This window comes from Sturnira hondurensis, unplaced genomic scaffold (assembly GCF_014824575.4).
Source record: "Sturnira hondurensis isolate 20B ecotype Veracruz unplaced genomic scaffold, ASM1482457v3 Scaffold0000780, whole genome shotgun sequence".
Classification (NCBI taxonomy): Eukaryota; Metazoa; Chordata; class Mammalia; order Chiroptera; family Phyllostomidae; genus Sturnira; species Sturnira hondurensis.
Window position 1 is genome coordinate 18,789,796 of NW_028073411.1, and position 70,442 is coordinate 18,860,237.

Genomic DNA, 70,442 nt, shown 5'->3' on the forward strand with positions numbered 1-70,442 from the left:
CTGAGCCCTGATCAACACCCCCAGAGCAAGGCCTGCTCTCCCGCAAGGAGCCCCTGCACTGAGCCTGGGGGAGCCTCCTTCTACTCTGCAGATGGTAGATGTGTGCTGGATCCACTGCTGTGACTGGGCATCAGGACCTCCAACCCAGGGGGTGGCCGGTGCCCATGGCCTGTGGAGCCCTCCACTGAGCAGACCTATCCTCCCACAGGGCAGGGGCTTCAGGACTGGGCAGGGCCCAGCCAACCTGCTGCGTCCCAGCCCCTCCAGCCCCATCATCCCGCCTCTTCCCCTTGTGGCCACCACCTCCAACTCCCATTGGCTGTTCTCGGCTCCCATGGCCCCAGTCCAGGGCCACTGGGGCCTGCAGGGGTGGGTGCACTGTGGGCACAGCCCAGGAGGCTGGGGGGAGAGCGCCACAGGAGCAGCAGTCACACTTGCAGGAGGACCACTGCTGGGATGGCCATTCCCCAGGTCCAAGCTGGTCAGTAGGACAGGACCTGGCTGGGGGCTTCTACTCCCCACTCTTGCTCACAGCCCCTTTCTTGTGGGGGTGGGGGTTGGGGAGAAACAGAGGCCACAGCAGGTCTCCATGTCCACCTGGTATCCCTAAGATTGCTCAAGGTCACCGGTCAGCAATGAGGTTGCTTTCTTTTGCCCCCGTCCCCTAGGGCGTGGGGCCTCAAGGACCCCAATCCCTGCTTGTCCACTGAGCCCTGAGCCTCCATACCCAGCTAAAGTCCATCCAGCTTCAGAGGGGGAGCTGTCCAGTAGGACCCCCTAGGTGGGAACATTGAATGGGGGTCTGAGCAGTGGCAGGCAGCCCAGGCATTTGTGGGTGGGGTGTCCAGGTGAGTGAAGACAGGTGTGCCAGGAGGGGCCTGGTGCCTCTGGCCTGATCAGCACCAGAAGATATCCAGCCCCTGCAGCCACCCGCTGTCTCTGAAGCTGCCACCCCTAGAGGGGCTGCTGGTAGACATGTGGGAAATGTGGCCAGGTGAGAAGGGCACAGCAAGCTCCCAGTGGGGCCTTGGGGATGGTGGGTGCCAGGCTGAGGCTTGGCCCCACCAAGCGACACATGGGCTCCTGTTCGTGGCCCTAAATCCTAACACCCATCAAGCCCCCACCCTGTGCTAGGCACTGCACCCTCTTGACAAAACCCACAGCTCTGCAAGCACCACTCAGCTCTTGTGTAGACAGGGTGGTGAGAAGCAGGGTCATGGGCATTCGTCCCTGTGCAGCTGCTGAGAGAAAGGTCCCTGGCCTGCAGGACCTCCCAGGGTGATGCTAGCCTCACTCCGGACTCAAGGCGCCCTAGGCCTCCACCTGTCTTGCCAATGTGCCCCCAGCCAGGCAGGCAGCATGGAGTACAGGGGCAGGCCTGGTCGGAGCTGCTGCCTCAGCCAATGCTGGGCAATGACTCAACTGGCCAGGAGCCAGAAAGACCCCAGGACACCCTTCCCCCACCCCAAACTTCGTGCAGGCCCAGGGAGAGCCAGGAACACTGTTGGAAGACACAGGTGAATTCAGGAGGCAGCCGTGCACCCATGAGTGTTCACATGGAGGAGAGGAGAAAGGGAAGGCACCACTCACAACTGAATGCACACGTGTGGCAGAGCTTGGAAAGCCACTGAGGACACAGTTCACCCAAGGAAGGGCACCTCTGTCTGGGATGGCAGGCCCAGCCTTACAAAGACGCCACCTCATCCTGAGCTCATCGAAGTGGCAGCGAAGACTTTCTCTATCACTAGGTAAGTCAACAGGAAGGTTGATGACAAAGAAACATCAAGAAGGACTAAGAAGACTCTGGACTGAAGACCAGCAAGGGAGCCACGGGGCCCGATGTTAGTGTGCATTCTTGGCCACAGCTGGCAGCACTGTGTGGTGCTGGTGTGTGAATGGCCAAGTCTCTGCCACCAGACAGAGAGCAGCAGAGCTAAATACACAAGGAGCCAGCCTCCGGGAAAGGGGACCGACCAGTGGGAGCCAGGGGGGTAGTTACATGTTGTCAGGCTGCACTCTGGTTGCTGGCTGGGGGCCGGGCCAGGGTGGGCAGTGTGGGTTCTTGACTTTGTGCGGGGAAAAACTTCACAGCATGAGTCCGGTGACTGTGGGGGTGTAGTTATGAAAGCTGGGAACAGTGAGACAAGGAAGGGCTCCAGGTAGAAGCAACAAGAGACAGAAAAAAGGGCCTTGGAAACAGGTTTAGGGGGTTAGCCCAGGATGAACTGCTGCTGCCCACTGCTCCCCCTGGCCCCGAGTCTCGTGGGGACCCCTGGAGCTTAGGAGGAACAAAGTGAAGACAACAGGGTGGTGTGGGTATGCTCTAGGGAGAGTGTGCAATGGGCCCTCTGTCTTGAGGCTTTTTATCTTTCTCTGGTCACAGCGGGGACTCTAGGGGAGGTCTCAGGATGGGTCTTCCTTAGCTCTTCAGTTGTGTCCTGATATGCTGACTCACCAGAATGTGCATACAGAGGAGTCAGGGTTATTTTCTGGTCAGTTTTATTTTCAAAGAAGGTCATCAAGAACATCATTAAGGAGGGTACCTGGACTGAGGCCAGTCTGCCCCCCCAAGGCAGTCTGGAATGTGTAAACCATTGGCTCCTGAGTCCTTGGTTAGGGAAGATAAAGCCTTGTGGCTCATCAGCTGGCTGTAAATTGTTCATTGGACCTGGTTTATTACTTTGTCTGTTTCCCTTACTCCACTTGTCAAGGAATTTCTCTTGTTTCTTATTCTTACTATTGCACCCCACTGTCAGATTTTTACCACACAGCACCTGTCTTCAAGCTAGGTTGAGGTCGTGGGGCTGTTTCTGGCCAAGGACAGGAGCAGAATTCATGTTTGTCACCTCCAGAGTGAGGCAGTTAAAAATCAATGTGCTCAAGAACTCTTAGAACTCAACATTAATGCCCTGGCTGGTGTAGTGGATTGAGTGCTGGCCTGAGAACAACAGGGTTGCTGGTTTGAGACCCAGTCAGGGCACGTGCCTGAGTTGCGGTCCAAGTCCCCAGTAAGGGGTGTGCAAAAGGCAACCACACATTGATGTTTCTCTCTTCCTCTCTCCCTTCCCCTCTGTCTTATATAAATGTATTTATATATATATATATAAATATATTTATATATATTTATATATATTAACTATATATAAATATATATACTTAAATATAAATATATAAATATATATAAATAAAATATATTTTAGCCCTGGCTGGTGTAGCTCAGTGGATTGAGCACGGGCCTATGAACCAGAGGATTGCAGTTTCATTCCCAGTCAGGGCACATGCCTGGGTTGCAGGCCAGTTCCCAGCAGGGGACCCACAAGAGGCAACCATACATTGATATTTCTCTCCCTCGCTCCTTTCCTTCCCCTCTAAAGATAAATACATAAATAAAATCTTAAAAACAAAAAACTTTTTAAAAACATTTTTTTAAAAAAAGAACTCAACAATAAGAAGGTAAACAACTGAACTAAAGAATGGGCAGAGGATCCAAACAGACATTTCTCCAAAGAGGACACACGTGGCCAACAGATACGTGAAAAGATGCTCAGCATCACAAGTCCCCAGGGAGGTGCCAGTCAAATTAGCTAGCATGTCACACCCACCAGGAGGCCAGAGTCCAAAACCAGAGAAGGACAGGTGCCGATGAGGGTGTGGGTGGACTGACTTGGCTGCTATGAGCTGTACTGGACAGACTTCAAGATGCTACACACAGCGTTCCCATGCCGCCCAGCCACGCCATGCCTGTGCACATGCCCCAAGCATCTCGAACGTGTGTCCACACAAACACAAGCACACGCAGGTTCACAGCAGAGTCAGGTGCAGTAGCTGAGGGGTCAACCCATGTAACAGAGGACTATTTAGGCACAAAGAGGAGTGAAGTGCCAACGTGTGTATGCACGTGGGCACACCTTGAACACACGACATGAAGCCAGAGAGAGCAGACGCAGGAACCCACATAGGACACGATTCTGCGGTACGCAATATCCCTCTGCCTTCTTCCAGAAAGGGTGCCTCTTCTTTGTCCTCCCTGAGGGCGACCTGGGCACACACAACACCTGGACAACTGGGCACAGGCCGGGCCCACGAAAGGGCCCCACGCCACCCAGAGTGGTGAGCTCTGGGACCTGGGAGGGCCCATCCAGGGGATGCTCTGGGCAGAAAAGGCCTGGCCCCACACTGCAGGCTGAGGGAAGGTCAGCAGGGCAGAGAGCAAGCTCTTAACCCACAGAACATGTTCCAGTCCAGAACGTCCAGTAGGGGAGCAGGGGAAACCTGCTCATCCCAGTTTGAGTTGGTGCTTCCCCTTGCCCTGGGGGGAGCCCCACCATTTATCCACTGGCCACAGCCCACATAGGGTGGGACTGAGGGAGCAGGGGCCTCGGCACAACCAGATGTGGGAAGGTGGGGGCGCCCAGGCAAGGTGCACCCTGAGGGCCTCTGGCAGACCTCACAGGGCTGGGAGGAGGCAGTGCACAGCACTCAAGCACAAGGGGCTTGGCCCTGGGCTCGTGCAGGGGACCAGACCAGGGAGCTGGGCTGGACAGGGACCAGGCTCTAAGCTTGTGGGGAAATCCCCTGCAGGGCTGAGTCAGGGCGTGCTGGAGGGTCTGAACCACCCAGAATATCCCTGCCTATAGACTGTGACTAGTGGGACCCATCAGGGAGCCGGAATGCTTTCAGCCAGTGGTCTGGAGGGGGTGTCTCTCCACCTGGGTCTAGGTGCCCAAGGCCACTTGGCAAGAGCACAGGCTGCGCAGTGAGTGCCCTGGGGCAAGGGCCCTCAGTACAGTTATCACCCCTCCCCCACCCTAGCCTGGTAACATCACACAGAGGAGAGTGTGGCACACCCAGCCTCTGCCAGCTCCCTGCCCTGTCTGCCGGCCCATAGGCCTGCCCTCTGCAGGGGGTCCCAGCAGGGGTGTTGGTGGGAGGAGCATCGTCACCTGGCCTACAGCGATACAGCCTTGACTACCTGCTGGAAAATAAGGGGTAGCCAGAGCCTGGCTGGTGAGTGTGGCCCTGATGGGGAGCAGCTGTCAGCTGCAGCAGCCAGCAGAATCCAGAGTCCCCAGCAGTGAGCTCATGGTGGACACATTCTCGGCAGACTGAGCACGTCATGCGGGTGGACCCCATGGGTTCCCAGAACCCCCTCTTCAGGCCACACACCCTCCCCATGGCAGCCACAGCCCTCATCCTGGGCAGGGTCCCAGCTCCTCACCCAACCTTGCCACTGACGTAGGCCCCAGCCCACTATTGAAGGATCTCCTCGCTCCATCCCTCTAAATGTTATCTTCAGGTCTCAATCAAAACCACCATTTGTCCCAGTTTCTTATCCAGGGGCCTCTCACAGGGTCCAGAGTCCAGTTCCAGACTCCACTCCAGGGCGCCGGATGGTCTGCCCTCAGTGTGAAGGGTGGGTGCACAGGTTGGACTTGCAAACAGGACTACTAAGGGGGTGGTGATCTTTACTCAGAGCTCGCCAGGCACCAGCCGCTGCTGCAGACACCTCTCACGTGCCCACCCGCTGCCCCATATGACAGATGTGGAAACCAAGACACAGGGAGGCTCAGTCAGTGCCAGGGTCAAGCAGCTGACCACTGGCACTGTCAGGATTTGGACAGGTCCCTCCTCCTCTTTCCTTCTACGTGCCAGGCACTGCTCTTCCACAGTAACTTGGGGGTTGCTGTACCCAACTGAAAGTTTGGGGTTCCAACAGAAAGTGCAGGCACCCACAATCCCAGGAGCTGGCAGAGCCTTAAGATGGGCCAGGACTTTCTGTTTGCTTCTTCTCGTGGCCAGTGTGCATCTTTCTTGTCAAAGGCTTTACAGCGTCATTGCTGAGAAGATGGCTGCTTACCATGCTCAGCCCCTTCTGAGACAACAGTGCCTTCCTATGCTGGCAGGGCAGGGCTCTCAGGTAGCGGCTGTGTCCCAGGTAACACTCAGGGGCCGGGCAGCACCTGTGTCCCAAGTAGCTCAGGGTCTGGCCCAGCTGGCTCTGAGGTTGCCCTCACCCCACAGAAATGTCACCGTAAGAGGAGAATGCCAACTTGGGGTGATGACACTTAGATGTCTGTTCGTCAGCAGGCACCGGTGAGAGAATGAGGGGCGGCCAGAGGTAATCTGCATTGCACACTGCCCCGCTGGGACCCCTCCATGGAGCTGATGCCACAGAGACGGCCTGGGGGGGCAGTGGTGCTCCTACCAGGGCGCAGCAGGGGCAGTGTGGCTGTACTCGGACTACCTGGAGGGCACACGGGAACTTCCAAGAGCACGGCCTCCCTGCACATGATCCCAGTGGTGTTGGAACCAAAGTGGACAGGCGGTACAGGGCTCCTGGCACAGCCAGCCCCCTTCCTCCTGGGCCCCACTAGTTGCAGGTCCCCTTCCCAGGCACTCCTGGGCTCCGAGGGGGCAACAGATGCTCTGGGGCTTTGAGACCCCCTCACCTCCTTCTCCACAAGGCCGGGCAGAGGGAGCCCTGAGCCGGAGTCAGGCCGAGGGCTCTACACAGGCCCTTCCATGGCTCCCATGGCCTGACCCTGCGTGTCCACGCCCTCCTGAGGCTTCCTTCCCCCTCTGCAGAGCGTGGGATAGGGCAGGCTCACAGATGGCCCTAACTCTTGGCTCTTCCACCTCCACATGCTTCAGTGGAGATGACCCCTTCCCATGTGACCTGCAGGCAGCCCGGCAGCTCTGTTGGAAGTTCAAGCTCTGAGTCAGACTGGCGGTGCTGGCAGCCTTCCCGGGGCCAGCAGGCCTGACAGTGGCTCCTGGGAGGGGGACCTGAGATTAGGGGTTTATGCTCTAATTCTTATCCTCTCTTCCCGATGGTTTTCTTTCTCTTGCTCCCACACTGCTGTGTTCTGATGAGCACAGGGCAAGAGCTGCATCTCCATAGGAAAAGTGCCCTCCGGGGACGTGTGGCAGCTAGAAGGGCCAGCTCTGGTGAGAGGGAGCAGAGGGGCACACGGAGGAGGGCAGGTTGGGCTCCCAGCCTGGGTCAGGGTGACCCAGCACTGCCCCCACCCTCGTCCCAGCCACCTCCTGGCAGGGCTCTGCTCCCCTGGAACCCAGCAAGGCCAGCACCTCCAGGAAGACCAGGGAAAGGCTTTCTTCCCTGCTCAGGACCCACTTCTGAGCCTGGAAAGTCTGAGTGGATGCTGGCAGCCCCGGAGCCTTGTGGCCGCAGGACCCAGCTCCAAGCCTCGCCATGGCCTACTTTATGCGGGTGCAGTGGAAATGTGGGTCAGCATTAGCTCATCTGGCCCCAGGCCAGAGCCAGGGGTAGGAAGCACGAGGAGCCAGACTGGCTGGGGGGCCCCAGCCCCAGCCATCACTTCCTCACTGTTCAGCTAGAGGGAGGGACCCTGGCACACGAGCCTCTCCAGACCCCCCGGCACCCACCCAGGGCCCCTCATTAACTTTTCCCTGCTGTGACTCCATTGGACACTTGGTCTGGCTGGCTTGTCACCAAAGGCAAGCACCCCACTCTCCCCAGTCCACTTCACCCCCATAAGCCACACCTACCTGGGTGGATCCAAAGGGCCCCTCACCCCAGCACCCAAGCCTAGCACCTTCACTCTGGCCTGCCCAGGCACCCCAATGCTCCTGGGTGCCAGGGGCCCCACTGCTGAAGGGCCGAGCATTTGCACTCCAGGAGGGCACCCTGGAGTTGCACCCGCCACAGCAGGAAGCCACTTGGGGGCATGGAACTGAGACACAGCAGGAGCCAACACTGCCTGGCTGCCCTTTGTGAAGTGCCCACTTCCCTTCCTCCTAGGAATTCCCGAAAGCTGAAGGCTGTCTTAAAGCAAAGGAAGTAGGCCTTGCTCTGAATGATTTAAATCAAGGGTGTCAAACTCATTTTAACCCGGGTCCACATTAGCCTCGAGGTTGCCTTTAAAGGGCTGAAATAATTTTAGGACTGTGAAAATGTAACTACTCCTTAACTGTCAAGGAGTTGGAATTACATTCAGCCCTTTGAAGGCAACCATGAGACCAATGTGGCTCCCAGTGAAAATGAGTTTGACACCCTTGGTTAAAATAAAGGGTCAGCACCCCCCAACCACCTACAAGTGAGAGGGAAGAGTGAGGGAGCTTCCAGCACCATCTCATCTGGCCAGTGAAATGGTGGGGCAGGGCCATGGAGCCCACCTCGGGGTCCTGGGAGCTCGTTTTGGGATGGGGGTTGGGGGGCTGGAGTACAAGGCATCCGCCCTCTGACCAGATGAGCTCGGTGTCCTCTAAGCAGGCATCGCCTGGAGGGGTAGGGGACAGGGCACCTTCAAACAGATCACATATGTCTTGCCCCCACCAAGTCTATTGTCAAGACACACACACAGTTTATGAACTAATTTTATACTTTCAGAAAAGCTGCAAAAACGGTAGCACCCCCTGTACCCTCCATCCAACTTCCTCTAACATTGATACTTTATCCACCACCATCCCTACACAGCCATAAAAACCAGGACGGTAAAGCTGATACCTGTGCTACCAGATGCAGCCCTCCTCCAGCTTTCACTGGCCTTCCTGCTCGTGCCCCTCCACCCCTTCAGGGCCCATGCTGCATCACAACCATGTCTCCCTACACCCACAGTCTTGGGCGGTTTGAGGGGTGCTAGTCAGTGCCTGCATTGGGGCCTGTCTGCCCACCCTCATGCCTGGAGTGAGGCTGGTTTGGTCAGGATTCTCACAGGAGCAAGGGAAGTCCGTCCTCTCAGGGGGCAGGTCAGAGGCCGTGATCCTTGTGCCAGGAGGCACGTGAGTCAATGTGTGAAGACCTGGTGACAAGTCCTCGAGGTCGGCCATGTGGGCCTGGAGCTGGCTGGGCGGATCACTCAGGCCGCCACATAGAAGGAGCACAGCCCGGCTTCCCCAGGGCCCTCACAAGATGGCACTGTCCGGACTCCTTTTTCCTGGCTCTGCCCGACTCTGCAGATCCTGCCATTCCCTGCTTCAGAGGCCCACGGAGGCTGAGGCTTCCCAACCTCCCGCTTACCCGCCATGCTCTGCCCCAACACAACTTCTGCCTTCTCAAGTCCAGACCATGAAGCCTCGTGTAGACAGGAGCCTGGTGCCCAGCAAAGGCTCAGCTGGGGCTGTCTAGAGAAGAAGTAGCCTTCTCCTACTGGGAGTCAGAAAGGCCAGGAGATTCCAGCTAATAACTCACCAGCTGTGTGGCCTTAGTAGGTTACTTGGCTTCTCTGGGCCTCAGCTTTTCCTACTCTGCAGCATGGGTCTGGCAACACGTCTCTAAAGGGCCGTGTGGGCTGTCTCAACTTCTTGTGTCTACTGTTACACCATGAAAGAAGCCACAGGCTGTGTCCCACCACACCAGTGACCTGATGCGCCTGTGAAAGCCCGAGGTGGGCTGCAGGAGGCAAAGCTGAGAGTGCCGGTGGAGGGCTCACCGGTGCTGTAGCCTCCATGTGGGCCTCCACTCTCCCCTCCCCGCCCTTCCCCGCTCTGTGAGCCCTCTGGGTGCACGGGGCAGCCAGGCCAGGGAAAAGCTATGCACTTGCTGACGGAAAGAGTGTGTTACTTCAAGAGAGAAAACATCAATAAGGCCTGGAGTTCTCATCTGAAACCCTGGCCAGAGGACTGTGCAATGCCATCCGTGGGCCAGAGGGGCACTCTGCCCCAGGCAGCCCAGCCCAGCCCAGCCCAGCAGCAGTCACTGGCAGCACAGAGGAATTAGTGCTCACATCCCCCACGTCCCCCAGGCAAGGAGAACACCAGGAAGAGGCCAGCGAGCTGACCACAGCTCAGAGACAGGCTGCAGGACTGACGTCACGGTGAGACTGAGTGCCGAGGAGCATGTGCTATTTCTGTGTGTGAAATAGTTAACGGCTGAGCTGTGGGTCATGAACGTCTGTGTGCCAAACACAGACGCCACACACATAAAGCCAAGGTGAAGGTCAGGCCAGAGCCAACCAGTGCAGACCCAAGGACTCTCCCCAGGTCTCCCCACAGCCAGGCTCCTGGCAACTGAGAAACACAGAAACACAGAGAGACATGGCTGCAGACACTGATCTGCATACTCCTCAGAGGGAAAACGTGGTATTTTCTATTAGGTCACGATGTTACACACTTAATCTTAAAAAGTATATTAATGAAAATGATCTTATTCTAATCCAGTAAAAATTTTAAATAAATAACAAAAAATGTCACACACAAGTCCCCCATATTAACGGTCGGTAACTAAGAGACACATTCCACACTAACCCTTTGATAGGACAGGAAACCGTCTCTGAACATGCGAGCTTTCTGAAAAGCCACAAAAATGTGAACACACCTCAGCTGAGCCGGGGGCTCGATGACACGTTCCCAGAAACTCAGGGAAAGGAGGAGCAGGAAGGGACCATGTGCTCACTGTAGGAAGTCAGAAAGAGGACAATAAAAAAAGTTTTAAAAAGTAGAAAGGGGGAATAATGAAGATAAAACCAGAAATTACGCAAAAACAAGTAACTAAAAGCAGAAATGATAATGTTCTTTCTAAAAGCAAATCAAAGAGACGCCCCTTGCCCTGCTGCGGATGGTTAAGAAATGGCAGAGTCTACTGAGAACTTGCGTGTGTTGGAATTCGGAGACCCACCTGTGATTAGGAATGACAAATGCCCACAGAGAGAAAGGACGGAGAGAATGCTACAGTACCACAGCTTGAAAACCTGGGGCAGCCCTTTGAAAATCAAGGGCAAACAGGTAATTTTATAGTAAGTATAAATTACCAAAATAACAAAACAGGGGAAACAAGAATAGGCAAACATAAGAAACCGGAAAGGTGACTGATGGTGGGCGAATAAAGGAAAGCTCTGGAAGCAGATGTTTACAACGTAAGGTGATGATCTAACCCTAAATTGGAAGAGAAGTTATTCCAGTGTTATTTTAAATTTTCCAAGACAAATGTAAAAAGACAAAATACTTTGTAATTCATCTCAGGAAACCAGTATAATTTAATACAAAAACCTGATGCACTACAAGAAAAACTACAGATAAGTGTGACTTACAAATGAGGACAAGGGAAAATGTGAGGACAAGATGAGCAAAGAGAACCAGGGAGACACCTGCAGGACTGCCTGTCAGGACTCCACAGGTCTGCACAGGTCCAAGGGCGGCGCCGTGACAGACTGCCCTGACTTCAGAAACAGCACAGAAGCTCCGAGAACCAAACCCGTAATGTGACAAAGAAAATGTGACACATTTCTGCTGATTAGAAATGTGACAAGACTCAGCAGCCACAGTCAGTGATACGAACTGAAATGGAGAAAGAAGTGACTCTGCACACAACAGGGGCCAAGGTACTCCTGCAGAAAAACACAAAACTGTTCCAAGGAAATCAAAATAAATGACATAATCATCAAGAATTAATAGATACACTTTCTGTGCTGATGGCATGATTGCAAACCTAGAGACTCCCCTCGACTCTAATTAAGAAAAGTTAAAAACCAATGGGAAGATCTGACACGATGAACATACAAATGTGAGTCACTCCCCACCACTCTGGCAAACTGAAGCAGCAAAGACATGCGTGCACAACAGTGACTGTGCACCGAGGGCAGAGGTGCTGTGACCAGTAGCCCCAACAAGAGGGAGAAGCCAAGGCCAGAGGCATCCCTAGTTCCTGCGCTCAGCAGCCGCTGTGCTCCCACAGCTCAGGTACAGTGCCCTCCACCCGCCTCGCCTCCACCTCCAAGGGTTCAGAAGCACCCCACCCGGCCTGCCAGAGGGTGAAGCGGTGAAGAACGGGAGGGAGTGGCTGCCCCTCCTCCAAGGCCGCATCTTGAAAGTGGCCCACGCCACCCTGGGTGTCTTCTCTCGGGGGAAAAAGCTTCCATACTGGAGAGCTCTGAATTGAGTCTACATGCAGGCAGATGTGCACACGGGGTCTTCCAGGAAATCGCCAGACTGGCCAGAGTGACAACTTCCCAGCAAGGCTTCTTGGAAAGAGTTCCAGCCCAGTTCTGTTCCAGGCAGGGACTGACAGGCTGCTGGTTTTCACCATGAATGTGTGCTGTGGATTTTCAAGGCTTCTGTAGAGCTGGACAGTGGGGATGAGCGTAGGGCAAATTCACACACTTCATAGCTGGGGAGGATGGGGAGAAACTGGACCTCTGTGCACTGTGGGCAGAAATGTGCGGCAGCACAGTCACTGGAAAAGCGCAGGGTCCTCAGAAAACTAGAAGTGTGACTGCTGTATTAGAGAGAAAACACAGTATTCTCACTTCTGGGTACTCACCCAAAGGACAGCAGGCAGGGACTCAAACAGGTATCTGCACAGCCACGCTCGCAGCAGTGCTATTTACAACAGACACAACATGGAATCCACCCAAGTGTCAGTGGGCGAATGAACAGATAAGCAAGGTGTGGTCCATGCATACAATGAGATATTATTCAGCCTCAGAAAGGAAGGAAATTCTGGCACCTGACACTACATGGGTGAACTTTGAAGATATTGCTCTAAGGCTGCCAGTCACAAAGGACAAATACTGCTATGATTCCACTTACGTGAAGTCTGTAGGGCTGCCAATTTCAGAAAGAAAGGAGGATGGTGGGAGCCAGGGGTTGGGGTAGAGGAGAGGGGTGAGTGTTCAGTGGGGACAGTTTCAGCTTCACAAGATAAAGGACGGGAGGACGGGTGGTGGGGACGGCTGCACAACAGCAAGGACACATTGAACACCACCGAGCTGTGCACCTAGAAATGGTTAACTGGGGAAGAAAAACAAACAAACAAACACACCTCATAACTTGCCACTCTGTTCCCAGCAAGATTCAGACAGTTTTATTGGTAAAAACCAAAAATCCTCTCTAAAAATGCAGCAAGCCTTTGGTTAATCGTATAGAGCGGGTCCTGAGTCAAGGTTGGTTGTTCCAGTTGTTTTGTTAGAAGGTGACGACACGCCCGTGAACTCACCCTTGTTTATCATCAATGAACCTGGGGTCCAGCTGATTTCGTCTTTGCTTAACCCTGTAGAGCCTATGGTGACACTGAGGACTCACTGCACTGAGAAAGCTTGTTCTATTTCTGCCTGTTCTCTCTTTGACAAAGGACAGCATTTTCCTGGCTTCTCAACTGGGTGAAGATGCCATGGTGAAGGCGACTAGGCAGAGACAGCTCTGGGTTCCCGGGAGGCCAACCGCTGCGCAGAGGCAGGCGGATCTGCAGTCACAGCCAGAGAGGCAAATGGTCCAGGTCTGCGGCTCCGAAGTTTGGCCCAGCCTCTTTGGAAAAGTGGAGCTGGAGATCAGTGCCATGCTTGGCCAGAGTCCCGGGTCCTCTGACCCCAGCATGGTTGAAAGGGTTATGTTTACAGAGCGACCTTGCACCAAGGCCTCCACTGGGCCTGAACTCTGGAGTGGGTGTGGGGCTTCCCTGTTCAGCATCTTCCTGATCCTGGGCAGTAGAGGTGGCAAAGCTGAGCCCAGGACCCAGGGTTCCCGATGGGTCAGAAGTGCTCAGAGAAACCTGAGTCCAGTGGAGCTGAACTGGGAGCTGGAGGGAGGTTGGCAGGTTCCCAGGCAGCTGGTGGCTTTGGAAGCTCAGCCCGGCCTGTCCAGCCCTCACACTCTGTCAGCCTGCAACTCTGTTAAGTGGCTTACATGTGAGGCAGACACCTCTGCCTACACTAGGAGGGCTCCTGGTGTGACCAGGTGCTCCTCTGGCCAAGGGCCTTGGAGGGCTCCCTGAGACCTGTGAGGGAGAATGCAGTGGAGTCTCTTCTGGGTGAAGAAACCGGGAGTGTCACAGCTCTGCGGGCACAGAAAGAGTAGCTGAGATGGAGGGGTGGCCTAAGGCCAAGGCTGGGAAGCTTAGCCTGTAGGATTGGAGCAGTCCTGGGAAAGCTGTGTGCTGTCTGCGGTGTCTGGAAGAAACAGCCCCGGTAAATGTCTGCTGAGTGTGTGAGTGAGCAGACAAATGGGTGCTTGTGTAGCTGGCAGGTCCCCTTGGGAAGCCAGACACCAGGCCTGAGTCTGTATGCTTGGGAAGAGCCAACCTGTCCCCGTGCCCAAGCCAGGCTCAGGGAGCGGCCTGAAAAGAGCCCTTGTTAGCCAGTCCTAGAAGGCCCTTCTGTCAGAACCCAAATGGAGAGGTAAGTAAGGTTTCCCTGGTCCAGCTGGAAGCTGAGCCCCCTGAGGCATCCTGGGTCCTGGGCTCCATGGCAGGGCCACAACAGGGACAGAGGAAGACGACACAGAACTCACCCAGAGCTCCCTGTATGGCAGGCCCCTTCTCAGCAACTCACAAACTTGGGCTCCTGGATGCCCCACAGCCCTGTGGCCAGTCTGAGCAGCACAGACGCCACTTTCCCCACTGGAAAGGACTTCACAACTGCCCCAAGCCCACCATGGCAGCACCCCTGGGTTAAAGACACCTTTTAAAACTACAAATGTCCCTTGAGGCAGGACCCACAGAGCTCACCCTGTGCTCACACTCATGTGAGCTACAGTAGGCGTCGGGGTCCGGGGAGAAGGGGATGCCTGCTGCAGCTGTTAGAACCATGGGGGAGCGGTGCAGATAGGGAGAGTTGGGGTGAGGAGTCCTGGCCTACGGTCAACCCCTGAGCCTCATTCTCCTAAGGACACCTCGGGGTGACTGACAACAGAGTGACTTACGACAAAGGACCCTGGCATCAGTGTCAACCAGTTCACAATGCACTGAATAACGGAATTCCACTTACAAAACGTGTGCTGTCCACCCACAGCTCCTTTGCCCAGAGCCTTGGGGGACAGGGATTTTATCTATTGAGGTCACTTCTGTGTCAGTGCTGCTCAGCCTAAGATGCTCAACTTAATCCTCAGCAGGAGCAGAATGTAGTGCCCTGGTTTGCAAGGGGAGCCCAAGGGTCAGTGATCTGCAGCAGAGTCAGGAATCACAGAGTGAGCCTACTCCCTACCAGCCGGGTGCCCCATCTGAGGCCTGGCCCAGACCAGAGGGCCACAGGTCATCTGTCCCAGGGTCTTTCTCTGTGCCCCTCTCTGAGCATGGTGAATAATTGGATCCCTTCCCCATCCCACTGTGTCCCAAGATCAAGGCATGACCTTGAGGAGGGGCATTCTACTAGGAAAGGAAGCCCTGGCCACCCCCTGTCCCTTGGTCCTTGGTCCCCCCTGGCAGCACATCCCAGGTGGGGCCCCAGAGCTGCAGAGCCTTGCTATGTGGGTGGGGGGGCTGGCGGAACCACCTCCTGATGATGTTGGGCTACCTTCCTGCTGCCCTGGGCCTCCTGTAAAACCGGGAAAGCCACTGAACTGCTGCTGAGACCTGGATGGAGCCCGAGTGAATGCAGGGAGAGGGAATGAGGTGTGCCCGGCACCCCTGCTTCTGTCCTCAAACCCAGGACCACTGCTTCTCCAAAGAGAACAAGACATAAGAGCTGGAAGGCGCCATTTGCCGGTTGACCGCACTCCTGCCGGTGTGCGGGGTTTCCCGGAGCTGGGGGCGCATCCACATGACCTACTGGGCCACGAGAGCACAGCCCTTCTGAAGTGAGGGCCGCACAGATGGTGACCAGCACGACACACCTGTCTGACAGGCGCCGGGGCAGAAGGGAGAGACGGGCGCGCAGGCAGGGCCAGGCCACTTTTCTCACAAAGGTCTTCTTTTGGAAAAATGTACTTGTTTTTGCAGAACATGCTATTTCTATTCCCATGTGGCAGGCTTGCTTTTGTTCTTTTTAAGCGAGTCGAGTGTTCGGGATGACGCTGCGTAACCCACACAAACATAGGTTATGGGTGTGAGGGGCCCGAGTCCATGCCTAGGAGCCGTGGAGTCAGGCTGTGTTTGCCCGAGGGCCTAGAGCGTCGGCATGCCCCCCGTCATTTCTCTGAGCCTGTGTTGCTGATCTGAGACACAGGTGACAGCACTCACTTTGCTTGTGTTCTATTCTGGTGGATTCTATTTATTTTTTCTCTGGTTTTGAATATACACAACACAAACACGGCTCCAAAAGTCAGAACGCTTCCATTTAATGGCTCCCTGGGGGTTCTGAAGAGCAGGACCATCCTCCTAGTTCCCAGACCTCGTGACTCGGGTTCCAGGAACGTGTTCCTGACAGTGAGCAGTGACAGGCTGCGGGACCTGTCAGTAGTGTCCTGCGTGCCAAGCACTCTTGACACGGTGCGCCTCAGAGGGAAGTGGGTCCAGGACAGTGGCCTCCTGCTCTGAGGGTGCCTGGCAGTCTTTCAGGCGCAAGCTGTGTGGGGGTGGGGCGGCCTTTCTGTGGCTCATCCCTGAGCACTGGACACAGGGTTTGGACCCCCTCAGAGGCTGGCGGCAGCGGCCCTGGCCAGCAGTGTGGCTGGCATGTCTCTGTGCGGCACTGTGCTTTGAAGGAGGCAGCTGTGTTCGAAGCAACCAGAGCCCTGAGGCCCCACTTCCCAGCTGGGCTCCAACACTCACGCTACCGTCAGGCTGCGACTGTGGCTGTAACCCGAGGGCTTTGGCACCACCTCCAGGGAGACACTAGGAAGGCCTGATGGGAAAGCAGAGCAGGAGGGAGAGGAGAGGGAGGCGTGGGCGGGAGGGAGGAAAGACAAAGAAAGGGGTGCGGCGGCTGGCAGACACCCGACCAGGGAGGAGAGTGACCTCAGCGCTGGAGAAGCCTTTGCTCAGCCTCAGACGCAGGGCGGCCGGGCGGGCTCCAGGGCACCAAAGTCCCTCTCTCTCCAACGTCCTGCCGTCTGCTCTCTGCAGGCCACAGTGGAGGACCTGGGGCCTCCTTGACCAGCGGGGTGTCATCCTCAGCATAAACAGGAGCTCTGGGCTCTTGCTGGGACCGTCCCGGGCCACAGCCCAGCCACCTGGTTTCCTGCTGCTACCACTGGGTGAGTACTGTGTGCGCACCTCTGTCCCCAACCCCTGCATCACCTGGGCCTTCTGGCACTTTGCCCCACCAAGAGGCCATGTAGTCCTGGGGCACAGTGAGTCCGTAAGTTTGCCCTCCAGATTCTGGGTTCCCTCGGATGGCAGTGCCAGAATTGTGCTATCCGGGATGCCGTGCCTGGGCGGGCACCAAGGCCCTAAACCTGCTGGGCACCCTGGCATTCTAGAGACATGCCTGCAAGTCTAGCTGTAACCTGACCAGTTCCACTTTCCGGAATGGAGATCAGGCCCAGCCTGAGCCCAGAGGTGGAGCAGGGAAGGGATATTCAGGGGCTGCCCCCTAGGTCCCTGTCCGGCAGGCATACTGTAGGGTGTCTGGGGACCAGTGGTGTCAGCACATGGCCCTCTCCCTCCCCTCCTAGGTGATGGGAACTCAGACCCTGGCCACCACCCAGGGCAAGGCCCTCTGGGCTCTCCTCCTGGCCACACTCAGCTCTGTGGCCGGGCAGCCACTAAGGGGAGACTCCATGTGTACAGCCCGGCCCCTGGCCAAGTACAGCATCACCTTCATGGGCAAATGGAGCCAGACGGCCTTTCCCAAGCAGTACCCACTCTTCCGGCCACCTGCACAGTGGTCTTCCTTGCTGGGTAAGCACAGCCCCTGCCACCTGCTTTTGGCGTTCACCGGGGAGGGCACAGTCACCTGAAAGCTGCACCACACTTCAGTTTGGAGGGCCCCCTTATCCAATTCACTTCAGTGCAAGAAATATTTGCTGGGCACCTACTGCATGCTGGTTAGTGATTACCTGGGTTCTGGGGTGGGGAGGATGCCAGAGTTGTGGGGAGAGCTTCTGAACACTGGTCACATCAGCAAGATGCCTGGGCAGCATGAGACCACAGGACATCCACATGTAATGGGTAGGGAGGAGGGGTGTGTCCACTCAAGATGGCTGCTCACATGACAAGTGGCCCACAGGGGCAGCACACAGCTCCGACTACAGCATGTGGCGGGAGAGCCAGTATGCCAGCAACGGGCTGAGGGACTTCGCAGAGCGGGGCGAGGCCTGGGCCCTGATGAAGGAGATCGAAGCAGCAGGGGAGAAGCTACAGAGTGTGCACGAGGTGTTCTCAGCACCCGCCGTGCCCAGCGGCACAGGACAGACCTCCACGGAGTTTGAGGCCCACGCCAGGCACTCGCTCGTGAGTGGCAGATGGTGGGAGGGTGGGCAGAGGCACGGGCCATGCTGGCCACCTTGCTGAGAGCTTGGCCCCCCAGGTGTCCTTTGTGGTCCGGATCGTGCCCAGCCCTGACTGGTTCGTGGGCGTCGACAGTTTGGACCTGTGCGATGGGAACCACTGGAGGGAGCAGGTCACCATGGACCTTTATCCTCATGACGCCGGGACAGACAGTGGCTTCACATTCTCCTCCCCCAACTTCGCAACCATCCCACAGGACACAGTAACCAAGGTGAGGGGACAATGGAAAGGCCACTCAGGGCAGCTCCCATTGCCCAACTTTGTCCCTTGTTTGGATGGCACCCCTTCCCTAGAGTCCCAGTGAGCAGGGGCGAGGCCCTGCCCAGGAGGGAGCTGGCTGTGATATAGGATGGGGGAGGCCTGGAGAAGGCTGGTCCCTCGCCCAGGCTGTGGGCCGGGCACCCCAATGCATATGGAGGCCCAGGCTGGGATGTCTCCACACTGCCCTGCTGGCCTCCACTAGCTCTTGCCTGGGCCAAGCACACGGCAGGTGCAGGTGGGCTCCTAGGTTCCCAGCCTGAGCTGACATCCCTTCCCCCATGCCCCCACAGATAACATCTTCCTCTCCTAGCCACCCGGCAAACTCCTTCTATTACCCACGGCTGAAGGCCCTGCCCCCCATCGCCAGGGTGACCCTGGTACGGCTCCGGCAGAGCCCCAGAGCCTACGTTCCGCCAGCCATAGACCTGGTAGGCAGGAGCAACGAAATCGTGGACAGCCTCTCTGGTAAGCCCAGGTTCCATCCCCATGCGGCGCTCCCTGCCTTCAACCGTTCTAGGGCTAAGCAGTCAGGCTTGAAGGAGCCACCAAGTCCACCGCTGGTCAGTGTGTGCCAAGGCACGTGCTCAGCCTCCACTACCACGGGCAGCTACCGATCCCCAGCCCCCTGCACCAGGTTCTTACTTCCTACTCCCAGAATAACACTGAAAGGGAGTACCCCAAGAGGGACCATCTGTGAAGTGGCAGTAATGACACCTGACATCCACCAGTCTCCTGGAGGCCAAGCCAGTGGCCCACATGGGGCCCCATAAGGGGCAATGGTCCAGGGACCAGGTCCTGTCACGCAGCCTCACTGTGCTCCCCTGCAGCAGCTCCAACTTGTCACTGAGATGACCCAATTCTAAACCAGGCTCTTCGGTGTGACAAGTCCACTACCAGGCTGCGCCAGGCCACCAGGCACACCAGGGTGTCAGGAAGGGAGTCAAACCAGCAAGAGGCCACTGGTACTCAGACAGCCTGGGGTCACGTGAACCCGTGTCTCTGAGCAACTTCAAACACGGGTTTGGTGCGAGACCTCAGAGATTCTGGGGACTCAAGCTGCACAAGCTGATGGGAGCTCTAGGGGTTCAGAGCGTTCTGCGAGGACGGCTAGAACTCTGGGAGATTTGCCAGTTGGCTGATTCACACTGTGAAGTAAGGATTAAACTCTTGCCCAACACTTGCAAGTGAAAGGTTTTTACACACCTATAGTCCAGAAGTGAGGGGGGAAGGAGGCCCCAGCCTCCCATCAGAAGTGTGCCCACATGGCTTGCATCACAGCTGACAGGAAGGGCTTCAAAAAGTGGATTCCTCTGTGTCCTCCATGGCAAAGGGGGTGGTGGGGGTGTTAGTCGGGGGAACACTGCCCACCAGGGTGGGAATCTGTGTACCAGGTGCTAGGCAAGCACGGGGGCCAAGCTCCTGACACGGTCGGCTCCGAAGCACGTCAGTGACCGGATTTGTAGCAGGAAGGCGAGGCCCTCAGGTTGGGCCTCGCTGCAGCGTGTTTCACAACAGGAGTACTCCCCTCGCTCCTCTGGGTATGTGAACATGGCCTAGAGTCCCCTGGGGCACCCCCACCATGGTGTCAGAGTTGGTCTCCAAAGCCCCAGAGACTTGAGCACAGCATCAGGCTCTTGGCATCAAAACATTAACTCAAATCATTTTAGTGGTTCCTTAGGAGGTGAGTTTGGTGGCATCTTCTTGTAGCCAACTCGGAACCACGCGGAGAAAAGCAAGCGTTTCCTCTCCATTCTGAAGTTTGGAGCGGTTCTCACGGGATGAACACAATCCAGGGGTCCCCTCTGCCACCAGCTCCTCCTCCACGTGTCTCAGGTCTCTCCTGTGCTTGATCCAGTTCCAGAAACGCCACTGGACTGCGAGGTTGCCCTTTGGTCGTCCTGGGGGCTATGCAGAGGTCCATGCGGGAAGCTGGGAGCCAAGACGAGGACGCGCTATGTCCGTGTACAGCCCGCCAACCATGGGGCACCCTGCCCTGAGCTCGAAGAGGAGGTGGAGTGCATTCCTGACAACTGTGTGTGAGCCCAGGCCCCACAGGCCCAGTCGTGGTGTTGGGGCCACACAGTGAGCTGGCCAAGCTGGCAGCTTCATCACCTCTGAGCTCCACTGCTGACCAACCCTGTGCACAGACATGCCCAAGGGCCACAGGGGATGTCATGAACAGGCGCTTCCTTTCTGCAAGTTGTCCCTCGAGGCCCCTCGTCCTAAGGTCCGCCCTTGTGGAGACTCACAAGTCTGCTCTAAGTCAGGTCCAGTGTATTCATCACCGTGTGGGCCACTGTCCTCCATGCAGAGGATGTGAGCACAGAGCCTGGGAAGGTGCCCTACAGGACAGCTATGTACCTCAGGCCCAGGAGCCCCTTGCCCCTTGCACTGGCTGTGAAATACCTCGGTCCTGGTGCCCAAATGGCCACTGGCACAGGAGCCCTGCACCACACCTGCTGCTTGAAGCGAGGCTGCCACCAGACACCCACTGCTCCTGGCATCCAAACCGGTGACACCATGGGAGATAAATAAAGGGGGTAGGCTGGGACACCTCACCTGGCATTGTCACACGACTGATCTGTGCACCTAAATAAAGACTGTTTCCTGATGTCGGTGGCTATTGTCTCGCATTTCTCGAATGGGCACTGGGCGAGGGCAGAGTGAGCAGACACAGGGTTGTTCACCAGCCCCCAGTGTAGGGTCTTCCCACAGACTTCACAGAAGAGGACATGGCACATGTCAAAATATCGTAAAAATGGTGTGCAGACCCACTGCACACACCTAGTGCACCTGGCAGCTGCTGACAGGACAAGATCGGGGAGTAGAGATAGCACCCCAGACTGCAGAAAGCACACCAAGGCCCTGACCTCACAGACAGTCCTGGCCCCTGTCTGAGGTCGGGGTTCACGACCTCTCGTTACCAGTATGGACCCTTCAGGGGCTCCTGTGTGAGTGGAGTGGAGGCTGGGCTGGGACCTCAGAGGACAGCGGGAGATGGGACACTGTCAAGCCGTTCTTCGTGTTGCTTGGGTTCCTGCAGAATCAGGTCCACCACCCTCCCCTGCCCTGCAGGCCCTGCCTTCTGGTCCATCCTGTGGCAACATGCCTGGAAAGGGTCCCCCAGGTCCTGGCTCCAGCCTCTGCCCTTCACGCAAGCTCCCCCTTCACGCTGTTGAGGGCCCAGGCCCCCTGCACCAACGCCCCAGGGCCTCGTGCCTTGCCCACCTTCCTAGCTCTCTCGGAAACAGGGTTTCAGCTTCCCCACCTGACGCATCAAGTTCCTTTGGCCCCCAGGTCCCTGCCCATCCCCCCACTGGCTGGGTGGTGCCCTTCCCTCCCTGACATGCCTCTGCACAAACTCAGACTCCTCCATCTGCTACTGATGCCTTTTCGTTGGTCCCATTTCTCTCTGCCCAACAGATTCAGATCCCCAATGGCTACTTTGATACTTGACCTTGGGAAGGAAGGAGTGAAGGCAGTTGCCTGTGACCATTTCACCCATTGGGGGAGGGGGATGGTAGAGGCCCAATGAGTACCTTAAACACGCTGCTGCCTGGACCTGCCGTTAAACAGACTGGTGGTAGGCGTTTCACCAGAGGAAGGGACTTTTCTTTGGAATGTTCTGGCCATGTAACCTTGGGGCACAGTCCTAAGAGAGCCCAGGAAGAGCCTGAGCTCCAGGTGCACGGCCCCTGCTGTCCTGTAAAGCACTGCACTGAGTCTGTCTGCTCATGGGTGCCCCTGGCCCAGGCGTGAGCCTTGAAGGATCCCACCGAGTGGCTTTGGGGTGCAGGGCACACACATGATGAGAGCCACACAGCACAGCTCAGGCAAGCAGCAGAAACAGCAAATATTTGTTGAATGAGCAAGGAACTCAACACTCTTCACCTGTTTGCAGGAGCCTTGACAATGAGCACCTAAGATACTAGACAACATGAGACGTATCCCCCTTTTTAAAATAAATAATGCACTAATGAAGTGGCAGAAGGTGGGGAGTTTCTTCAAGGCCATAACAACAAGCAGCTACTGGGTAAGTGGTACATGCAGGAGACAGAATCCACCCTGGACGCCCTGCTGACCTGGGGTACTGGAGGCCCTTTACCTCGCAGGCACCACCCCCAGTGCGAGAGCACGCGAACAGCTGGCCCTACGAGGGTATACCCTCTCTTGTACTTGGCTCTGTAGACAAGAAAAACAACTGTCTTTGAAAATTCCTGAATGCAAGCCCATGTTCACACAAGAGATCTGAAAGCTCTTGGTTAAAAGTTTTGCTTAAAAATTTCTGGGCTGGTGACACCCTGAGGCCCCTGGAAGAAGTCCTGATCATTAAGTCCTCCCTGGAGACCCCTTGTGGATTTAGGACTCAAAGATTTCCACCATGACATGAACTTGCAATCAAAACCTACCAACACACAAGGAAATCAGCAGGACACCCCTAAATCAGAGGAAACAGCAGCAAACTACAAAGTCAGACCCAAGAAGCCACAGTTGCTGCAAACACCACGTGTGGGGCGTGACTGAGCATGCGCTGTATCTCCCAGCCTGAGCACAGACTCCAGAGCACATCCCAGAACCCAGCATAGCAATGGGCCACGGTTTGAGCGAGATCACACAGACTACACAATCCACTCAAATGACACAGGACCACAGACACTGCGGCAGGGACTCCTGTGGACACCCATGTCCATTTTCCCCTCCTTTCTGGAACAAGAGGCAGGTGGGACCTTGGCAGGGGGCTGAAGTGACAAGTATTATTTGGTGCCAGAACACTTACTGCTCATACGAGACACTCGACCCCAAAACACATGTCAACGGGGAGGTGCCTTCACAGACGCCACCTGGAACCAACACTCTGAGACACCCACCCTGGAGAGTACCTAGGACCTTCGCCCAGTTAGAAACCACCTTTGTGGTGCTGGTGATGCTGATGAAGGTGCTGGTGCTGGTGCAGCATGCTCTTTAAGGAGGGTGGCTGGGGTCACCCTCACTGATGAGCCCACCTCTGAGCAGAGCTCTGAACGAGAAGAGGGGAGTCTCTCTCTGGTGTTGAGTATCCCAGGAGGGGCAACAGCCAGAAGCATAAGCCCTACTCTGCTGTGGGGACAGCTCAGAGATCTGTGTGACTGGCTCAGAGTAGGGGTGGCCAGCAGGAGGCCTGGTCATCAGATGGGCTGTGAGCTTCTGCCCCAGGGAGGTGAGGAGTGGGATAGGGGTCATGGCAGGGCTGAGCGAGAGTGACAGCTCCTGAGAATGCAGTGTACAGTGTCAGCCTGTCATTCTGAGAGCTGAGTGCAGGGGTGGAGGCAGGCAGAGAGAGTGAGTTAGAGGCCAGGGCACTAACTCACAGAGAAGCGAGGCTCCCAGAAGCACGAGGACAGCAGCAGAAGTGAATGAGCTCTGAGTTCGTGCTGACACAAAGGCCATCCAGACACGTGCAGGCTGGTGTCCAACGTGACCTCAGAGAAGTCGAAGCCGCCTTGTTCACAGCATCCAGTTCAGGAAGGTTCTGGCCGTCTGGGTCAGCCCAGGGAGAGTGAGGGGATGAGTGGAGACAGGCCCATTCCAGGGGCTCTGGCGGACTCTGTAGTGCTGCCACACACCGAGGTGATGAGGGGCCCCAGGCCAGAAGAGGTTTTCTAGCACCTACACTCACCCGCAGCCTCTACAAAGGCCGGAAACGTGCACTTGAGGTTTCCAGGGGAGGTGGCTGGGCCTGGCACTGGCAGGACCCAGAGTCAGCATGTGGCAGTGGCAGTGGCAGTGGTCTGCAGGGCCAGTGCTAGAGGAAGGGGGACTTTGGGAATGGTCCGCTGTGCTCAGCAACCCCAAGCACATGACTGGGGGCAGGGCTGAGCAGCTGGTGGCCCTGGGAGGGGTGAAGGCAGCGGGTAGGACATTGAGAGTAATGGGACGGGCCTCCTGGCAGAGATGGTGGACTGCACACTCCCATCTCACCCCACTTCTGCCTGAATCCCACGGAAGTTATAGAAAAGGCTGTTTGGAGGGCACACCCAGATGACTGCTTCGGACATTACATCTGCTCCGAGGTCCTCTTCCACACACCCAGCCAGACCCTCAGCCCTGGGTGGAAACCCCATCTGAGACACTGCCCTTTCCATAAGAGGTAGAGGTGAACTCTCGCTTCCTCCTCCAACTTCCAAAAATAAGCAAACATAAAAACTGAACTGGGGCTGGAGCAAAGCGGAGCTGGGATGAGGCCCAACTATTCGAGCAGCTGGGAAAGACAGGGCTCCCTGGGGACTGCGGCTGAGCAGGGCAGGCAACAGAGTCCAGAAGAAAAGCTGGCGCCCCCTTGCTGAGTGGGCCCTCAAGGACAGCGGTGTCCCTCGATATTGGGGAAGAACAGATTCAGTTCTCTCTGGAGGAAGCTTTTTCAACTCCCAGTGTGGGACTCAGGCCTCTCACAAATCAAAATCAAGCAATTAGTGCAATCCAAAGTCACTATAGTTAAACAAGAAAACAAGCCACTATAATTGACTGGATGTCAGCAGAAAAAACCCAGCAGATTCAGAGGCCCGAGATAAGCAAGTTGCCAGAAAGGAGCAGGTGCAACAGCGGCCAGTCAGCAAGGAGTGTCAGGAACAAACGGGCACATTTGGGAAGGAAGACTGTGCATGGACAGGCCTCTCTCACTGCTGCAGGGAGAGTTACGGGGATTTTGCCCAGAGCACGGCCCGGAGAGAGGCAAAAAGGCAGGACATTTCAAGAAGATACGGAAGATGAAACGAGCAGTGTTAAAATGTTTTAAATTGGGCACTCTGAGGATTTAATAGGGATAATGGAGAGAGAAGGGAATATTTAAAGAGAATACAGTTCCAAAGTCACAGAACTGGCTAAAATAAACAGGTGTCTTCAGAACCAGAATGCACATGATATCCCACACGGGGCAGATAAAGGCCCCACACCGTGCATGTGACATGAGACTGCTTAGCACCAACCAGAGAGGAGACCTCTGAAGGGCCCAGAGGAGGGGCAGACTTCCCCCAAAGGAGCATCTATTGGAAGGACAGCCATTTCCCAGCACCAGCCAAAGGAGTCAGAAGGCTGTCAACACTCTGAACATGTGGAGAGACTACTGACCCAGACCGAGTTGTGAGCTCAACACTATCTTTCAAGGATGAAAGCTTTTACATACTTTCAGATGAACAAAAACTGAGTTTAATACCAAGAACTACCCTGAAGCACCTTTTGAGGATGTGCTTCACAAAAGAGTACCTCCTCTCTGTCCTTCAGAAAAGCTTGAAGGTGAAGACTGCCTGCCCAGTGGAAACAAACACCCTTTATGTTCTTCCATCAAAGGAACCAAGATTAGAGGCAGATGATGGAGCAGGGAGCACCTGTGTCCACCTGAACAACTGCCTGCTTTGTCTGCTAGAACTGTCTGGGACTCTGGAGTCTGTGGAAGTCTTACGACTTTCGGGGGGAGACTAGGAGGGTCAACATCAGCTCCTAGCACAGCAGCAGCTACCCAGTCCCCCACCTGGCCAGGGGGCCACAGCTGGGCACATGCCCCTGGAGCATCCCACACACAGCTCGCAGGAACCAAGGTGGACAAACAGGACCCTGTGTCCCAAGCACTGGGGACCTGTGAGCTGACGTTGGCTGCTGCTCCTAATCACAGAGATGTAGACAGAGGGAGAGCAGCCATTGTTGATGCGCCTCCAGCCACCCCCACCCCTGCAAGTCCTGCCCCTCCAGCTGAAGTGACTTGCAGAAGATTTAAAAGACTGGCACCCTTTCCCTTCCCCCTTAATTTCTCACTTTTCCCCCTTTCAGAGCCAAACATTTACGAGAAGGTATTCAAAAACAACTGCACATCCAGGGAGCACGAGAAAGCAACGGCAGGCCCAGGGAATGTCTCAGGAAAGGCCTCCGGAGGCCTCGGGTTCGCCCCTCTGGTGGAGCTCCACTGAGACAACCGACTACAGTCACAATCGAGCAGCAACAGCACAGAACAGCAAACCCCAGGAAAGGGGGGGGAGGGTGATTTCCAGAGACACATCACTGGATTCAAATGTCCAGTGTTCAACAACAACCACGAAAAATCAGAGGGCTACAAAGAAATCAGAAAGTGTGGACTATCCAAAAAAATAAATTAAGAAAGCTGTCCCTGAGAAAGGTCTAATGGCAGAGCTGCTCGACAGGGCCCCTCTTTACAGACAGACACTCAGAGACGGGGCGCAATGTCCACCTCCACTCCCACCATGTGAGTACATGGCCTCTCGGTTCCAAGAAATGTTGCCCGTGGGGGGCGGCTGGGTGCTGGGCACATGGGACCTCTCCGTACTGTTTCTGCAACTTTTTGTGAGTCTATAAATATTTAGAAATAAAAGCCTTAAAAATACATTGGCTGACTAGACTGAAAGGACCCAATGGATCACACTGGGCGAGTTCAGCAAAAAGGCAGGAGTCTTTTTAGTCTTTTCTAAAATGAGGAAACCAAGATTCGGAGAGTCTGGCTCAGGGTAGGCCTCTGTTAGGGGGGCTGTCAGTGCCTCCCAGTCCAGCACGTCCCATCTCAGCAACCTGCTTGCTCCTTGGCCACACCCACCTCCCTCCGCTCATTGCTCAAGGCCAGGACACAGCCTTCACTTCCTCCTCCCCATCTCCTGCCAAGTCATGGAGACCACCGGCCACCTGCTGGGCTTAGCCCTTTGCAGTCTGCTCCAGTCCCACATTCTCCTTCATTCCATTAGCATTCTGATGTCAGCATGCCTCCAAAGGCCCTGAGGCCCAGATGTCTTGTTCCCTGAGACTTGCTGCAATACCTGCCCAAGGGCAGCCGCCACATGTCACCTCCCACAAAAATCAATGTATAAACTTAGCCAGTGAAATACAAACACTCAATAAGCAGCATCACTTACAATTGATCCATTTCAAAGCAAGTGCCCAGGGGTGTCTAAAGCAGCAGAATGCAAGTGCTAACGTTTCTCTTAAGTTTCTGTTTTTCACTTACAACTGCTTTTTATTTCCACACGGGGGAACGAGAGGAGAAATGCATCATAGAAGACATTCCGAGTGACACACCGATCACAGGTAGGTGCAATGTGCTCTTCGGAGTGTAGAACTAAGGGAGCCATGCTGTGGTTTCATGCCAACCACCGATGTACACTTTGTCAGTGGGTATCGGGCTATGTGGTTTCCCCTTGAGACAGTTTATCACGTCATGCAAACGCAACATGAAAATGGCCTTTAGAGTAAGGTGCATAATTCATAAACAGGAAACCCAGATGCAACACCACAGACTCCAAGCTTGACTTGTTTTTCCGGCTGTCGGGTTTCCCTCAGTAAAAGATTCCGATGCCATTCATTGCACTGTGTGGTTGAATTCTGCAGAGATGTAAGTACTAGACGGGTCTAGTAAAGCAGGCGTTAATGCGTCCTATGAGTGTCCATGTCTCACAGGCTGGGGTGCTGAGGGGGCATGTGTGTGCAAGCCTGACACTGCTGCCCGAGCCAGCTGCACACCAAACCTGCCACCATCCCGGTGACTTCTGCTCCTTCCCACTCTCCATCCAGTCACCTCACGCAGTGAGCTTCACGGGCCTGCTGAGAAAGAAGCAAGTGCCAGTGCCTCCGAATTGCTTAGAAAATCCAGGGTGTTCAACATTCAAGTCAGAATCAACATTAAATGCCCTGATTTTCATACAAAAAAAAGGAAGAAGGGGCAGGATGTAAGCCCAGTCACTGTCTATCAGTGCCGAGAGTGGACTCGTATGGCAAGTTCAATCTCACAGAGGGTGCCCAGCTCCCCTCTATGTATCTTGGCTACCACACTGGAGAGTTCTGCAAAGACTAATGCCCACCCTGCAAAAAGTCGAATAACACATCACGTGAGGAGGCAAAGAGAGAGACTGCAACGTGAGACAGACTTTGGAGTCGAGAAGACTGCCAGGAAGACACACAGAAAAGCACTGGGTGGTGTCAGCACCTCCCCACTGCTGTCATAGTCACTGTGGCAAGAGGCTGTGTTTGGGCCTGCAGAGTGTGAACAAGACCACTCAGGTTCAGGTCGAAGCTCTGACACCCAGTAACTGTATGCCCTTGGGCAAGTGACTTAACCACTCTGCTTCATCTGTAAAACAGGATAAATCAGTAATGACACCTGTTTCTTTTGGTTGTGATAATGACTGAATCAGTATTCGTCAAGCCCATAGGACCCAGTCAGACACGCAGAGTGTACTTTAAGGGTTTGCTTGTGTCTCTGACCCCAGCTTTTCCTCTCAGGGGTATTCTGATCCCTGGGCATATAGCTCTGTGTCAGGTGGTTGTTTTCTAGTAACCTGTGAACTTTTCTGCCGGCATCTGAAAGGATGGTGGGGAATTAAGAGAAATAGGAATAGCCTGCCCCCCACCCACCTGCTACCTGGAGGTGCACCAGCTGGATGGACTTGGCCTGGGACACACTCATTGGCAGTGAGCCTGAGAATCACCTGGCCGACTAGAGGCTGGTCTGAGGCAGGAGGCAGATGTGGCCAGACGATGATCGGCAGCTGCGAGACAGACCTCAGTCTGCCAGGCCCCTCATCCCCAGTCAGGAGCCTCTCTCAGTCCTCGTTCCCATGAACATTCGGTCTGCCCTCGTGTCCTGCTCTGGTCCTTCCCTACCCCCACCTCTCCCCTCTCTCCTGCCTCCTCAAGCCTCCATCTCAGTTCTCTCCACTCTGTGGTCTCTGAAGTCATCACTCCGTGCAATTATTTCTTTTCAAATTATTTATTTATTTACTTATTTGTAGAGAGGGGGGAAGGGAGGGAGAAAGAGAGGGAGAGAAACATTGATTGGCTCCCTCTTGTGCACGTCCCAGCCAGAGACCAAACCTGCAACCCAGGCATGTGCCCTGAACCAGAGACCTTTTACTTTGCGGTCCGATGCCCAGCCAACTGAGCCACGTAAGTCAGACCACCCCATACAGTTATGTAGGTTCAGAGCTCAGCTCTTAAAGCCTACTGCAACTACAGAGACAGTTTGGAAACAGGTCGGGGCACACATTTAAATTTCTCTTTAAAAGAGAATGTGGTCCTGAAGTCCCAGAATGTATAATATGCAAACGGAGAAAAATAGAAAAAAAGGCAAGAAGAAGGGATAAGGAGGACAGACAGAAGACAAGCAGCAGGAGAACAGGCACGAGCCCAGCAGCATTTCATGCCACACTGAACAGAAGTGGACAAAGCTCCAAGGAAAAGACAAAGGTTGGCTGGATTTAAAAACAGAGTAAGTGTACGCTGTTTCCAAATGAAACATGTAGTGTAGGAAAGGTTGGGAATAAAAGCATGGAAAGACAGGTGTGTACACATGAACTGGAGACAAGTGGCGTCAAACACACTTCAAGGAAACCACAGGAATTAGAAGGACGCAGAGGTCACCGCTGTTGATGTCCAGTGGTGAAAGAAAGGTGTCCGCTTGTGTTTCCCACCGTACTCTAGCAAACCTCTTCTAAAGGAATTTGAGCACACTGACCACCAGTTAAGTCTCTACTCTTGTCATCATTTTCTTGAACTATAATCAAGGCTTTAATAATTAGCCCAAATAACATAATAGTGTGCACCAAGATACAATTCTCAAACATGTCCTTTAAAAGTCCCTTTTATGAAAAAAATTTCATTTCATGTTTACTGTATGCCGTGTTCACTGCAGGTTGCAAGCTCCTATGTCTCAGGCTGGGACTGTGGTCTGGCTCCCTGCTTGCAGTGAGGACAAGCTCCTGCCAGCTGCGGGCCAGGAGTTCAGCCGCCTGTGCCACCTGTGCCAGGACGGGGGCTCCACGTCCTGCCCCTCCGCCACCTCACTGAACCATCGCAGAACCTTCCCCACCTGTGAGATCCTCAACTTTCCCTTAGTGCACGCTTGATCGTGAACACACGTGTCAAATGCACGTGATTAAGTGCTAATCCAGAATATGCTTATATTTAATTTTTAGGTCCCCCCTAACGTGAATAACAGACAAAGTTTTTCTGGGCATCTGTGGGGACCAGAGACTGTGCCAGATACCCCTCATTCAGGAAGAGCACACACCAGCTACTCATTTCTCTCTTCAGAGTGCTGAGGTCCAATGGCGTCCAATGAAACACGCTCCTCTAAAAAGTTCCAGAGACATCAAAATCTACCTGAAAGTATAATTTTTCTCATTGGGACTAAAAACAGACTGCAAGGGACTCAAGAGCTTGGCCTCTTGCCCTCTCCCACCCCCCCCCCCATCAGAGGCAGCTCGTAGGCCACAGGGGACAAAAACCTGCGTTTGGAGTCAACAAGACATGCTTTGTACCTGCTTCTGTTGCCCAACAGCTGGTGACTGAATTGTTTCCTTATCTGTAAATTGAAGCTACACCTGCCCCAAAGCTACACCTGGAGCAGAGGTGACCAGCTGCTGGTATTCATCAATATCAGTTCCCACCTTCTTGGATTCTGTCTCCAAGTTTGTCACTTGGTGTCCCAGTGTCTGCCCTAAGCTCCCCCCTCCCCAAATGAAGTAAATTCCCTGAGAAGCAAGAAGCAGCCAGCGTTCCTCTGCTCGGGACTGAGGGGAGATGATGAAACAGGACCCGGGTGCCGTGGCCAAACCTAGGGCAAGAACCTGCTCGGGAACTTGCTTAGAAGCTTCACGTCAGATACAGTGTTTCTCTTCACTCTTTAAGTCATGTTCTTTAGCAACCAATTCCAGATTGTCTTGAATGAAAAACAGGGAGAGCTGGTTTGATTCCCAGTCAGGGCACATACCTGGGTTGCGGTCCCCAGCAGGAGGTGCACGAGAGGCAACCACACACTGATGTTTCTCTCCCTCTCTTTCTACTTCCTTTCCCCTCTCTAAAAATAAATAGATAAAATCTTTAAAAAATAATTAGAATTCTAAACCAATGAGTTTTTGCTTCTGGTTGCACCCTTTCAAAAGTCCCAGATATGGCTCTTGCACTCTGCCAGGTACCCAGGTCACTGCCATTTTTCTCCCTCAGAGCAAAACTTATTAGGGACTAGGAGACAAGTTAAATTTGAGTGTCATCTTTCATCGCCCTCATTCGTGCCTTCACAGAAGACCACACCACAGGTCAGGGTGTCTAAAGCTGGGCGCTCTCTGGAGCAGCTCCAAGACAAGGAGTCAAGTACAAATGATTCATTAAGAAGGTGCTCCCAGGAACCAGAGGGAAAGAAGCCAGGGAAGGTGAGATTTCTGGTGAAGCCCAGACTCAGACTGAGCCCAGGGCCCTCGGGAACATAAGATAATAGTGCAGACATACAACCCAGCACTTGTGCTCTGAGTAGGTGCCCAGAAAAAGTGAAAGCAAAGCCTCAGCTATTGGCACACCTATGTCACAGCAGCATTGCCCACATCAGCCAAAAGGGGGACCCACCCAAATGTCCATCGACATGAACAGATAAACACAGTATGAGGAAACATTATTCATTCTTAAAAGGATGGAATTCTAACACTTGGTTCAACAGGGATGAACATGGAGGACATTATTCTCAGTGAAATAAGCCATTCGCTAAAGACAAATACTGTGTGATTCCACTTATGTGAGATCCCTAGCACTGGAAAATTCAAAAAGCAAAAAGTAGCATTGGCTGGTGTGGCTCAATTGGTTGAAGCACTGTCCATAGCTGAAAGGTTGCAGGTTCAGTCCCCAGTCCAGGTGTGTACGATCCCTGGTCCAGGTATGTATGGGACGCAACCAAATGATGCTTCTCTCTCACACCGATGTTTCTCTTTCCCTTCTCTCTCTAAAAACAATAAAAAATGCCCTCAAGTTAAGAAGATTAAAAAAGAAAAAAGTAGACTGGAGCTTGCCCGGAGCTGGGGGAGGTGGGGAGGTAGCACTTTGGTGGGGACAAGTCTCTGTTCACGGTGATGGAAGAGTCCTGAGGACGACGGTGGCAGCAGCACAACAATGTGACTGTGCTTGATGCACCTGAACTGCACATCTGAAAAGGTTAAGTTCAACTTTGTTATATATATATATTACCACGATTTTTTAAAACATTAAAAACCAGTTGGATGAGATACCCTCCAGGCAAAGGAGCTGGGCATCTGCCCCTCACACTTCACTGGCTTCCAGCAGGAGCAGGCCGCAGGTCCCACCCAGCAGAGCATGTGATGTGGGGTATACACAATGCCCACCATGGCCGTGTGAACACGTCTCGGCTGAGGTTCCTCCCTGGATGGAAAGTGCTTCTGCACCTGGGAGGTTTCTCAGTCTACTAACCCCTTGCCTATAAACACCCATGGTTTCTATAATGACGCTGCTTTGGGAGAAGTGCCTGCACTTCCAATCATCTGTCCTTAGTGAAAATGTGACAGGAACCTGAGAATGAATGTGACGTGACACACTAGCACAGAGGACTATCCCACGTGGCTGGGACAGAAAACTGGGCAAAAACGAACAGATGCTTTACTAGAGAAGAGACCCAAGTAGCCTGGCAGCAGACAGAAAGGGGCTCAGCTTTGTGAGTCATCAGGGGAATATAAGGAGAGCCCAGTGACACACACACACCAGTGAATGCAAAATGAAAAAGACAGAAAACAGCAAGTATGCAAGTGCACGTAACCCTTGCACACTCAGGCCCTGGACTTCCACCGGGGGAGCTGAACACAGGCACACTTGAGGCCCAGGGAAACACAGCCAATTCCCAACAGAAACACATACATGTGCTCATGGGCACAAGAACACTCCTGCTGGCACTATTTGCAATGGCTGAAACATTGGACCCTGCCCAATGCCCATCGACAGTCAAGTGTAAAATAAAAGTCACCTAATCACCCGTGCAGAGGCCTGCAGCAGACGGGCCTCACAAATCCACACTGATTAGACACGGACACAAGCACTCACATACTTATACAAATTCCAGAGATTCAAAGACAGACAGAAAGAATCTGTCTTTAGAAGTCAAAGTGGTAGTTGCCTTGAAAAAGTTGGAGGAGGGAGTGATAGTGAGTGGCAGGGCATTTGAGGTACTGACCATGTGTGACCAGGGTGATCTGGCTGTGATAACTGGCCGAGCAATACACTGACAGGGCGTGGATGTTGCATGATGTGTATATGCACTGCCTCTCAGCCACACCACACCTTACTCTTCTCCCCTATATGGAGTCTCAGAAAGATTCGCAGGTTATAGGGAAACCAGGGGTCCTTGGTGAGACCTGGAGCATTCTAGAAGGGATCACTGTGTTCATAGCAATTGCCTTCCATGCCCAGGTCACTGCAGGGGTCAACTCATCTGGTTGAATGATCTTTCATCTTGATGAATGATCCTTTGACTCCACACTGCAGGGCCGCCCGCCCTTGTTTCTTCCACTCATCAAATACTGGGCACCCAATTCGTGTCTAGAAAGTTCTGTACTCAGCTCTGGACCTTTCTTCAGCTCTGAACAAACTTCAATTCAGATTATAGACAAATGTTTAAGGATACAGAAAGATGGTCACAAAAACTGGGAAAATTTACAGATCATATGTGCTGTATGACCTCAGTTTTTATAAAATGTATAATATGTACTTACAGGAAAACAAAGTCTGGAAGGATCATACTGAATACAGAAAACTCCTACAGGGGACTTTTACTTTCTAAAATGCCTTCAGTGAATGCATTTTATTTTTCTAATACCAGCTCAAATGGCCCATGGTCCCAGCCTCCAGGACCCAGGGTCCAGAGTGGAAGGGACAAGCACATTAAGGTCACAGGGCAGGGCTGAGTGCCTGAACAGTGCATACACCAGGCCCAGGGAGATCAGGAGAGGCACGTCCAAGCGCCAGGAGAGGGCTTCAGTGTGCCTGGGGCACCTGGCTTCCTGGTAGCAGCTCTCGGGACAGACGCCCCAGAGGAAGGGCCCCAGGTAGTGAGGCTGGCCCGCAAGCTATGGGAGAACCACACTTGCTTTGAAGCACACACACAGTCCCTGGCCGTGGGGTGAGAATACTTTGTAGTGAGGTGGCAGGGCCTTTGATTAGGGAACCAAACTAAGTTTTGATCCTGCTCAGCCTTTTATTGTCTGGATGGTTCCAGAGAAGTCGCTCAGCCCCTGGGGTCTCGGGGTCCTCCTCTGTGACAGTGGGGGTTGTTGTACCAGTTTGACAGGGTGGTGGGAGTCAATGGGAACTGACAGAAAACACTGCGGTGAAAGCCCACAATAGTGTCAAGAATTATTGATCAAGCGCTTGCACAGTGCTTACAATGTGCCAAGTCGAATATTAACTCACTCTTTGTACTCTAAGAGATATAACTTTACTATCCTGGTTTTACCCATGGGGAAACTAAGGCATGCACTTCAGTGTCTTGCCCAAATATCTGTTTTTAGCCAGAATCCCTGCTGGTGTGTCACCAACCTGTGGGAAGGAAGCCTGAGCAGGCAGCCTGACCCTAATGTACCAGTGTTGCTCCACCCCGACCCTAACAGCCAGCTCTCAGGCTGTGCCTCAGCAGTGCTTCTCTTCTGCCATCTGGTGGTAGCTATGGGGCATGACACCTCCATCCACGCTTCCCTTCTACCGAGGGGCCCAGGTCCGGGTAGGGGTGATGGTCTGGTAACTCAGGCACTGTGCCAAGAACACTGTCATTTCAACCATGGGTCCACTGACACTCCTTCAAACCCTTCCCAAACATGTACTGAGGGCCACTTCCACTCACCCCAGACATCTTCATGGAGCCTCTTCTGTGGAGCCAACAGGGCCCTTGTCTTACTGCCAGGCCCCAGGGCCCAGGAAAGCAGACACAGCATGTCCCTGGTGCCCCAGAACGTGCAGAACACAGACATGGGACGACGAGCACAACAGCTGGCAGGCACCATAACAGGCGCCAGGTGTGGGCAAGTATGGGAGAGTGACAAGAGCCAAGTCCCTGAGAAGTGGGAGAGTGGCCGCTGGTAGAGCAGGGACACCCCAACCCTTCCAGCCAGAGGCAGGCAGGAGGGGAGTGGGTTGCAAGGTTAGCACACTGGGTGGTGGAAAGATGCTGCCTCTGTAGGAGGCAAGGTAGCCATGTGAGAGGTGGGCGTGGGCTGCAGGAGGGGTTCCGGCTGTTGGGAGAGTGGGGAAACACAGCTGAGGCTTCCGGGTGGCACATCTCTGGGAAGCCACCAGTCTGGGTGGCTGTCTGCTTTCCCCCAGAACATTCAGCTGCTTTGGCCGAGGTGCTGATCCGAGTGAGGCAGGGAGCGCTCCACATGTTCTGCTGTTGTCAGTCCTGCTGGTCAGGCTGCCTGTCCATCCTCCAGTTTCCCTGCCAACTCTGCCTAGGTTACCGGGGAGCACTGAAACTCCAGCATCCATTGTCCAATTTTCTTTTCCATTGTTTTACTTCCTATGATTTGAATATCTGTTGTTTGATGCCTTTGGGATGGTGATGCATATCTTCCTAATGGTCTGACCCCTGTATCTTTGTGTAATTATGATGATTATCTTTGTCATTGGTAATTTTCTTTGCTCTGACATCTCATTTATTTATTATAAAGCCACTCAAGCTTTCTGTTGACTCGTGTCAGAATGGTGGACCTTTTTACTTTACTTTTAACCTGCCTGTAGCATTACATGCAAAGTGACTTTCCTACAGACTGCAATATTGGATCATCAAGAACGCCTATTCTACCATCTTAGTTACATAGAATGTGTTGTTGATACGCAGGATTTAGGTCTGGTTTCTGCTCCCATTTTCCATTTCCTGCCTTCAAGGTCACTTGAACATTTTGTACCACTGCATTTTGCATCATCTGTAGTGTTTTTCACTTCATCTCTTTGCACAGTTGTTATTGGTGGTTGCTCTTGGGACTGTAACACACATATCTGACTTATCACAGTCTAGGAGGGTCAATATTTTACCACTTCTAGCAGAATATAGAACCTTACAACCCTATGTCCTCCCACCCTTAACAATAATGGTTGTTTTAAATATCATGGCTATACACTTTGAGAATCACAATGGATGTTATTTAATTTTTTTTGCTTTCAGTGATCAAACATTTAAAAACTGTCAAACAACTTTTATTTATTTTTTTAAAAAATATTTTATTTATTTGTCTTTAGAGGGGAAGGGAAGGAGAGAGGAAGAGAAACATCAATGTATGATTGCTTGTCATGCATCCCCTGCTGCGAACTGGCCCGCAACCCAGGCATGTGCCCTGACTGGGGAATCGAACCACGATTGTCTGGTTCGTAGGCCCGCGCGCAATCCACTGAGCTACACTAGCCAGGGATTCAAACAACTTTTAAAAAGAGAATACCCTACTGCAGTTTCCCAAGATATTCATCCTTTCCATTGTTCTCTCTTCATTCTGATATTCCAAGTTTCTTTATCACTTTCTTTCTGTTTGAAGAACTTCCTTTAGCCATTATTTTAAAGCAGGTATTCGAGTAAAAAATTCTTAGTTTCCCTTAATCTAAGAATATTTTGCCTTTATTCTGAAAGATATGTTTGGTGGATGTAAAATTCTGTTTGGCAATTCTTTTCATTCAGAGAATGAATGAAAAGATTTGCCACTTCTTTCTAGCTTCCACGTGTTCTGATGAGAATCTGTTGTCACTCAAATTGCTCTTCTGCCAATACTGCACTGCTCTGCTCTGTTTTCCACATATACATTTTTTGTCTTTAATTCTGATAAATTTGATCATGATGTATCTGGTAATGGATTTGGGGGATCACTCAGCTTCTAAAATCTGTAGGCTTTTTTTCTGACCCCTGTCAGAAAGTTTAAAAAGTTTAAACTTTTAAAAAGTTTGGGAAATTTTCAGCCCTGGCTGGTGTAGCTCATTGGATTGAGCACCAGCCTGCAAACCAAAGGGTCGCCAGTTCGATTCCCAGTCAGGGCACATGCCTGGATCACAGGCCAGGTCCCCAGTTGTGGGTGCGCAGGAGGCAATCACACATTGATGCTTCTCTCTGTCTCTTTCTCCTTCCCTTCTCCTTCCTCTAAAAATAAAACTTTTTAAAAAATTTAAAAACTTTTTTAAAAAGTTTGGGAAGTTTTCAGCCATCAATTCTTTCAATGTTTATTCAGCCCTATACAGGCACACCTCACTTTGTTGAGGTCTGCTTCTTCACACATGTTGCATGTTTTACAAATTGAAGGTAGAACACCCCACCAGAAAAAGATTACAACTCGCTAGAGGCTCAGATGGTGCCAGCATCCGTTAGTGATAAAGTATATTTAAGATAGGCACACTGTTTCTTAAGCGTAACGCTGTTATACACTTGGATGACAGTGCACGAGCCTTCTACGCACACTGGACCCCAAAGGGCCGTGCTGCTCGCTCTGCCGCAGGGCCTGGCCTCCTCTCACAGCACCTCCAGGCACGGCTGTCCCCCCTCAGACTTGCGAATTGCAGACCTTTGATTACTGCCCCACAGGTTCATGAGACTCTGTTTGAGGCTCATTTTCCCATCTGCTTTCTTTCTGTTGAATATATTTGATTATTTCTATTGATCTAATTTCAAGTTCATTTTCTGTCGCCTCCATTTTCTTAGAGTCTGTTCAGTAAGTTTTCAATTTCAAATACTGAATTTTTCCTGTCCTGATGAGTCCATTTTTTCCTTTTTATACTTTCTACTCTTCTGCTAAGACTTTCTATCCTGTTTTTAAATTATTTTAAGGCTGACCCAACTTCTAGCTGATGCACTTTCATTATGGGTGTTTAAATTTCTTGTCACATAACCCCAACCACAATGTCATTTTGATGTTGGTGTCTGTTAAGTATCTTTTCTCATTCAAGATGAGATTTTCCTGGTTCTTGGTATGGTGAGTAATTCTGTAATGTATCCTGGACATTCTGAGTATTATGTATGACTCTGAATCCTATTTAGTTACTGTTTCAGTAGGCAGTCAACCCATGCATGTTCAGAACACACCCGAACGTTATCTTAGTTTTCCCAGACTTCGCACTACCGCTCCGGTCTACCCTGCCCGTGTGCCACACCCTGGCCAACCTGGGCAGTATTCCGCACCACAGGTGGGGCCACCAAGCTTCTGCCATGTCCATTCCGGGTAGTTACATGCACAAGCTGCTCAGAAGTGTGTGCAGGACTTCGGACATGGTCTGAAAGATCCCTTGTGGCCCTGGCTGGTGTCGCTCAGTGGATTGGGTGCTGGCCTGGGAACTAGAAGGTTACAGGTTCGATTCCCAGTCAGGGCACATGCCTGGGTTGCAGGCCAGGTCCCTGTTTAGGGGCATGCGAGAGGCAACTGATAGATGCATCTCTTGCACATTGAGGTTTCTGCCCTCTTGGCCCTCCCTGCCCCCTCTCTAAAAATAAATAAATAAAATCTTTAAAAAAAGATCCCTTCCACCAGCGCCCTCCTCTCTGTGATCCTCCCTCAGGTCTATAAGGTGATGAGGAATGCTGCCTCTTCACTGTCCTCTTAGTGCAGGGCAGGCATCCTGACAGGCTCCACCCATCTCCACATCTGAAGTGTCCAGTGGGGACCGGTGCAGTGTCTTTCACCTGGAGCGGGGCAGGTATAATTAGAGGGTTCCATCCTGCATGGCCACCCTATTCCAGACCCTTTGGCTAGAGAGACGGGTCTTGAGCCCTCTCCCTTTCTCTACCCTCACTTTGGCCTGCAGTTGCAGACTGCTCTAACCCCAGGCGAGGACATACAAATGTGGAGCAAACGAAGAGGCACTGCTGGGCCATGCTCTGAGTCAAGGGGTCCTTAGCCAGTGAGTCTGTTTCTCTGCCTTTCAGAGTCTTCTGACAGCTGTCCAAAGCTTTTAGCTGTAATTAGTAGGAGGAGTAGGGTAGAATGGACTTGCTCCATCTTTTCCAGAATTGTCAATGATACTTTTAAAAGACCTTGAGGTGGACCATGCTGAAAAGTATAGTTAGCAAATTTCTGATGGGAAGAGGCCAGGTCCATTCAAAAGATGCTGAGGGCTATAGTCACTCAGGGCAAAGGCAGGGTTCAGAGTTTGCTGCAGGCTTCTGTCCCCAGAAATATTCTCTTGGTGTCCCTTGAAGAGTCCCTGACTTTCCCAGGCCGCCCTGACAGTTGGCATAGGGTGAAGCTCCCATCTCAGGTCCCGGTCAGGGGCTGTCCTCTCACCTCCCAGGGAGGCGGTGAGCACTGGATAGAGTTCTGGGCTTTGGAAGCAGATGACTTGGGTGGTAATTCTGCCACTACAACTTATTGCTAGGTGACTCTGGGCTGTGACTCTCTCTCTCTGACACTCAGTTCATGACTGGGGAAGCTGGGGTAATACAGACTCTAATACTGTTTACGGTCTCCACTGCTAGCTCACAGCCACTTCCACTGTAACTGTAGCCTCCCCACTTCCACTCTTAATCTTCCTCCTTTCTTTTCTCCACATAATTAAACTTTCAAAATGAAAACATCATTTCCCTCCTCCAACCAACTGCTTCCCCAAATCCTTATGACAGACCTGGAGGCTCCCTCTGGTCTGGCCCATGCTATGCCTACAACCCCATCAAGGATTCCCTCCCTGCTAACCTCATCCCAGCCGCTCCGCTCCGCTGTCCCCAAAACAGCCGAGGATGCTCCTGTGCAAAAGGACCTTTCCCCAGTGGAGACGACATCGCATGGTGCTGAGGAAAATGGCACACACTGCCGGGTCTGCGCCCTGACTCTGCCACACGCTAGGAATGTGACCTTTGGCAAATTAGTCAATACTTTTTCTGTGCTTGTTCCATCACTTGTGAAATCGTCATAAAGACAGTATCTGCCTACATAATGTTGTCACTAAAATGCAGATTATATGTATAAATTCCTTAGAATGATGCTTGGCACATAATTGGTACTGAATGTGAGAGGTAACTTTTTTTTTCTTTTTAAATATTTTACTTATTTATCTTTAGAGGGGAAGGGAAGGAGAGAAGGAGAGAAATATCAATGTATGGTTGCCTTTTGTGTGTCCCCTGCTGGGAGTTGGCCTGCAGGGAACTGGCCTGCAACCCAGGCATGTGCCCTGACTGGGAATCGAACCGCGATCGTCTGATTCGCAGGTCCGCGCTCAATCCACTGAGCTACACCAGCCAGGGCGAGAGGTAACTTTTATATATAACATTTGTAAGTATATTCTAAAATTGTGTAATATTTACTCCCCTGTTCCTTCCAGTCTTTTCTCAAATGTCAGTGAACCCTCCTAACTCCCACATGGTACTCAAGTCCCCTAGCACAGTCTACCCATTGCCTGCTTCTTTTAGCCTCAATGCCTGCAACATTATATCTGTGTTTGCTTGTTGTCTGCTTCTGAATGTAGGGAAGCTGCATGGGACAAAGACATTGTCTATTTGTTCACTTCTGTCCTCAGCTTCTAGAACAGTGTCCCTGACAAGGAAAGTGCTCATTACGTACATGTCAAATGACTGGGTGGGTGAATGAATGAATGAATAAAAATGCTTTCCTAAGAGCACATTTTGAGAGTAAATGAAATAATGAATGTTAAATGCTTAACACAGTACCTGGCCTACAAAAGGTACTATTAGATATTTCTCAACAAACGTTAGCTATTTTTTCATTGTAACTGTACTTCTGGAGGCAACAAGGAGAAAGGTGAACCCTGTGATGCTTCTCAGGTCCTAAAGGGAGATGGTGGGACCCTTTCATCAATCCAAACTTTAGCAGGAGCCTCTGGAGACAATGGGAGGGTTAGACATGAACATGCATAAGCTTTAGGGAGGAATTATGCAGGGAGTGTTCAGAATAAGTCCCAGGAGGGAGAAACTGGAGGCAGAACTACTACCGAGGTGCTAGAGTAGGTCTTGGCCAGAACCACGTGGAGTAACGATCTGGGTAGAGAGCTTTCATGGGATTATCTCATCTTCTTCCACAGTCCTCACAGCTCTGAGACTTCAGAGGGACATGAACTGTCCCCTTTTCTGCATAGGACACTGAGGCTCGGAGCAGTGAAGTAACATACAGATCGGAGTGAGACAGGACCAAGCGCTCTTACCTTCCTGCATATTCCAGCTCTCCGATTCTGCTACGTGGCCAAACTCCAAAGATGTAAACCATTCAAAAGCAAAATTCTGTGAAAGCTCACTACCAGTAGTTATATATAACTATTTCCTGCACTTATTTTATAATGTGTCTCATCTTATACTTTTGGAACAGGGACTTTCAAGATACAGCAATGGGACATGGTCAGACATGACTTCCTTGAATCTGCTCCTGGTTTGGGGCTGTTTGTGACTGTTACAACTTACAATGAGGAGGTAAGACATTCTTTTATGTTTTGTTATTAAATTTTTCATTTGCTAAAATTCCTGTGTCCTGTACCCCCACAAACTTTTAAAATCTGTGTACGCACTTATGAACCAGCCTTTAAATTCTCAGTGTGTGGATCCCTGAGCACAGGTACTGCACGAAGATGAAGAAGGCGCCTACCTCCCGAGAGCCTCATCCAGCTATGGCGGACAGAGAAAGTTTGAAAACAATACAAACTGAAGTTTGCTGGTCCTGCTGGGCAGAGAGGACCACAGGGGGACCCACGGGGCCAAGGTATTCCAATGATTCTGCAGGGACCAGGCTTCATCTGCTCTGCTGGTGCCACAACTCCCCACTCCACAGCATGAGAACTGCACAGGCCACCCCCCCTTCCTGGCGAGGCTTTCTCTATACTCTATACCCAGAGGCAGCCTCTGGGTCTGTCTTCGTGGGAGTTAGCAAAGAAGTTAGAAAGATACCAGGAAAGATACCAAAGAAGTTGGAAAGATACCAGGAGAAAGATACCAAGTGAAAAGAACATGGGTTTTGGAGTCAGAGCCAAGTTAAAGTGCAGACTGTCATCTACCTACAAGCTAAAGCCCGAGCAGGTTATTTGCCTGCTTTGACCCTCCATTTTCCCATCTGTACGATGGATGTAATAGATGCCTGTTCTTCAAAAACACAACTGCCTGAAACAACACCCCCTTCAAGGAGGAAGGAGATTTTCATTCGTTCTGCAAACATCCAGCAAATTTTATCATGGGCCTAACATATGCCCAATCCTCTTCTTGCCCTGGGAAAGACAAAACTCTCACTCACAGGCCCTGTTTTCAGGAAAGCCCTCCCCACTTGGAAGACGACACGAAACGGCTCTCCTTTCAGCATTTCTTACAAGCTAAGATCCCTTTTTAAGATCCCTGTCATCGCTCCCACAAAGACTCTGTTCCCTCTTGGGCCAGTACGCCTGGGGACATGGGGCACTCTATGTTGTCCCCTGATCATATGTCCATGTCTGTGCATGTGACTGACAGCCCAAGGGAACAACAAGCTGGTAGGAGAGGCAGGGTAGGCCATATCAACAGCACATACGTACCATATTAACATGCATTCTGTGCCCCATTTTCCGTTATTCCGTGTCCAATATTCCACGTCCTCCGAAATGGTGGTTCTGAGAGGTTAAATGACATACAAGATCTCACTGTCAGCAAGTGGCAACACAGATTTAAACTTACATGTTTTTTTTCCAATACACTAAACTAGTCGGCATTAAAAACATGTGTGCTGACTAAAACAGCCACTGGAAGTAGACCATGCAGAGCCTTGATATGAAACTAAAGCTCAGAGACAATTTAATAGATAACAAGCAATCACTAAATATTTTTTCAGAGAAGAGGTCTTTGCTATTCATTTAAAATTTTTGAAAACTGTAAAATCTGACCCTTGAATGCAGTCTTATTTAATAAAAATTTCCCATTCAACGGTCTGTTAAAGGAAATTAAGTATGTGGCATATCCTTTAATTTTCTGCAGATCAAAACCTAAAGACTTAAAACAGAATATTTGACTTTTCCTATGTGTAATACACATCTGAGTTTCAATGATTAAATACACTATTTTTACAGCAGTTTTATGTTCGCGGCAAAATTCAGCAGAATGTAGAGTTACCACGTGCCCTTTGCCCCCAGAAACAGTTTCTCCCCCACTGCCAGCACCAATGGTGCATGCGTCAGAGCTCCCCACCCCCAGCAGCACCAGTGGTGCATCTGCTACGCTGACACATCACCACCACTCACAGGCTTACACTGAAGGTCATTCGTGGTGCTGTACATTCTATGGGATTCCATTATAGTGTTACAGAGTGGTTTCACTGCCCTAAAAATCCTATGCTCCACCTACTCATCCTCTCCCCTGCTAGCCTTTGACAACCACTGATCTTTTCCGTCTCCATAATTTTGCCTTTTCCAGGATGTCACACAGGTGGTCACGTGCAGTGTGGAGCCTTTTCAAATTGGCTTCTTTCACTTAGCAGTATGCCCTCAAGTGTCTGCCACGTCTTTTCATAACCTGGTAGCTCATTTCCTCTTAGCCTTGAGTACTGTTCCATTGTCTGGATGGCTCACGGTGTGTGTGTCTGTCCGTCTAGAGAGGGACACCTTGGCTGCTTCTAAATTTTGGCAATTGTGAATAAAGCTCCTATAAATATTCGTGTGCAGATATTTTGTGTGGGCCTATATTCCATCTTATTTGGGGAAATAACTAGCATATTTGCAGGATCATATGCTAAGAATATGTTTGGTTCAATAAGAAACAGCCAAAATGTCTTCCAAAGTCACTGCACCATTTTGATTTCCACCAGCAATGGACGAGAGCTCCTGTTCCTGCACATCCTCACCAGCGCCTGGTACTGGCACTGTGTCAGAGCCCTGCCATTCTCACAGGTGTTTCACTCTGAATTTGCGATTCCCTCATGGCATGTGATGGGGAACATCCTTTCAAATGCTTGTTTGCCCCTGTATGTCTTTGTTAATGAGGATATTCCAACCTTTTGCCCATTTTTAATTGATTTATTCATTTCCTTATTGTGGTTTTCAGAGGTTTTTGTATACTTTGGGTAACGGTACTTTAGTGGATGTCTTTTACAAATATTTCTACCTGTCTTGATATTCTCTTGATTTTTTGCAGAGCAGAAGTTTTAAATTTTAATAAAGTCCAGTTTCTTAATTCTTTCTGTCCTGGATCATGCCTTTGGTGTTGTAAGAAGTCATAACCAAACCCAAGGTCATCTAGCTTTTCTCCTATGTAATTTTCTAGGAGTTTTATAATTTTGTGTTTGACATTCACACCTATGGTGCATTTTAAGTCAATTTCTGTAAAAGGTGTAAGGTCTGTGTCTACATTCATTTCTCTGCATGTGGATATCCATTTGTAGAAAAGGCTGCCTTTGTAGTTGTGTCTAGACAGGGAGACACATTTCTGGTGCTTCGTACTCCATCTTCTCAGAATCCTCTCCTAATTCAAAATATTTTAAAATCTCTTATTTCTTGACCCATGTGCTATTTAGAAGTATGCTTTCAATATCCAAGTATTTCAGGATTTCCCAGCTACCTTTCTGTTGCTGAACCCTACTTGATTTCCATTCTGTTCTGGGAACTGTGTGTTTCGATTATGTTCAGTGTGTTGTGGTTGCTTTACGGCCCGGAGTGGGGGCTGTCTTGGTGAAGGTTTCACGGGAGCTTGGAAGAATGCGAAATCTGCTGCTGGTGGACCAAGTGGTCTGCAGGTGCCAGTTACGTGGGGTTGGCTGGCGGGGATGTTGAGTTCGACCACATCCTCGCTGACCTGCCTGCTGGGTCTGTCCGTTCTGACGGAGGAGTGTTGGCGTCTCCGACCACGACAGTGGACTCTTGTTTCTCCTCGCAGTTCTAGCAATTTCTGTCCCACAGTGTGAGTCTCTCTCGTTAGGGGCATACACTCTAAAGACTGTTTCATCTCCTTGGAAAACGGACTGTGTGATGTTGCATGACTCCATTATCCTTGGCGGCTTCCCTTGTTTGGAAGTCCACGGAGCTGTTCTGGCTTCCTTCTGATTGAGATAAGCTTCCAGTCGGCACGTCCACCCTTGTCCACCCTTAACTTTTAATCTGTCCATGTCTTTATATATTTTTTTAATATTTTATTTATTTATCTTTAGAGGGGAAGGGAAGGAGAGAGGAAGGGAACATCAATGTATGGTTGCTTCTCGTGCATCCCCTGCAGGGAACTGGCCCCTGCCGGAAACTGGCCTGCAACCCAGGCATGTGCCCTGACTGGGAATCGAACCGCGATCGTCTGGTTCGCAGGCTCGTGCTCTATCCACTGAGCTACACCAGCCAGGCTGTCCATGTCTTTATATTTAAAGTAGGTTTCTTGTAGACAATTCAGAGTTGTCTTGTTTTCTTTTATCCACTCTGACAGTCTGAGTCTTTCTTTTTCTAAAAAGATTTATTTATTTTTTAGAGAGGGGGGAGGGAGGGAGAAAGAGAGGAAGAAAAACATCAATGTGAGAAACATTAATAAGTTGCCTCTCACACATCCCCTGACTGGGAACCAAACCGACAACCCAGGTATGTGCCCCACCCAGGAATCTAACTGGCGACCCTTTGCTTTGCAGGATGATACCCAACCAACTGAGCCCCACTGGTCAGGGTTTATAGTCTATCTTTTCACTGGTGCATTTAGGCCATTGATATTCAAAGCGAATATTGATACAGTTGCATTAATATCTACCATATCTGTTACTATAGTCTATTCACTGCCCTTGTTCTCCGTCCTTGTTTTTGTCTCCTACTCTTTCTCTGTCTTTTGTGGTGTGAATTGAGTATTTTGTGATTCTACATTATCTCCTTTCTTAGCATATCAGTTATACTTAATTTTTTAAACTTTTTTAGTGCTTGCCCTACTGTTTGCCATATATATTTGCAACTAACCCAAGTCTACTTTCAAACACATCCTACCACTTCGTGCCTATTAGAAGGCACTAAGGTACAGCAAGTGCCTTATAATACAATATTTCCAATCCTTTCTTCTCATCCCTTGCATCATTGCTGCCCTTCATTTCACTGACACATAAACTATTGTATAATCATCAAACATATTGTTGCTGTTATTTTGAACAGATTATTATGTGTTAAATCAGTGAAGACAAATAAAATTTTTATCTGTCCCTTTACTTATTCCTCCTCTAATGCTCTTCTGTTCTTTACATAAACTCAAGTTTCTAACCTATATTGTTTTCTTTCTCTCTGAAGAACTTCTTCTAACATTTGTTGCATGGCAGGTATATCACTGAAAAATTCCCTCAATTTTTGTTTGTATGAGAAAATATTTCTCCTTTACTTTTGAAGGAGAATTTTGCAGGATACAGAATTCTACGCTGGCTAAGTTCCTCTACCCCCTCCCCAAAACAATTAAACTCCACTCTCTTCATGCTCGATGGTTGCTGAGGAGAAGTCCAGTGTAATTCTTACTTTTGCTCCTCTACAACTAAGGGTTTTTTCCTCTGGTTTCTTTCACAATTTTATCCTTGATATCCAGTTTCCATATGAAATGTTTAGGAGTAGTTTTTGGCATTTATGTTACTTGGTTTTCTCTGGCTCTGTGGCTTGGCATCTGACATGGATTTGGAAGAAGTTCTCAGTCATTGTTGCTTTAAATGTTTTTCTTCTGCCCTGCCTGGTGTGGCTCAGTGGACTGAAGTCAGGCCTGCAAAGCAATGGGTTACTGGTTAGATTCCCAATCAGGGCACATGCCTGGGTTGCGGGCCAGGTCCCCAGTAGGGGGTGAGAGGCAACTGATTGACGTTATCTCTCCCTCTTTCTCCTTCTCTTCCCCTCTCTCTAAAAATAAATACGTAAAGTCCTTAAAAATAAATATTTTTCTTTTGTTCCTTTTTCTTCTCCTTCTGGTATTCCAATTGTGTGTGTGTGCTATACCTTCTCTAGTTGTCCCATGATTCTTAGACATTCTTTCCCATTTTTTCAGTCTTCTCTTTGTTTTACAGTTTTGGAAGTTTCTATTGACCTGTCATCAAGCTCAGCGATTCTTACCTCAGCCAGGTCCAGTCTACCGAGGAGCCAATGAAAGGCATACATATCTGATGCAGCATTTTTACTTCCAGCATTTCTTTTTTATTCATTCTTAGGATTTCCATCTCTCTGCTTACAGTGCCCATCTGTTCTAGAATTGTGTCTACTTTTTCCATTAGAGCCTTCAGGGTGTTAATCATGGTTCTCCTAAATTCCTGCCGATAATCCCAATATCCCGGCATGTCTGAATCTGATTCTGATGCTGGTTCTGTCTCCTCAAACCGTGTCTTCTTGCTTTATAGTGTGCCTTGTAATTGCTGGTGTTCTTAACAGCTGGACATAATGTACTTGGTAAAAGGAGCCCAGTATTGGTTCCCACAGAGATTCTTCTCTCATAAATTGTGTTCTTTGTATTTGCTTATTTATTTAGAGGCAGCAGTGTGCCCTGTGACCTCAATTCTCTGACAGGTCTAAGAAAAAGTGGTTTCTTTCTGTTCAGCTTTTTATTTGTTGTTTGGACAGAGTGACAACTTCTAAACTCCTTGTATGCCAGACTTGAAGTCCTTTACCTGTTTTTAAAATCCCAACAAACATAACCACCTAACAGTTTGATGTATATTCTTTATTTTATTTTATTTTTTAAAAATATATTTTATTGATTATAGCATTACAGTTGTTATATTTCCCCCCCTTCATTCCCCTCCACCCACACACTCCCTCCCCCACCATTCTCCCCCCTTAGTTTATAACCACGTGTCTCAAGTTCTTTAGATTCTGTATTTCCCCCACTATTGTTGCCCCCCTATCTATTTTCTACCTACTGTCTATGCTATTTTCTGTACCTTCTCCCCACTTCTCCTCCCACTCCCCTGTTGCTAACCCTCCATGTGTTCTTCATTTCTATGGTTCCACTCCTGATCTAGCTGTCCTCTTGGTTTGCTTTTCCTTTAGGTGTGGTTGTTAATAACTGTGAGTTTACTGTCCTTTCACTGTTCATATTTTTCATCTTCTTTTTCTTAGATAAGTCCCTTTAGCATTTCATAGAATAAGGGCTTGGTGATGATGAACTCCTTGAACTTGACCTTATCTGAGAAGCACTTTATCTGTCCTTCCATTCTAAATGAAAGTTTTGCTGGATAAAGCAATCTTGGCTGTAGGTCTTTGGATTTCATGACTTGGAATACTTCTTTCCAGCCCCTTCTTGCCTGTGAGGTCTCTTTTGAGAAATCCGCTGACAGTCTGATGGGAGCTCCTTTGTAGGTGACTGTCCCCTTATCTCTTGCTGCTTCTAGGATTCTCTCCTTCATTTTGGTCTTGGCTAATGTAATTATGATGTGCCTTGGTGTGTTCCTTCTTGGGTCCAGCTTCTTTGGGACTCTCTGAACTTCCTGGATTTCCTGGAAGTCTATTTCCTTTGCCAGACTGGGGAAGTTCTCCTTTATGATTTGTTCAAATACGTTTTCCACTAGTGGCTGTTTCTTTCCCCCTTCTGGTACCCCTATAATCCGGATGTTGGAACGTTTAAAGATGTCCTGGAGGTTCCTAAGCCTCTCCACATTTTTTTGAATTCTCATTTCTTCATTCCTTTCTGGTCGGATGTTTAGTTCTTCCTTCTGGTCCATTCCATTGATTCGAGTCCCAGTTTCCTTGCCATCGCTATTGGTTTCCTGGACATCTCCCTTCATTTCAATTAGTTTAGCCTTCATATGTTCCTCTAATTTGTGACTATAATCAACCAGTTCTGTGAGCATCCTGATAAACAGCGTCTTGAACTGTGCTTCTGGGAGGCTGGCAATTTCTTGGTCACTTAAGAGTTATTGGCTCTGGGACTTTGAGTTTTTCTTGCGCCATCTTTTGGGCTGTCTGTGCCTGTTACGTAGCAGGGTCGGAGCACCAGGTGTTCACCAGAGCAGGGCAACTCAGTTGCTGGGTTGTCACGCTGTATGTGGGGGCGGGGTCAACGAGGAGCAATGGCGTCTCGTCTGCTGCCTCCCGCCGCGGCCCCCACAGGTGCGGCAGCTGCCACCATCACCGGGGCCCACGAGTTTCGTTCCACTGCGCGTGACTGTGCCACCGCCATCAGCCCTCGCCCCCTGGGGCCTGCGTGGTCTCACTGTGCGCGAATGTGTGACCGCGGTCAGTCTTCCCCACACCCTGACTGGGTCCGGGCCACTTGCGAGCCTGAGGTCGGGGGATCTGTCCTTCCCGACCCTGCTCCGCTACTGGCTCCGCCCCTCTTACCGTCCAGTTTGAACAGTTAGTTGTTGTCGGACTTCCGTATAATTCAATTTTCTGTTCTTTGGCTGTGTCTTTGTACTCCAAACCTTTGTTGTATTCAAACTTGGTTGTGGGAGAAGGCACAGTGTTTCCACTTATGCCTCCATCTTGGCAGAAGTCGGATGTATATTCTTTAGAATCTTCTTGTAAGTGTACAGAAACATGTGCATTCATACTTTTATAAATGATACTTATTAAAAGAGGATCCTATACAGACGTTCTACCAGAGGATACAAGGAACACCCTCAGTGGAGAAATGGGTATAATATTCTCTTTTTTTGTTGTGTAATGTGTCTTTATTTGGCTTTGCCTAAATTTAATTACTCCCGACTGAAAGGTATTAACATTATTTCAAAAATGCAATTTTTTGATCTAATGACTAAAAAAATATAATTTTGCTATTACAAATAACATCACACTGGATATCCTTTTATATATAACTTTATCTACTTGTGTATTTCTATGGGATAAATATCTACAGGTAGGACTGCTGGTCAATGGTTATGTACATTTTAATTTTCAATACATATTGCCAAAATGCTCTCCAAAATGGTTGTTCCATTTGCACCCCCAAAACAGTGTTTGGAGATAGTATTCCTCAATACTATCCTTAGGTACTTAGAAATCTTTGCTGACCTGGTAACAAACAAGAGATATCCTACTGTGGTATGTATTTTTTTTTTACCACTAGCAAGTCTGAATATTTTTCATGTATATTGGCCATTTGATTTCTTCTTTAGGAATTGCATAATTTTTACTAGAAATGTAGGAGATTTATTTTTAAGAACAGAAATTGGAGAAAACCAAACTTAAACTAAGGAAATTCTCCATCCTAGGTATTATTGTCAAAGTTATACGGCCCGCAAGGAACATTCCATTTTACTTCACATTCACCTGGAGAACACATCATTTGCTTAGAATCTAATTCTACGAGGCTTGTGTCATTCGGAGGGAGTAAGCTGGTAAGTACCCGCCTCCGTGTCCCTGTTAATGAACACAATGTCAGCACTATTCAAGCGTGACATTGGTATGCAGAGCCATGCCACCCAGACTGGTTAGAAAGTTATTCAAGTCCTGCACCCAGATCTCAGCACAGCAACCAAAGAGGGAGCTGGAGAGCCTGGAAAAGGTTCAAAGGAGCACCACAAAGTTGATTAAAGGGCTTGAAAAATAAGAATTGTGAGGGAAGGTTAAAAGGGCTGTGATTATTCAGGCTTGAAAACAAGTGAGGGCTGAGGGTGAATTAATCATGGAATTCCAGTAAGTACAACTCTTCACGGTAGATGATGATTGGCCATTTTCTAAATGTGTTGAGAATGAACAAGGAGAGGTTGTACTTTAGCATCAGAAACTCAGCTGTGTGTAAAGAAACTTTCCTGAGAGTAAATCCAGATTCTCAGGACCAAACACACTTGCCTGATAGTAAATCTGATGTTCAGGAACGTGTAAGTACCCTCCCATTCAGGACATTATTACAAAGAAGATTGCCGAGCAAAAGAAGGAACAGAGCGGCAGTGAGGGGCAAAGGGAAATGGAAAATCAGGGCCTGCCTGCTCCAGTAAAGGGGAAAGGGGAGAGGAACTGAGGACACAGAAAGGGAAAATGAAGGAGAGAGGGGAGCCATTTTAAAAACACGTTTCCTTCCTTTTCACTGTTTGCACAGCGGATCCACTTAGACATTCGCGTTGGAGAACATGACCTCCATGCTGCCATTGCTCAAGCCAAGGACAAAGTTAATGAAGTTAGCTTCAAGCTTGAACATCTAATTGAGCAAATTGAGCAAATAGTCAAAGAACAAAACTATCAAAGGGTCAGTATGCCTGTTCAGCTCATTTTCTCTCTTCCTGCCAGGAATCTAATTCTGCAGACAAAGTTCCTGAACCAAAAAAAAGAATAACCTGTCTGTTCCTTGGTCTTTCTCTCTGAGCCAGACATGAGGGCTGTGTGCGGACACAGGGGTGTGGGAAAAGGGCAGTCCTGCACTCTTCTCGCTGGACTGCAGGCTCCTCTAGGACAGGAGGCCATGGCCCATTCACTAGTGGGATGTGAGCTTACAGAATGAACAAATAAGTGCTTCCAAACACAACCCATGTATTCGAAGAGGCTCAGTATGCTTACTTTCCAAATCACTGTTTTGTTCCCGTGATGTTATGTGTTTTCTGGATCACTGCACTCAGAGGACTCCAGTCATACCTGGGCTCAAACATGCTCCACCACTCACTAACCCTGTGTCATCTCTGGGCAGAAGTTTCCTTATCTGAAAAATAAGGAGGCAGGTGCTTGACACAGTGCTTAGCTTAAAATAACAGAAGAATTCAAACCATGAAAATCTACCACGACTGGGTAATGTTCACTTCGCTTAAAAGTGACAAATGTATAAGGTAATAGATCAAACACCTAATATGTTTAGACCAAAACACAAAAATGTTTTACAAGGTTGATTCTTACTCTGTCTATGCTAATGACATGCCTGGCTTAGAAAAGCAGAGATGACTTTGGTGTAAGACGCTAACTGGGAAACATTCCACACCTTGAATGCATACAGCACCGCCCCCTCAAATTCATGCTTTAAGAAACCAAACCTGCCTATTTCTCTTCTGTGCAGGACCGTGAGGAAAATTTCCGAGCCACTAGCGAAGACACTAACAGCAATGTGTTATGGTGGGCTTTTACACAGATGTTAATCTTCATCTCAGTTGGAATTTTACAAATGAAGCATCTTAAAGACTTCTTTATAGCTAAGAAGCTTGTCTAAAATATTAACAAGGACAAATAACTACCTGCTAGTTTGCATAATGGTTGAGTTAATAAATGAAAATGTGTATTCCAGCAGATCACTGAATAACATTGTCTTGTTCAATGTCGTCTGTCTTCTCATTGGGACCCCCGACTGCGGACTGTCCACATTCTCCTCTTGTGCATGTGTGTGTGTTTCCTTCCACTTCCCAACGATGTGCACAGACGCGCCCTCGGTGTCCCAGTGTGAGCACAGGCGTGGGTGGTCCTGCGAGGGTTGGGTTGGGCAGGGAGGGTGGTCCGCCGGCCGCTGCTCAGGAATCTGCGGGTCGGAGCAGGGCGCTCGCGTCCCACCAGCCTTCCTGGAACACTTGTACACGGCCAATGGCCAGCACCCACCGTCGGTCTCCGCCTCGCTGGGCGGCGCCTCTGCGACCGGAAACTGGCCGGAGGGCCGTAGCCCCGACCACGCCGGGGCCGCTCGGCTCCGCTGCGCGCGCGCTCTCGCTGGCGCGGGCAACGCCGACGGAAGTCCAGGGTCAGCCACGTGCCCACCGTCAGGCTTTCCGGTTGCCGCGTGACCAGGGTTTGAAAAGCGGCGAAATCGGCCCAAGCGACACACAGTTAACGCCCCACCTCGCAAATACGGCCACTTGGCCGTCCAGTCGGCAAAGAACCGGCGGCGCGCCCCCGTTTCCAGCCGCGGGTTCGGAAGCGCGGGGGTCGCCTCGCGCTCTCGCCCGCCCCCTCCGGGCCGCGCTTCCGGGAGACACCGCCGTCCCGCGCCGCGACCCGCGCCCAGCCCCGGCCGGGCCGTCCCCCGAGCGCGTCAGGGGAGCAGCGCGCGGCCGCCACCTGCTCCTCAGGTCAGGGAGCCAACCCCAGCCCCCCGCCCCTCCGGGCACTCGGTGCCCCCTCCCGGTCCGCAAGGCCGCCCTCCGTTACGGAGGGACAGCGGGGGGCCGTCGGGCCCACGCAGGCCAGTGCGCCCGGGGTCCCGGCGGTCGCAGCCTCACCTGCCTCCGCGGCCCGGTTCCGCTGACGGGGCACGTGCCCCACAGGACAGTCCCCGGGCCCGCAGCGATGGAACGAGGATGGCAGCTCCCCGGGGCGTGTGCCTGCCCTCAGACGTGCAGACGAAGCAGCCCGCGGGAACTCGGCGACCTCACGCCGCGCGTTCAACCGCGGGCAGCGTCGGGGCCAGATTTTGGCGGGAGCTGCGTGCGCTCTGGTGCGCAGGCGCGGGGGGCTGCGCTCCTTTGCGCAGGCGCAGACTCCTGCTCCCCGGCCGACGCCGGCGGGCCCTGTGGGGGGCGTCGCGGGGGGCGTCGCAGAAGAGCGGCGGGCGCGCGGCATGGCCAGCTGGGTGGTCTGTAACCGCTGTTTTCAGCCGCCCTCGCGGACAGCGCGCTTTAGCCTGACCAGCTGCGGCCACGTGTACTGCGACGGGTGCCTGAGCAGAGGTGGGCGGGGCGCCGGGGCCCGGGGTGGGAAGCGGGCGGGGCCCGGGGGACGGAGAGGAAGGCGACCGGCGGGAACGCGGACACTGGCCACAACTGGGGACCCCTCCCGTCTCAGTCTGTACGAACCCCGAGGAAGGAGTGAGGAGTCACCCAGGGAGAATGGGGCGTACCTGCACAGCTGCAGAGCCGGTGGCGTTGGGATCCACGTCTCAGCTGGGCGATGGCCGGCCTGGGTCTCTCAGCGTGGGGACCAGGACAGGGGACGACAGCTGGGTTTGTGCCGGGTGTGCAGCCCTGGGGACAAGGGACGCGCTTTGAGTGAGGAAGCAAAGCTGGCCGGGGAGGTGGTGCGGCGTTGGGGCCCGGGCGAGAGAGGACACCCGCACTCCAGCTCCACGTGCAGGCAAGGAGGTGCAGGCTGATGTTGGCGCCAGCTCCCCCACAACGTGCAGGGGGAGCAGGAATTTCAGGGGGGGACGTGATGCAATAGGTGCTAGGGTCCCTGGATTTGGGGCAAAGACCGGAGGAGGGCAGAGCATTAGCTCGCGGCCAGCAGGTGGGGCACACGAACCTTTCGTTTTTAGGGGCTGCCATACAGGTACCAGGAGCTCAGTGCATGCTTAGAAAATACGGATCCAGAGAGTCGATGTGAGCTGCGCCTTGTGTTGCAGAAGTGAGGCTGAGAGCATAGAGTAAAAGTTACTTCATCTGTTAGGAGGGGTGGGAGAAGCTATTTGCAAATTAAGATATTGATACGAAACTAATTACAAGAAGTATCTGGGATAGATAAGTTTAAGTATTACTGATTTATGGTCACTGTTTGGGGCATATTTGCAAAACAGGAAAAAAAAAAGGAATCTTAGTATGAACCCTGAAAGGAATTATACTAGGAATGTTTTCAACTGTGTCCGTATCCACAGTCTCGGCCACTGCCTGAAGTGCTGGAATCCGGTATATTTTTGAAGAATCATTGTAATTCAAAGTCTGTATTTACACATGTGAAAGCACTCCTCACAATAATATAACATTTGCTTTTCTTTTGTAGGTAAAAAGGATGAATGCTTGATTTGTAAAGTTCCTTGCCATACAATTTTACTTTCAAAACATGTAAGTTGAAATCTGTAGCATCTGAATATTGATTGCAGTGATTTCCTTTTAAATTTGAAACTCAACTTTTGGTCATTCGTGGTGTCTAAAAGTTTCTTTCATTTTGCTAGATTGACTGGAAGAGCTCACAGGATTTCTGAGTAGTGAAAGCGCAGTTAGAATTTGGTTTCGAATACCTCATACAACTTTCTTAGCGGTAGATTGGCCTACCTGTAAGTCTTCTGTCCATGTTCCTGAGAATGAAACTGTGTTGAATAGATTTCTTCAGTACAATACAAGCTCCTTAAGGAGGTGATAGAGTTCGGGGTCTTATCCAGTAAAGAGGGTCAGAGGAAAGTAGGTTTAGAATTGATTGCTGTTGCAATAGCTTAAAAGACTGCCTTTTGTTCTTTCTATAAAGTATATCAGTTTAACCTGTATGGTTTCAATTTGGTTATAAATCATTGTTTTTGTTACACTTAGGCTCCAAGATGTGTATTTGACCTGATGTTGTAATCTATAACAATTGCTTTTCCTGATTACAAGTATAGAACAAAGTTACACAACATGCAGACGACACAGAGGATCACAGTGGAGGGTGTGGAAGCCCCCCCCCCCACACCCGCCCCATGCTGTTTCCCAAAGACAGCGGCCAGGAGTGGAGCCCTGCTCTATGTGGCTGCTGGGATTGTCTTCTCACAAAAATGGTGTTTTCTCAGTTGACATATTTAGGGGCACAGCCACACTCTCTAAAGATGACTGCATAGCCTTTTGATATTTCTACCTGGTAAACCTTTGGGTTCTTTTTACACTCTTTCAGTTTTACACTATTTCAGACAACCTTACAGTGAACATTTTTAAACACTATCATTGCATACTTGTAAGAATACTTACACAGCAGACATTTCTAGAATGGGAGACCTGCAGCCGGAGGAATCTGTATAAATGCAGGTCATGGGTCCCAGCTTTCCAGGAGCAAATCTCAGTCCCGTCCTGCGCACAACTGTGGCCTGGCTTCTGGTGGATGCCTGATCCCAGACCAGCAACTCTGACCTGTCTACGCCCTGGTTCTGTGTGGCAAGGGCTGCTTCAGCCTTTGGGCACAGCATGTGCATTTGCATGTGTGTGTGTGTGTGCACACACATGAGGAAAGTTTCACAAAACAGCACTTAACAACCAGTGCCAGATGCAGCACCCCTGGCAGCCTCTGTCCTAAGCGGTTTTCTTTCATTGAGACAAAGCACCATGTGACAGGCTAAGCCAGTCTCCCAGGCCCTGCTTGGGAAGCACCCCTCTACTGCTTCCTCTGCCTGCGCCCACTCCTGCTGCACAGTGTGGCTGCCATGTGACATACGTGTATGTATGGATCTGTGCATTATTACAAAGTATCGCACCACCTTACCTGTCAGGTGGCGGATGGCAAGGGAACAGGGCAGTTGTGACGGGAGCCCGGGGGCTGGGACGAGCCTCCTGTGCAGGTGCTGACCAGTCAGAGGGTGGTACCCAGGCCAGGACTGGCTGGCTCTCCATAGACACAGACCGATAGGATGGCTGCAGTGAGGGGGGAAGTGCCCGCAGAAGGAGGAGCCCTGTGCTGCTGGACGGGGTTGACCCCTGAGAAGGTCTGGAGTGACCAGGACACACTTCCTCACACCCACTTCACCTATGGCCTTAGGGAGCCACAAACAAGGAAGAACCAGCAGGCAGAACCAGGGGCTGGAGTGGGGTGGGCTAGAAGATTCCCCTGGACAGCATAGGCCAGCCTAATCAGGATATCCCAGGGCAGGAGCCCCAGGACACCCCCTTGCAGGGCCCTCCTGACTACTCTGTCCTCCTACCTGTCCTTGTGCTGCCAGAGGTTGCGACCCTGTCCCCTCCAGTAGACTTTGGTCATGGTGGGAACTGGCTGAATTCATAGGTTTAAGAGAGAGGACCACCCAAGGCCCTGGGCTGTGGTGTGGAGGCAGTGGCAGGGGCATTAGGGATGTTCCACGGGTGGAGGGTGACTTTTCTGTATCATGGAAGAGACAAGTGGACACCAGCAACTAGGAATGGCAGGCCCAGGTTGGGAGCTGTCTTCGGTCCCCCCCCTCTCTTCCTGGACCCCAGCACAACCTCGACAGCCTTCAGCCCCTGCTCCCTTCCACCAGCTGGGTGCTGAGGACCCATCACGGCAAAGCTGCTGACCGGAGGCTGGATCCTCTGGGAGGCCACCCCTGAACACCAGCAAGACAAATGCCCCCTTGGGCCCCTGCAGCTGGGGAGCTGTTGTAGCAGTGAGTACCCATTAGCTTGGGCGTGCCACACCAGTTCCCACAAGCAAAATCAACAACTCGGGCCCTGGCTGGCATAGCTCAGTGGATTGAGCGCAGGCCTGCAAACCGCACGATTGCGGTTCGATTCCCAGTCAGGGCACATGCCTGGGTTGTGGGCCACTTCCCGGTAGGGGACACATGAGAGGCAACCATACATTGATATTTCTCTCCCCCTCTCCTTCCCTTCCCCTCTAAAGATAAATAAAAATATTTTTTAAAAAAACAACACGAGTAAAGTTGGCATTTGTGTAAGACTGGCTCTTCTGGTCTGTGAGCCTGGCTCACGCCTCCACTTATTAGGATGTGCCCTGGCCTCAGGGACCGAGGTTATTCTCAGGTGACAGTTTGGGGTGCTGCCGTAGCACCTGCTATGTGCCTGTTGCTGGTGTGAGAAATGCGATTGGTGTTTGTGTGTGACTTGAGTAGTGCCCTCCTTGCTAAGTGCACCCGGTGATTCTGTAGGCTTGGCCATAGGTTTTTCCAGACTCTGCATGGTCCCCTCAACTCTGAACTTTTGCTTCTCTCAGCTGCGCGGCCTGGACGCTGCCACAGTGTGGAGCAGAGACGTCAGCCACAGTGGGTGGCCCCTGTCTTTCCTGATCTCGGGGCTGGTTGCGGTGTTTCCGGGAAGTGTGATGTGCGCTGCAGGTCTTTCGCTAAAGGCTTCTGTCGGGAGTGGCGTTGGACTTGATCAAGTGGCTTTTCTGTCACTGGTGAGATTATCGTTCGACTTCTACTTTCTTTTGCTAATGTGGTGAACCGCATTTGTTTTTAGGATTTTAAGTCCACACTTGTTTCCAGGAGTAAACCCGACCTGGGGAGGCATCCCAGTGGCTGTCTCGATGAGCTCCACGTTCTGGCCCGAGCCCACACCGTACCTGGCGTACCTGGCGGTGGGCCTTTCTCTCTGGCAGCAGTGTGCACTTCGTGAGAGCAGGTGCTTTCGTTCTCGCCCCTGGGAGATGGGGGTCATTCATAAAGTGTGTGGTGGAATTCACAGGTGACACCACCTGGACCTAGAAGGTTTTTGGTGGGAAGGTATTTAGCAAGGGGTTTAATTTCTTTGGTAGACTTGTGACTGCTCAGTGTTCCTCGTTCTTCCCAGGCCAGCTTAAGGAAGTTGTGTTTTCTAGGAATTTGCTCACTTTGTCTGAATTGTTGGATGTCCTCTCACGAACAGTTTGCAGTCCTCGTTGTTCTTGGTGTCGGTGAGATCTGTAGGACATTTGTTTTTCGTTTTGCTGGTGGTTATTGTGCCTTCTCTCTTTTTTCTTGAACAGTCTTGTCAAGTGTTTATTGACTTTTTAAAAACATGTTCTTCATTTATTTTTAGAGAGAGGGCAAGGGAGGGAGAGATACATCGATTAGCTGCGTCTCACAAACCCCCAACCAGGAACCTGCCCCACAACCAGGCGTGTGTCCTGGCCAGGGATTGAACCGGCGATCTTTCCACTTGCTGAGCAGAACCAACCCACTGAGCCACACCAGTCAGGGCAAGTGTTTGGTGACTTCTATTAGTATTTTCAAAGAACTAATGTTGGCTGTTTACCTTTACATTTCTTCTCTATTTTGTGAGTTCCCCCTGTCCCTTTGCTCTCTGTTTTCCCTTTGGTTCAGTTTGTTCTTTGAGAAGGGCCCTGAATGTCAGTTTCCAACTTTTGCTTCCTAACGTCGACATCGCAGGTGTGACTCTCCCTCTGTGCTCATCCTCGCCTGCGGCGTGTTTTCTTTGTCTTTGCTTCACAGTAATTTCCGATTTCCACTCGATTAGTCCTATAACCCATGTGTACATTGACTGATTTAGAAACATTTGGGCATTTTAATGATCAACTTTACTAACTTTTATTGAAGTATAATGCAGAAAACGCACAAGTAAAAAGTGCGTAACTCAGCGAAGTCTTCACAATCTGAACTCAGGTAGCAGCTCAGCTCCAGGAAGCTCGGGTGCGAGGTGGCTATAGTGACCACAGCACCGGGCTTGCCCTGCCCCGGTTTGCTGCCTCCCCAGGCCCCAGGTGCTCTGACTCCACCCCCACCCCACCCCACCCCCACCCCTGCCCGCCCATTCCCAGTGCTGTGCTGGTGTCTCTCTCTGAACAGAAAGAAAGCCCCACCGACAGCCTTGCCTAGGTTCCCACAGTCCTATTTCCTCTGCTTTTCACCTGTTCCCCCGTCTCCCTGCTGCCCCTGAGGGTCAGGTTCCGCCCCAGGGGAGTTCCTTTTGTCTCACTCTTGAGTGAGGTCTGTTGGTGACAGTCCCCCAGAGGGCCTCTGTCTGCCCTCATTGTGAGGTGTGTTTCCACTGGGGTTAGAAGTCTCCCTTTGGTGGGAAGCAGGCTTTCTTGCTTGGATAACATCACTCCCTGTCTCCCTCTGGCTTTTCACAGCTTGTCTGTCCCCGCAGTGAGTGCCCTGCTGAGCTGCAGGGAGACTGCACAGTGTGTCCAGGGGCTCAGTAACTGGGGTGGACACTCTGGGCCACTCTGCTTCACATACTTCCTGTCCTACCCAGGGCCTCTTCTGTGCAGAATTACTACCCTCACAGAGGCTATAGATCTCACTTCATCAGTGACAGCATTTGCAGTTGCTTCCTTTCTGGAGTGGAGGCCCTCATCCTGTTTCAGGTTGTCTGTGCGCGGGGGTAACCCGTGCAGAGCGTTTGCCGCCTCCCAGGCCAGCCGCACTCCATGGAGGTGCTCTCCTCAAGTGAGAGAGTGCCCCTGTCTTCTGTGACCTGTGACCTGGTCTCCCGGGCCCTCGGGGAGGCACTGTCTCCACCTCTCGTTGCACAGGGAGCAGCTCTGCGCTGTGCAGCGTTGGGCCAGGTGGCAGGTCAAGTTGGTACCCAGCAGGGCTCACAGGGACCTGACACCCCCGTCCACAGTCCACATTGCTGGAGGTTGACAGAGGTCGGGTCCCAGGACCCTGCTGTCCAGAGGGCCTGCATGCGCTTTCCCTCCGAGGTTCGGAATGGATCCTGGAGCTGCCTTGCCTGGCCCTCCCAGAGGGCTGGGCCTGCTGCAGCGCCCTGCCTGTCCCCCAGGAGTCCCTCTGAGGCACTGCCTTCCAGGGGCATTTTCCAGTTTCTACCTGATCCTGTTTCCTTCCTAAGCCTAGTTTTACTGTCATTTCAGAGAGATTTGGGGAGTAGTTTAAATGGTAGGGCTCAGGGTCCCACCTTCACGCCTGTGTCTTGCTGATGGTTGCGAAGCAGAGACTAGGCTGAGGAGGGAGCACGGGAGGAGGGACGTCTTCTGAGTGTGGTGGTCCGTATCCAGGGCCCGGCTGTGTCCATCGCTGTTCTGTGCCTGGTTCGGGGCAGCTCCGCCTGTGTCTGTCCCCTGGGGTGGTGGTTGCTGTGGGCTTGCTGTGGGTGCTGGTGTGGTCCAGGGGAGGGGCGGGCCATGTCTGTACAGGGTTTAGGAGAGGGCCAACACTACTTGGGAAGCCCTGCTTTTCCTCAGACACCTTGAGTTTGAGCTGGACCTTCACTCTGGGCTCCTCTACCATCATAGCAGCTCTTCCTAGTGGGCACGGGTGCTGCCTGTCAGATGGGGACATGTGGCCCCCAGGGCTCCGCCAGCTGCCAGACACGCTGCCCTGCTGTCCTTGGAGGTGGTGGTGGCACGGCCCTCATCCCACAGCCCTGTGCGGGGGAGGGGTGCGGGGAGGACTGGCCCCATGCGCCCCTGCGGATCATTCTGGATCTGCAGTTTGCTTTGCACCTGTGGCCGTGAGCACACCTCTGGCAGCACACAGGACCGCCATTCACTCTCTTCCAGACGGACTCGGGCATCCAGACACTCTTCGTGGGCATAGACGACCTGTGCAGGAAGTACTCCAAAGAGACCACCCAGGTGAGTGTGCGTGTACAGTGCACACCAGCTGTGGGAGCTAGCGCTGTGAGGTCGCACACCCTGAAGAGCCGACCCCGGGGACTCGGGGTGTGGTCAGTTGGAGCTTCCTGCCCCTGCGCCGTCCTCGCTGCCCTTCACTCTTCCCTTCCGTCCCCCCTCCATGGCTGCTGCTAAGATGAGGTGCTATCTGGTCAGGATGCCCAGCTGATCCTCACATGCCCAGCACGGACCTTAGACGCCCGGGTTTGGGCCCTGGGTCGCCCGGCTGCAGCATTTGACTCTGGAGACCTTCCGGCGCCAGCTAGCTGCCCAGCCCCAGCCTCTAAGATTGGGAATCCCCACCCTCCCCGGCTCCACTGCACCTCTGACTCCCAGGCCTGCAGGACTGAGAGAGGAGCCTGTCCCTGCCCAGCCCGTCCTGCCCTCCCCTTCTGTGAGCAGCACCCCCTGTTGGCTGGTGCCTCCCACCTGCCCCTCCCCTGCAGAGGCCCAGCAGCAGGTGAGGTGGGCTGTTCTCTGGCTTAGGGCCCGAAGTCACGGCTGCCTCATCAGCCTACAGGCTCCTGGGGACACATGGGTGCCCCAGAACGCAGCGTCCATGTGAGGGGAGAGCTAGACAGGACATGGGCGGACCTCACCTTCCCACTCACAGCGGGACCCTCTTTCAGGCCAGGTCCTCTGGGGCCCAAAAGCTGCCCGTTTTTGCAAATTGGGGAAGGTCCTCCCTACAACACTCAGAACCACAGGGAGCCCCGCCAAAACTTGGAAAAGCCTTGCCACAGACGGCCGGCCGTTTCAGACAGCCCCGCAGAGCCTCCTGCGGCTTCAGGAGGAGGCAGGGTGACTGTCTGCCGTCAGGGGCATGGAGAGGAGGTGGAGACGCTGGCTGCCCCCCACTCCCTGTGCCCCTGGCATCTCCTCGGTCCCAGGTGCGGAAGGGTGTTTCCAGAGGCCTCAGGACAGGAGGGATGGCAGCTCCCTGTTGATGCCAACATGCTGGGCTTGTTCTTTTAGAGTAATGGATACCTTAAATGTCTCTCCGCACTCCTGAGAGTGCTAGTGGGGTAAACGTGGACAGCTGGAACGCACAGAGACCGAGCTCAGTGGGGTCCTCCGTTACCTCAAGGGTGCAGAGCCAGCCCTGGGCCAGACTGGCGAGCCTGGGCCCGGCCCTGCATCCGTCGACCCTCTGGATTCCTTGGAAAATGCAGGAGCCGGGGAGCTGGGGAACGTGAGGGGCTGCCGGCCACTCTGACATAGTCATGTCTTCTGAGGTGGCCGTGACCATGGAGGTGCTGGAGGACATGGGGGCTGGCCCTGACCATGTCGCAGAGGAGCCTTCTCACTGCCTTATCTGAGAACTTCCCTGCCACGACCTAGTGCTGCCCCCACCCTGAGTCCGTCGGCACAGTCTGGTGCCTCCCCTGCAAGGTGGGCTCCCACAAAGAGTGGAGATGCAGCCGGAGCCCAGGCGCAGTGGCTGGCACTGGGCAGCTCACGTTGGCTCCACCGGGGCTCATTCTGCCTACCAGCCCTGGTCTGCGGAGCAGTGTTGGGGTGTTCCTGATTGGGGCCTTGTGGTCAGGAAGCCATGGTGATCCAGTCCCCATTGCCAAAGAGACAGTGCACTGTGGTTGGCCCCCTGGGGTCATGTCGCAGGAGAGGGAGACAGCGCCCTGGAGTTTCCGCCACCTACAGTGGGACATGCTCCCAGGATGCAAGCACGCCTGCTGCATTTCCGCCAGGACTGTGCAACAGCCTGTGGTTTGTGTGGGCACAGGTGGCACCTGTGTCCAGGCAGGTGGGCAGGGGTGTGTTTAGGGATGCGCAGCGCTGCCCTGTGCAGAGGCATGTCAGCCACTGGTGTGTGCTCTCCTCTCAGATTTCAGAATTTCAAGAAAGACACAGGAGGAGACTGTTGGCCTTCTACAGAGAAAAGGTAAGCCCCATGCCCGTGCTGCCTCACGAGGCAGCCTTCTGACTCCAGGTCAGACGCTGACCAGTCGCCCTGTGTCAAGGCAGAGGGCCAGGGAGGGGCGGGAGGGGTGCCACCCTGTGACTCTCAGCCTGCTCATGGTGCCTGTCGCCACGGTACTGCTCAGGGCCAGCTGGGGTCGCCCCCTCTGATCCGTGCTGTCCCCCAGATATGAGCAGTAGCTCTGAGGAGCTCTGGCAGGTCCTCACACGGGAAGCTGGAAACACCTGCTGGTTTGCCCAACAGACGTCCCCCTTTCCTGATTTCTGTGCTTAACGAGGGGAAGTGGAGCTTCGGGGGAACCAGCCGTCTGTGGGAGCCTCAGCTGACTCGGACTAAGGCCTCCTGCAGGGACTGTGGATGGTGGACTCAGAGAGGCCGTGGGGAGGGCATGGAGCAGGAGGGGGGGAGGCGAAGGGCAAGGAGCACGGTCAGCTTCATGTGCCTGGGGCTACAACCCTGGGACTTGGGTCCTGCTCACGGGCCACACTTCAAGGGCCCTCCTCACCTCGCAGGGAGTGACATCAGGGCCTGTAGAGCAGCTCAGACCCTTCTCTAGTCCATCATTCACACCATCGTGTTTGTTTTTCATACAAGTCTTTAAAACAAAAGGAAACGAAACAAAAACCCTTTGCCCTGGCTGGTGTGGCTCAGTGGGTTGAGCGCCGGCCTGCAAACCAAAGGTTTGATGGTTCGATTCCTAGTCAGGGCACATGCCTGAGTTGTGGGCCAGGTCCCCAGTAGGGGGTGCATGAGGGGCAGCCACACATTGGTGTTTCTCTCCCTTTCTCCCTCCCTTCCCCTTTCTAAAAATAAATAAAACCAAAAAAAAGAAACCCCAAACCTTTGAAGGTTATAGAGTAATAAGGGTAAGGGGCCTGGTTTCAAAGGCACATGTCCTCCGGCCACCTCCTTGAGTGTGGAAGCCACATGGTAGCTGTCCTGGGGCCCCTACCAGTTCCCTGTGTGGATGTCACTGCCCTTGGGCTTGGTCGGCTGGCGCGTGCTTGGTGCTTCCTGCTGTCTCCCTTCCTCACATGCCCCAGGCCAGCCCTGCATGGGTTTGTGCAGAGATTGGCCGGAGTTGACTCCCTGCCCAGCCCCGACCCCATGAGTAGTGTCTGCAGAGCTGTCCAGCCCGGTGCACCTGGCTAAGCCCCGTCTGTTCCCTGGACCCTGCCCCTGTGCCCAGTCAGCTCCCACGGGGCTCATGCTCTGACTCAGGAAGGGAGGATTAGCAGGTCTGCATGCCATCTCTGCACTGGGCCCTGGCACAGCCAGTCTGGTCACCTGAAGTCCTGCATTGTGTCAGATCGCCAGGCTGGAGGAATCCCTCAGGAAGTCTGTGCTGCGTGTGGAGCAGCTACAAAGGTAGGTCCCCTCAGAGCCCAGCCTCTGTCCACTTGCCACCTCTGAGCCCTCGGTCCTCACTGGGAGCCAGAGAAGCTTCTGTCAGAATGTGGCAGGAAGTCAGGGGAAGGAGCAGTGACGAGGAGAGGAAGTGATTCCCGGGGCAGGGAGGGCTGGGGAGCAGAGGCAGCACCCCACTGGAGAGCAGAAGTGACAGAAGGTGCGTGCAGGCCGCTGGTCTGTTTACTGGTCTGTGCACGTCTATTTAAGGTCATGGATTGATGGCCCTGAGGGGCTACTGTTCAGCTGGGGATGTGTGTGGGTGATCCTCCCAGTGCCCTCTGGGGCGGGCCACAGAAGGAGCTGGTCACGCTGGTCCCTGCTCTGCCTGTGTCTACCAGCCATCGCCATCTCAGGCTGCTTCCTGAAGGTGCATCCCAGGGAGCAGATTCATCCCCGCCTGGTGAGGGGCCAAGGGCGCAGTGCTGGGCAGGGCACATGCTGTCTCCTGTGGCCCTTCCAGTTGGAATGAGTGGATTGGAAGTAACTGTTTACAGGTTAATTAGGACCTTTTTCTGTCTGTTCAGTGTGAGATCATCCCAGCCCACATCTTTCAGCATGACAAAAAAGCCAGTCTCAAGTAAGTGACGGCACACCGGCCAGGGGACAGGCCCAAGGACGGTGCCCAGGGTACACCCATGCTGACACCAGTGTTCTGTCGCAGCTGCTTCAGCGACGCCCAGTGCCCTGCTGCTCCTGCCCCCCAGCAGTGCCGTGGCTGAAAGGTGCGTGTGCCCACAGAGCAGGGCGGGTGGTCCGTGACAGTCACTGGGTGACGTTCACAGGTCGTACACGTCCTTTGACACCCTACGTTTCTTTTTCTCCTGCCATTCCTTCGCCCCTCCCAGCCCCAGAGTCTGATGCTGAGTGACCCCTAGCACAGCCCCCAGGAGCTCACTGCCCCTCGTTCTTACTTGTCAGGGATGTGGGCCAGGCTGGCCAGTCACAGCTCTTTTCCTGTGGCCTCGTGGCTGGTGTCGGAGTGGTCATGTGATGTGGGCTGGGCTCGGTCCCCCGTCCAGGTGGTTCGGAAGCAAGTCAGCACAGGGACAGAACAAGAGAGGGTGGCCCTACTGGGGGCCCGATTGGGACCCCAACCCACCCCTGGCTGCCATTCGTTGCAGAGCGTCCCTCCACCTGTTTTTCCTGAAATGCCAGGAGTTGGGTGCACACACGCCCGGAAGGTCCTGGGGGCATCCTGGCCCTGTGTCCCGCCAGTGGCCGGGTTCCCGTGCTGAGCGTGCAGCCAGGAAGTGAGGAAGCAGTCGACTCCCTCCCTCTGTGCCTTTTCCTCCTGTGGGGAAGTTCTCTGGGCCAATAAGTGAAGGAGCTGGCATCTGCTGTGCACTGACTGTGCATTGGGTAGACCAGACAGCTGAGATGGTGCCGCCCCAGGAGATCAGGCTGAACTTGGAGGAGCCAGACAGTGGCCATGGAGGGCCACCCAGGAGCAAAGGCGTGTGGGCCGCCAAACCTGGGCGTAGCCATTCCTCTGGCACTCGGCGGGGCCTCGGAGCTCTGTGTGGGGCTCTGTGTGTCGCTGTGTGACAGCAGTGGCTGGGAGAGGGTGTAAGAGGAAGGTGGCAGCTCGGCACACAGGGATGACGTGAACAAGTGTCCCGGCACGCCGTGCATGTTTTAGTTGCTGCACGTCTCAGCCCCAGCGAACCTGTCTTGCCATCTGTTCACAGAGTGGAGCCCATGGAGGTTGACCTCACGCCTGCCCCCCTGAGAAGGGTGAGTGGTCTGCTCTCTGTGTCGCCTGTTGGCTGATGTTCAGGGCCCCGGGCTTCTCAGCACTAACGAATGTGGTGGCCATTCCCTCCCAGCGGGGCCGCTGGAGGAGTTGGGGCCAGGCCAGCCACGCTAGACTGGGGACATGGGGGTGGGCTGGCAGCCATGCTCCGCTACAGCCTGAATGAGCGGTGGGCATGGTGCTGAGTGAGTCTAGGATGCATCCTGACAGCCTGCGGGGGTAAGGGGGTTAGCAATGTGAGGGGACACATTGCCCATGAGACAAGTCCAGAGGACATGTGGCCTGAAACGAGGGCAGCCATGCCCAGCCCGTCATCACCAGCTCAGGCTGAGTGTGGTATTGGACATGGGCAACTCAGTTGGGCACAGAGACGGGTGCAGGGGCACACCAGGACCAAGCACGTCCTCACCAGGTACGCATGCCCCTCGGCTCCAGGGGCTGGTGCAATGCAGGGGCCTGGCACAGGGCCTACTGCTTGCAGGCAGAAGGTGGCAGCCAGGGAGGTGCTGCTTAGTGAGAGACAGTGCTCACTCCTGGAGGCCGTTGGGACCTGACTCTGAAAGAACCTGGGTCCTTGGGAGGAAAAGGTGGGGACGTGGCACTGTGCGGAGCCAGTGGAGGAGACAACTCAGTCCTCGGCAGCTGGGCCTGTAATGCTTCCTCCCTGCCCAGCCACTGCCCGAACCTTCCGCTCACCTGGTCTGCCAGAGGGCAGCACTCACTCCTTTTTGCCTTGGCCAGTGCTCCCCAGACCCCACCCACCTGCCTACTAGCCTCACCAGCAGCTCCTGAGGGAACCCCCCCCATCTCCAGGCTTCCCACAGGCTGGACCACAGCCTCAGCCCACACTCGGCCTGGGTTCCCCTGGGTTCCCCTGGGTTCAGAGGTCAGAGGCTGACAGGCTGAACTGATTTGCGTGTTACTGGGTGTCCCCGTGGAAACTGAAGCTGAGGGACCAGCATTTAATGAGCCATTTGTTCGAAGTCCCTAAGTAAGGTGCTGGCCAGGGGTCAGCAAGTGTCTTTGGGGCCTGAGGGCCTCTGTCCCAGAAACTCGCCTTTGACAGTGGGGAGGCCAGCAGGCGCAGCTCGCGCAGTAAAACTTCATTGACAAAAATGGGGTGCAGGCCGTGGTGGGCTGGCCCCTGTGCCAACCCTGTTTCAACACCCAGTTGCAACCTAGACAGAAACCCCCAAATGTGCTCCAGAAACGGGGTCCTCATGAGGCCCAGTCTGGGCGCACTTGCTCCCAGTGCTCTGGCTCCTCAGCAGCCCTTCCCACACAGCCAGCTGGTCTGTCCCTGCCTCCGAGTCTTTCAGGTCGTTTTGCTTCCCCTGTTCCTGAGCTCTCCCCCAAGCAGAGGACCCGGGACCTGACCCTGCAAACACAAACCCTTTCCTTTGGAGGCAGGGTGAGAGCAGGCAGCGGGCAGATTCTAACCCGACAGCTACCTCTGTCCTCGCCACGTGGAGACACTTCTCTCTGTCGGGGCTCCAAAGGTTGTAGCAGGTGCTCAGAGTTGGGCACCGGGCACGTGGGGCAGGGCGTGCAGAACAGCTTGCAGGTGGGTGTCATGAGAGGACCCCTGGGGGCACATGCAGCTGCAGAGGGGAGCCTGGGGCAGGGAACATGTCTTGGTCCCCCGAGGTCAGGGCTTTGCCTACGGGGCGGGAGCCAGAGGTAGGGCTGGGGGAGGTGTCAGCAGAGGGCACCCTGCAGTGAGACCACCACGGAGCTGGTGGAGCTCAGCATCGTTGGGTTGGGTGAACCAGGGCCAGGAGCTGGGAGGATGGCCACTGAGGCGGCAGTGGCTGAGTCTGGGCTGGGGACAGAGCTGGGCATGTGCAGGGCCACAGGACAGAGACCAGGATGGGCCGTGGAAATGGAGAGATGGTGGCCAGGAGTGGCACCTGTGTGTCCACACCCTAGCCAAGCGCACGCAGGGCTAGCAGGGGGACCGTGAGAGTGGAGCTGCCTCCATCACTCGCTCCCATCCCGGGGCTGGGGGCACCCAGGACACTGGCTTGGCCCAGCCTGGCCCCTACAAACACCACACCACGCCTGGCCATTACCACCTGGTTTCCAGCAGATAGTTTTGCACCGAAAATCAGGATTTACTCGAGTTTCAAACTTCCAGCATCAGCCAAGAACCCTGTTTGCTTTTTCTCTGTTTTGAAATCCTTAGAAGAGCCCACTGAGTCCCTTGCCCACGCACTGCTGTGGGTGCTCAGCACTCCCCGCCTCACGAGCCGCATTCCAGGCCAGGTGGGGCAGACGGGCCTGCTGGGCTGACCGGGGCTGTGCTCCTGGTGCGGAGGGTGGCCCTCACCCTCCCAAAGGGCACCATATACTGTCACCCGCTGTGTTCTTTCTGTGTCCTCAGCCCGAGCTGGCGGCCGGCCCCAGCAGGATCTCCCTGATCAGTCCCCCTCAGGATGGGCGCATGGGTAAGTCAGTCCCTGCAGCCGGGCCCTCGGGGAGATGTCTGGTTATGTCTGTCCAGACGTGCCCTGGGGTCTTCCTTCAGCCGTCACTCTCCCCACTGAACAGTGGCCCTGGGCGTCCTGCCGTGGGCAGGTGACAGGCAGCAGCACAGCCTCTGACGCCTGGTGCCCACATGCCTGGGGTTACAGGGAGACCACGTGCCCACCTTCCAGATAATGGAGCTTCCTTCTCAGAGGCCACATTTTCGGAGGGAGTCTCTCTGGGATGCAGCCAGCAGCACTGCTTTCCCGAGGGGAGCCCCGGGTGAGGCTCGGCGTCCCGACTCGGGGGTGCCCCTCTATCACACCCCGAGCTCTTGCGAGGCTCTCGGGCGGTGTTCCACCTCCGTGCCACCCACCGCCAGCAGCGAGCTGAGTCACTGCTCCCGAGCAGACCCTGCGCGCCCCACAGCTCAGCCCGAACCCGTGGGGTCTCCCAACCAAGGCCGACGTCTGAGTAGCGGCTAGAGGGCCCTCAGAGCACTGTCCTCGCCCCCCCCCCCCCGACCGTTGTTGACCTGTCCGGGCCTCGCGTTCCTCGTCTCTGTTGACCTCAGCTAACCCACAGATTACTGTGGAGCGTGAGTGAGACACTGCTTCCCGGGCCCCACGGTGCTAAGCGTGTGTGGTTCCGCCTGAGAGCGAAGCACCTGGCATTTGTCCAGTCAGCCTGGGGAGGCCAGCAGGTCGGGAGGTGACCACCAGAAGGAAGGAAGGTCATGCTCACAGACCCCTAGAAACATGCACACCCACACAGGGCCAGCGGGAGGTGCCGTCACCGTGAGAAGGCAGGTTCCGTGGGAAGGGCAGGCGAGACGGTGGGAACCGGCCAACCAGGTTTGGCCTTGGATGTTTTGCATGGTGCCAGCAGTGTTGGGGTGCAGGGGTTGCCCCATGGGGCCTGGCTGGCTTCGGTGATAAGGACAGAGCGACACCAGGCAGAGGTGGTGACCCAGAGCCCAGGCCATGGGCGGGCTGGCTCTCATGGGCAAACCACAGACTCACGCAACCACCTGCCTGCCAGCAGCAGCATCTCGGGCGGGTGAGGCCCCAGGGTGCCCAGCCACCTGAGAGCACAGGAAGTAGGACCGGCACTAACACGTCCTGCGGGGAGGGTCTGCAGCAATGGCTCTCAGCTGTGCTGCGAGGGCTGGGGGCCACAGGGGGCAGCGTCCTCCCTCAGCCCCCACTGCCACGGGCCACTCAGTGCCAGGCAGCCTTGGACAAGCGCGCCCTCTCTGACCCAGGCCCGTGCTGTGAAAGGTCCAGAGGGAGCTCACCTGGCTATTGTCTTCCCTCCGTACCCTGCCTTTCTCCAGTTATATTCTCCGAAACGTGTGGCACCAAGGAGCCCAGGTCTTAGGGAAGAGCAATGCTTGCAGGTGTGCCCTCTGGTGTCCCTGGAGCGTGCCATGGACCGTGCATGTCCAGAAGTTTCTATAAGCCATGGGATGCAGGGCTTGGGCAGAGATGACCTCTCAGTCCTCGTGTGGCCCACCCTGTCCCCACCTCCTCAGAGTGGGGAGCTTTGGGGCTCAACACAGGTCCTGACGTGCGTCCAGTGCCTTCCGAGTGTGGGCTGTCCCTCCCCAGCCAGCCATGGGCGGTGGGATCAAGGCCGCCACCCGAATGCCACTGTCAGCCTGAACCTCAGCTGAACGCGCAGCCCTGTGCCTGGTCCCCATATCGGGCTGCCTGTTGGCGAGTGGCTTGAATATTCTGGGAGCACACGGGGTAAAGGCTGAGGTGTGAGACGTGCATCCCTGTCATGCGGGCGGGTGGTGCACCCGCCGAGGCTAGCGTGGCTCGGGCAGGGTGGGCAGCAACAGCAGCGAGCTCAGTCAGCCTCTGTCCCCGCTGCCCCCTGTCCCACACAGGCAGCGTCTTCTGCCATGGCCCTCCTCCGCAGCTCAGCCCGACGCCAGGTTGCCCCAGCGTGCCGCTGGCTCTCAGGTACAGTGGCCCGGCTCTACTGGTCAAAGCGGGAGGGGTGGGAAGCAAACCCCTTGCAGCCCGACT

The 70,442-nt window shown here is 53.0% G+C and overlaps 1 protein-coding gene and 1 long non-coding RNA gene across 2 annotated transcripts; one reads left to right on the forward strand and one right to left on the reverse strand.

The window, feature by feature from the left end:
- The first annotated feature begins 16,579 nt into the window (after positions 1–16,579).
- On the forward strand, positions 16,580–20,951 carry SPON2 (spondin 2). Its single transcript, XM_037047282.1, has 6 exons — positions 16,580–16,824; positions 17,245–17,470; positions 17,799–18,022; positions 18,099–18,290; positions 18,631–18,805; positions 20,196–20,951. Exons 2-6 carry the CDS (start codon positions 17,248–17,250, stop codon positions 20,378–20,380), a joined length of 999 nt encoding a protein of 332 aa, XP_036903177.1. The 5' UTR covers positions 16,580–16,824; positions 17,245–17,247; the 3' UTR covers positions 20,381–20,951.
- LOC118987947 (uncharacterized) lies at positions 17,330–17,802 on the reverse strand. Its single transcript, XR_005066689.1, has 2 exons — positions 17,526–17,802; positions 17,330–17,490 (listed from the first exon to the last, which is right to left on the reverse strand). It is a non-coding gene; the product is annotated as an uncharacterized LOC118987947 (long non-coding RNA).
- Positions 20,952–70,442: the final 49,491 nt, after the last annotated feature.

What these genes read in the sequence shown, in the direction of transcription:
- SPON2 (XM_037047282.1), top strand. Translation starts at nt 17,248, where the DNA reads ATGGGAACTCAGACCCTGGCCACCACCCAGGGCAAGGCCCTCTGGGCT. An exon ending in CCCACGCCAGGCACTCGCTC is followed by an intron (nt 18,023 to 18,098) that starts GTGAGTGGCAGA and finishes TTGGCCCCCCAG; the next exon opens with GTGTCCTTTGTGGTCCGGAT. An exon ending in AATCGTGGACAGCCTCTCTG is followed by an intron (nt 18,806 to 20,195) that starts GTAAGCCCAGGT and finishes TGCTTGATCCAG; the next exon opens with TTCCAGAAACGCCACTGGAC.